The sequence below is a fragment of the Arachis hypogaea genome, chromosome 4 (genome assembly GCF_003086295.3).
Source record: "Arachis hypogaea cultivar Tifrunner chromosome 4, arahy.Tifrunner.gnm2.J5K5, whole genome shotgun sequence".
Taxonomy (NCBI): Eukaryota; Viridiplantae; Streptophyta; class Magnoliopsida; order Fabales; family Fabaceae; genus Arachis; species Arachis hypogaea.
The window spans coordinates 4,805,620-4,862,879 of NC_092039.1; the positions used below are offsets into that span (position 1 = coordinate 4,805,620).

Below are 57,260 nucleotides of genomic sequence, written 5' to 3' on the forward strand. Positions count from 1 at the left end.
TTTGTGTGTTATCATTTTTTTCTGTCTGTTTATTATTACTGTGTTCAAAATTTGAAGATGTTGTTGTAGTGCGATGAATTTTTTTCTTTTTTTCTTTTTTTTTGTAAAAGTCTAGGGATCAGTAATTTTATTGCATTTTGACCAGCATGTAACCAGTAGAGAAAGGTGAGCCATTGGATGAAATCTCACACCAATTTCACACTATCAAATCATCATTGATAACTACCAATCACAAATATTGCTGGCCCCATAACATTGCTCTTTTTTTCTTCTTCTCCTACTTTTGCACAACTTATACAATAGATATCGATGAAAGTACATTGCTTCTATTATTGCAATTGTACAAGACGATGACTCCAATCAATGAATAAGCAAAAAGAATTTTAATTTGTTTATATCTTCGGTGACTTCATGATAAATTCAAATTCTAGAAAAAGTGTTCAGAATTGACGTTCACACTCTATCAAAATTGCTCAATCAACTCTCATAACTACAGCTACAGCTGAATCGTAACAATGTAAGTCTTTTTTCTGACCCGTCAAGACGTTCTGATTTAGAAAAAGCTCTAGAGTTTCAATTATATCTCTCAAATTAGATTCTAAGAACTACAATGAATGGTCTTGAGCGACATTAAGGTTGTGTTTGTTTACCGAGACGGGATATTGAGATAGGGAGGAGACATGAACAGAGACAATGTGTCCAAGGACACTGAATTAATGTATTTTGTATTCATCCTGACAGAAAGGACATAGTGACACTAACAAGAGACACAATTTATTTTTTTATTTTTTCTTTCATTATTCTTGTTACTTTTTCATAATTATATTTTTTATTGTTATATTTTTCATCTCAAATTTTTTGAATGAAAAAAATGAGAATAAATTAAATTTTCATAATTTATTCTAGTTTATCACCAAATAGAATATAAGAACACAAAATTTTATTTCTCTGTCCATCAATGTCTTGTACTGTCCTGTTCTCAGAAACAAACGCAGCCTAATCGCACTAAAATCCAAGAACAAGTTTTTTTTAAAAGTATACATGTCTAGAATATTGACATCTAACTAACAAAATACACACATCACAAAAATTTTAGTATACAACATATAAAATTTAGTGCATAACATAAAAATTTTAGTACACAACACAAAAATATAAAAAATTACATATCCAAAATATCGACACCCAAACAATAATATAACTACATCACAGAAATAACTGTACAACACAAAAAATTTGAAGGATCATATATTTAGAATATTGGCTAATCTAACCAACAAATTACATTAGGGGCAAAAAATTATGTGCTATCAATAAAAATTTCTGTGATATGTATAAAACTTTTTATACTATATTAATAATATGTACTATGTTAATAATTTGTTCTACTCTCTAAAAAAAATTTATGCTAAAAAAATAGGAAAAAAAGAAACGATAATGCATGCACGTTTTTTTATTGAATTTGTGTTAATTTAGTTAAATTTAGCTACAAAAATAGTTGTACATATATAACATTATCATAAAATAGTAATCTTTTAAATTTTAGTTAATCAAAATAAAAAAATTATTTTATAAATATAAAAAAATTAAAATTTTTCTATTTATTCTATAAAATATATGAATAAGTATGTAAAAAAAATAACTGATCTCACCAAATGAGAGTAGGACACCATTTATTTTTCTTGGCATAACCAAATGCTTAAGGGGAGGGGGCTATTGATGGTTCTGATATGTATTTTAAATATTTATGATATAAAAAATTTAAGTATTATTTAAAAGTTATTAATTTATATTTTTAGAATGTTTAAATTAATATAATATATTTTAATTTTATTTATTTAGTTTTTAAATTGGACTTTATGTTTGTGGGCTTAGAATTTTTTTTGTTTTAACCTAAGAAGGAGTTACAAATACCTCATAAATTATTATAGTAATTATAGAGTGATTTAGAGGTTTGAAAACCCCTTTTGATTTCGTGATAAAATGATAATATGGACAAGTGAGGTTGAGTGAATCTCTCTCTTTCCAAACTATGGCGTGGACAAGTTAGGTTGAGGAGTCCCATTCTTGTTGCGTTAAGAAATTTGATAGAAAGTAGAGTGATTCTCTTTGTATTCAATTTCAATCTATCCCTTTTGTTTCAATTTCAATTTTAATGTATCTTTTTATTAAAAAAAAAAAGAGTTTAGTATCTCTCGCATTCTTCTTTATGTTTTTGTCATCTTTGTCTTCTTTGTTATATTTCATTATTGTTTTGTCATTCGTGTTGATTTTATTATAAAAAATATACAGTGAAAAAAGACAAAAAAAATAGAAATTATTTTTCTTGTATTTATTATTTTCATACACTATTTTTCAACTATAAGATTCGAAGACGAATCTTTTTTGAAGAGGAGGAGAATGATATGTACTTTAAATATTCGTGATATGAAGAGTTCAAGTATTATTTAGAAGTTATTAGTTTATTTTTAGAATGTTCAATTTAATTTAATGTATTTTGATTTTATTTATTTAGTTACTAAATTGGGCTTTATATTTGTGTGCTTAGGATTTTCTTTGTTTTAATCTAATAAGAGGTTATAAATGACTCATAAATTATTGTAGTTGTCATTCAGTGATTAAAGATGTGAAAATTCCCTCCTTTTGGTTTCGTGACGAAACCATGATGTGAACAATTGAAGTTGAGGAAATCCCTCTCTTGTTGCATTGAAAAATTTGATAGAAGGTTGAGGAGTCTTGTCGATCCAATTTTCAAACTATAACGTGAATAAATTAAGTAAAAAATAGAATGATTCTCTTTATATTCAATTTTAATCTATCCTTTTTATTTTCTATTTCAATTTTAATGTATCTTTTTATTCGATTTAAATTTTTATCTTCTTATTTTTTTTCCGTACCTTGTTTCCTAATTTAGGTTAATAATAGTCGAGAGTGGGAGTGAGTGAATTAGGATTTTGTCTGTCTTCCACAAAAAGTACTAATTTTTTTTTTGTGTTGGGCTCACCGCTCACTATAAGTGTTTGTGGTTCTTGGTTAGAGTTTTAAAAGAGAATTTTGCCATACTTATTTTAAATTAAAATCAGTTACGCATCCACAACAATAGACATTTTTTCTCTTCATACAACTTGGATTCTAACGTTCAGATTTTAACAGTCCTCCACTGACACCATGACCGGAGATGGGAGTTCAGATAGAGCTTCGGCAGAAGAAGATAGCTCCAACCAAGAACAAGAATTACTCCAACATAACATTAAAAAAAATGCGAAAAAGAGAAGAAGGTTTCTGTGGCTCTTCAGCCCCCATTCTCTGAGTAGAAGAATGGATGTTGAGCAATGAAGAAGAGATACGCATTCGCACCTATGCTAATATAGTCACAGGCGAAGCTCCAGAATCATAAGACGTTTCTCAGGCATCTGATGAAGATGATATGGACGAGTAGGAAGTAATACCTGAAACTGAAAAACTGAACAAAGAGTCAGAGAAACAGGAAAAAGAAAAAAACAAACCAGAAATAATAGTAAAAAGCATGGGACATGACCTGTTCAACATAGTTATAAATGAATAAGCCAATAGAGAGCTCTAGAAACCTTGGTGGAGGTCACTCATAGGAAAACTATTGCGAAGGAAAATCGGGTATGCTGCCATGAAAAGAAAAATCGAGAATATGTGGGGTAGATTAGTAGAACTAGACGTTATCGACCTAGGTAATGAGTTTTATTTAGTTAAATTTTATGCACAAGAAGACCTGGATTTTGCTCTTCTTGAAGGACCATGGAAGATATATGACCACTACTTGGCGGTAAGACTTTGGAACCTAACTTTTTTTGAAACAAAGGAGCTCAACACAAGAGTGGTGCAAAACAATAAGACAGACATAAATTAAACACAACTAGGTAGCACCAACAAAGCAAAAACATATCCCGCTGTCATCTTCGGCATTGCCATCAACAACAGAAGGGATTCTGATGCCTCCACTCCTCAAAACTCTGAAAAGATGCGGTAATGGTATCTTCTACACTTTTTCCTGCATTCTGAAAAAGCCTCCTATTCCTTTCCATCCAGACGTTCCACACAATGGCAAAGAAGTAAATTAGCCATTTCTTTCACTCTTCCTTTCTCGTAGTTACACCTGTCTAACTGTGAAAATGTTCCTTTACAATACCAGGAAATGACCACTTCCTATCAAAGTGATTCAGCGATGCGCACCATACCTGTCAAGTAAATTCACACCCAAGAAACAAGTGAGAAATATTTTCAGCATCCTTATTACATAGAGCACACATGTTGTTGTCATGACCACTTATCCCAAACCGGCACAATCTGTCTTTTGTATTCACTCTGCCTATCAAGACAAACCATATAAACAGCTTCACTCTTGGTGGAACTAATCCTTTCCAAATAGAATTGGTAAGTTTGCTAGACTATGTATAGAGATTGACTTAACAAAGCTACTATTAAGAAGGTACATGGTGAATGAAAAAGTGTATTAAATAGAATATGAAGGTATATATCAAATATGTTTTACTTGTGAGAAGATTGATCATGAACAAAACTATTGTGCCATATGGAGAGAGTGAGAAACAAAGCAACCAATGAAGCAAACAAAGCAACTGAAGAAGCAAAAAATCAAGAAAAATAGTTGGAACTAGAAATGGAACCAAATCAAATAGCCAAGGACAAAGGAAAAGCAATAATAAAAGTTGACAACAACAATTTCAAACCTTGGATGGTGATTCAAAAACAAAGGAGAAATAGGAAAGAAAATGGTAAGGCTGGAGCTGGCCCAAGCCACATGGAAAAAGAGAAGGAAGAAAATAGAATTTCAATATCAAGATTTAATGTCTTGGACACTATAATATAAAACTCAAAAAAAGCAACAAAGGAGATAGAAAAACATGATAATGGCAACAACAACAAGACCCCATTTATACAGAAAAGAGTTCACAATAATAGAAACAACCAAAAGACTAACAACAGCAAGAAGATACAGAGCAAGAAAACACAAAGAAATGGCATAACAAAGCAAAATACTTAGATCAAAATAGACAAAGAAAAAGAAAGCAATTATCATACAAAATTCATCAACAAAAGCACACAAAAAGAGAGGAAGAAATCACAAAAAATAGGATGAACACTGATAGCGCTGGATTTTAGTGGAGGGGGATTCTATTCTCATTATAGACCTAGATGGAATGGTGATAAACGATGAGGATCAGAGGCAACCTCAATATAGAAAGGGAGAGCCTCTGGACCCAGGAGAAAATGAAGCCAACCAAAAGGATTTAATGGAGACAGACATAGAGAATCTTATCAAGGATGTGGACTTTAAAACACCTGAGCTCAATGCTTTGAAAGAGGAAGAATCTGCAAGTATGCAAATTAATTAGCTTCCTTCTTTATTTCCAATGATTATTCTCTCTTGGAATATAAGAAGGGTGGCTAGCAAGGCCTTTAGCCACACCTATAAAGAGATTTACAAGCAATATAAGCTAGATTTGGTTATTTTTCTTGAAACCAAAATAAGCAGAGACAGAACTAAAAATGCTATTAGAAATATGGATTTTGATAACTGAATTATAGAAGAGGCGGAGAGGTTTATAGAGAGAATTTGGATTTGTTGGAAAGAGAATGCTTTTAGCATCACCCACTTAGAGTTCAATCACCACTATATTCATGTTAAAATTGAAGTTCCTGAAAAAGAAGATGAATTTTTGACAGCAATATATACCAGTCCTCAACCCCACATTGAAAATTTGCTCTGGCCAAAGATTCAAAATCTTTCCAACAATATTAATACACCCTAGATTATGGTAGGGGATTAGAATGAAATTAGAGATCCCAATGAGAAGAAAGGTGGCAGCCCGATGGATGCTAGAAGCTGCAACCGTTTCAATGTTTGAATTAACAAATGCAGACTCATTGACTTGGGTTTTGTGGGTAGTAGATACACTTGGAGATGGCCTCTCTTTGGGACATTTATGAGAGAGTTTTCAAGAGACTTGATAAAGCTCTCTCAAATCCGAAATAGAGGCTCAAGAAACATTAGTGACTGTTCTAAATGAGAAAAAACTAGTGAAGTGAATCGTTTGGTGCACGACATTCAATTTCAAGGACTAAAATGAGTCACTTAATGGAAAGTGAGGGACTAATTTGGTACATCTACACTGATTACATAATGGACGACACGTAAACAAATACTGTTGCGATATGTGGCAGAAACGAACACGTGGCCAAATAGCATTGTGACACGTGACACAACTATCCACATAAGCATGCTACGTATCACTGGTCACCACATCATCATACCATTACACGTGGCTAAACCACGGAGTGACACGTGTTACTAACAGCCCATGTCATTAAGCCATGTCATCATATCGTTAATGAAAAATGGGTCAAGAACTAACATGGTGCTCTTTTATCAATCTCAGAGATGTAATTGATACAATTCTCAGGAACGATTTTAGTGTATGACGCCAATTTCAGAAACAATTTTAGGGTTTGACTCTAACAAAATACTAAAGTTTAGACCAATTTTTGATTAAGATAAACATCAATTAAAAAAGCAACCAAGATTTAAAATATATTTTTTTTAAATATTTTCTTCCTTGAAAAGAAAAATTCACCAAAAAAAGAAAAGACCTCATTTTACTGGATTAATTTGCATAAATGGTCTATAAACCAAATGCCAATTATAACTTTATAAGGTTATTTACGTTCTTTAATATTTAAAATGAAATTATCTTTGCTAAAGACAAAACCACCTACTTTTTATGTACGTCGTGAAAGTGATTCTTCTTCCATATTAATCCATTATTTCAAAATAGTTAATGAAAATAGAAAAGCATTTTAATGTATTATTTAAAATTGTTAGATTTTGAGTTTGAATGTAAAATTTAAATGTTTAAGATTGAGGTGGTTTCGATTTATTCGTTGTAAAAAAAATTTAATATCTATAAGTTAAGAAGAGTTTAAATAAATTTTAAATGAAATTAGATTAAAAAAGATATTTGAGTACATGAGTATTTATAGAAGGATAAATGAAACTTAGTCATTTTTGGAAAAAAAAAATTTAATATAATAAATGATTATTTTTTTAATAAAGTAAGAAGTTAGTTATCCTATGTTTGAGAATTGCGATAGTTACTACTTTAGTGATAATAATTAAAGTAGTAGAAAAATTTAGGGGTGTTCATGAATTAGATCGTATCCGCAGATTCGCAGAAAACATCTGTATCCGATTTAAAAATTGCGGATACGATCAGATCCGCATATTGATCGGATCGGATAGGATCTGATCCGCATCCTTTAAGGATCGGATTGTGGATATCTACTCTACATCCGTGTATCCAATTCGCGGATTCGCAGATCCGCACAATAATAGTTAAAAATAAATAGATATATGTATGTTTAGTATTATATTTACTTGTTTGTATGTTTTAGTCAATAATTATTGTTCATATATTGTATTATTTTATTTTTGTTATTTAGAAAAAATTTGATTAAAAATTATTTTAGAAATAAATAAGTTTAAAAGTGTGAAAGAAATATTTTTTTGAATTTTTTACATAAAAATATGATTAAAAAGAGAAGGTTTAATTATGCGAATATATTCAATATCAAATATCCGATCTGATCCGTACATTTGCAAATCGGATCGGAACAGATCTGCCATTAAAAGATGTGGATACCATATCCAATCCGATCCGATGAAAATTGTGCAGATCGAATCAAATTTTTGGCCAATCTAAGTATACCCCTAAAAAAATTATTTAACTTTTTTTAAGTTAGGTCAGATATAGGTTATAATGGCTCGGATACAAGTTAGTCCAACCATGTAAATGAAGTCACACGGATTCAGTGATGATGATGATGATGATGATGATGATGATGATGATGATGATGATGATGATGATGATGATGATGCCTCGCTTCCTGTGTAACGATGGCCCAATGTATGCTACCATGGTAGATTACTAGCTCGCAATAGGTTGGCATTGAGAAATAGGGCAGACCACAAGTAAAAGACCCAACTTCTTCGTTTGAAGCCCATTTCGTTTTAACAAATATATAAAGCCTAGTGTTTGGGCCTTTAAATGTAGGTCAGAATATGGTAGACTAAATATTTAATACCAAAAGAGAAATATAGGAGGAACAAATCAAATTAGGCTGGTTTAGCAGACAAATTTTTAAATAGTCTGTACGATAAATTAATTTTTAATCTGTCGGATTGAAGAATACTAAAAAAAAAATCTAACAAATTGTCCGTTATTTTTAAGGTTCTGAAAATCGGTTCGAACTGGCTAATCAAATCGGTCGAACCGTGAACTGATGAACAAGACCGTTCGGTTAGAAACCATAACCGCTAAATTCAAAAATTGCTATTGAACCATTAAATCGGACGAGAATCGATCGGTTGAACCAAATCAGAATCCAGCCGGTTTTCAAAAATCTTCACCAAATGGTGCCGTTTCGTTCATTGTGGGAAACCATAACTCTGCGAACGTGAACCTCTTTTCCAAAATCCAAACGAAGCACTCTGCCACTCTCTCACTCACGCGACACTCCTCCTCGTTCCTCTCAAACTTTGCCGCTGCAACTGGTCTCACCTCGTTCCTCCATCGCACAGCCACTGTCCCGCCGCACAGCCTTTGTTCCACTGCGTCAACCCCATCGTCGTGCTCCTTGTCCCGCTCTATGCTCGGTCTCGAAGGATCTAGTCCGTTCCTTAATTGATTGAGCAGGTAAGTACATTCATCTTCTCCCTTGACTAAGTCCGATCAAGTTGAATTTTTCACAACGATACTATAACCTCTACTCTCTTTAGAAGTTTTTTTCAACTGTAACTGTTGTTTTAAACTTTTAGGATTGTTGATGATCTTGAATATTGATTCTGATATGCTCTGATTCTATTAATTGATTGATTTGGTTTTGATAATTCTTGATTTGAACATTGGTGAAGTTGTTCAGTTACCTAACTTGTTGGAATTGAACTTGAGCAACAACAAACTAGAAGGAAGCATCTCCTCTGAATTCAAGTCATTTGGAGCTCTCTATTCTCTTGATCTTAGTGAAAATTTGTTGAATGGAACAATACCAAGAGTACTTGGAGAATTGAAGCAGTTGCAGTCGTTGAATCTCTCTCGCAACAATTTTTATGTCACAATTTCATCTAATTTTATTAGCAGGTCAAGTTTAACTTTTGTCAAAATATTATATAACCGGTTAGATGGACCTCTTCCAAATAACAGAACATTTCTTCATGCTTTACTTGAATCATTGAAAAATAAGGAAGACTTGTGTCATAATGTCACTGGCTTGGTGCCATGCCCAAGTAGTCATATGCAAAAGTCTTGGTCATGTTATTGGTTCTTCTTCTTATCTTTGGAGTATTAGCACTAACACTTTGTGTGATTGGTATTTCAAAGATATGCAACCAGAGGAACAAATTTTTCATATGTAGTCATAATAAAAAAAATGATATATATATATATATATATATATATATATATATATATATATATATATATATATATATATATATATATATATTCTTCTATTGTGTATCAAATTTATGATTTTTTGGTTGGTAGAAATTCAATCACCTCAATTTACAATTTAAGATGAGACAAATTTTTTCATTGGTAGCAAATGCTTACCTATTAAGCAGGGAAAATCCTTTATTTTCAATAAATAGCGAAAAAATTATGCTCTTATTTTGCTTTTTGAAAGAACGGACTACGAGGGTCAGCTACCCAGCTAATATGCATACTTAAATACTGTTACTTTATAGCTATATTTCATTATGAAAGACCTATTTTACTGGATATTTCATGGGTATCTATGATCTCTTCCCAAACCAAACATGAATCTTTCAATTCATTTGGCTCTCACACTCAATTACTTATAGGACAATTCTTCCTATCTTTTTAATGAGCCTATCCTCTCTTATTTTTATTTGTATTCAAATATTTATTACTTATATGACTACTGAAATTGCATTGTACATCCAGAATAGTCCCAAGAAGACATGATCCCAAGCGAATACTTGGCATGTCCCTCCTTTTCTGGGTCCATCACAAGGAAAACGAAAACCGATATTTACTTTATCCTATATTAATCGCGAGCTACGAGCAAATAGAACATGAAAAATGGGCATTTAAAACCATCAATAAAGCTGCCAATAATTTTGATGACAAATATCTCATTGGCATTGGAGGGCAAGAATCCGTTTACAAGGATGAGTTGCCTTTAAGTATGGTTGTTGCTGTGAAAAAAACTTCACATGGAATCAGATGCGGAGGATAAGTTTAATTAGAAGGCATTTGAAAATGAGATCAAAACATTGATAGAATTTAGGCACCGAAGCATCATAAAGCTGTATGTTTTTTGCCAACATTAACATTCTTCTTTTTGGTATACAAATTATAATTATGTTTTAGTATTTTTATTTTTATTTTATTTATTATTTATTATAAAACAATTATTTTAGTTGAATCACGGTTGAATCAATTGAACCAATAAATTAATAAATCAGTTGCCAGAGTAGTTCGATGACCAATTCGATTTTTATAACCTTGATTATTTTGTTGAGAAATATTGGGCCCACTATGTGTATACTATATGGAGGTCCCAACCCAGAATCGGTGCCTTAAAATGTGACACTAATTCATTAAGAAAAAGTATAGGTAGTCAATGAGAATATTAAATAATGTGAATAATGGATATGTCAGATGTTTAATTTAATATGTATGCAGATGATTATAATAACTATTTAATTAGATGGTTATTTCTTTTGATTTAGTTTACTCATGCACAATTAATAATGGGTAATGTTTAACTCATTAGGTGTACGGATGATTATCCTAATGTTATGGTTTAGGGGATAATTTGAGAGTGATTTTTTTTTATTTTATTGAGTCAATTCTAAAATCTATTATTCACATTATTCACAAAAGTCATTGTCTCTTTAACAAAATCCATTCATTAAAATCGGTGGATACCTAAGTGAGTGTCTATTGTGATTTTAATTTGTAAAGCTGCTAATAATTAGGATGTAGATACATTCTATATTAAATAATTTAATTAAATATTCTAAAATATCTAATAATTTTTAATTAATTTTTTCATATAAATATATTTATATTAATAGTTATCAATAAAATTACTCGGTGATTACCGGTTAAAAATGCAACACAAAAGTAGCAACGTAACTAGCAAGTAATGGAATAGAAACAACGCGTTTTATTTTTATTATGGAGAGAGCCTTGGGGTAGGACCGGTATATGGATAGTGTGTGTGCTTTACCATGGTGTGGGATCAGATGTGAACAAATCGCACGGTCCGAAATCTTCTTGACAAATCGGAGGGTGCGCATTGCTTCAACAAATCGGTGGGTCCGATCTGTTCCTCTCTTGCCACGTGTCGAATAGCCATTGTTCCCCAGAACGGTGCCCCACTAACCCCGGCTTCCCTTTACTGCATGTATTCGAACCATTCGAGTTGAGCTCATTCTTCCTTCCAGCGGCAACCTTTCTCCCATTCCCTTCCTCCTCCAGATCTTATTCTTCTTCCCAAAGTGAGTAAAAAAAATTATAATGTCAAAAAAACTAAAATATAAAGATATTGATCGTCTTGAACTTCATATTATAAAATATCCCAGCCACCCCGATTATGTAAGTTTGTTAATTAATTTATTTTTTAGTTTTTTTAAAAAATATAAATAATATTATCAGAAATTTAAGATAAGTCAAACACTCAATACATCTATGGTCATATTATTAAACTCTACATCAGGTTATTATCTCAATCTTAACAAAATAATAAATAAAATACATAAATACATAAATAAATATTGTTTAACAAACAGTAATTAATATTTAACTACATCAATGACTAACCAAAAATTTTTATTGCCCTACACACCTGCACAAGTGCTAATTGAATATATTCTCACATGTCACTTAACTATTTACTCCATTAATAACTAACATACAATATTATTATCCTACACTTAACTTATTCAACACATAAACAAATGCTAATTAAATATACTTTCACATGTCATTTAACTATTTGCTCCATCACTCAATATAATTTATTACGGAATTCTAATCCGTCTTATAATAATAGGCAATTACGTACCAGCGCTCATGTAATCTGGAAACTCCGGAGCATGCATGGCTTCCAAATCCAACACTCGCATGAAAGATGGCTCCTCGAACGGCACTTCATTTGCCAGTGCATTTGCCACATCTGTCACATTTGGAGCCGTGGTGCCATCACCTTGATCTTCATCTCCATTTGGATCCACAACTTCATAATTGCTTTCAAACTCTTCCTCACTGTCACTATTGTAATCTTCTCGTATAATATTTCGGTCGGCCTCAGATTGTTCGAAATCAATGTACAGCTCGATGAACAACATCTGGCCACGACTTTCAATATACATTGAAAACATCTCTTGCATACTCGCTTTATCGGTTATATATTTGGTTTGAAATTGAACGAATTCACCAAATATTGTGATGGAATCTGTCTTCCTTGACATTGCAGAATCTATCTTCTCATATATGACACCTTTTAGCTCTTCAAATGAGATTGTGAAGGGAATAACAACATCTAATGAATTTTCACAAATAAATTTTACTCCTTCAGATGTTTCTAACAAATCTGACTAAAATAATATACTCTTAAAAGAACTCTATCATCCATTTTCCTCAACAACCTAAACAAAAACAGAACCCTCACAATCAATTTTTTTTAACCTCATAAGAAAAAAAAACATAACTAGAAGAAGTATAAAAACGCAGAAGAACACACGGTGTGGGGAAGAAGACGCTCTCTGCCTTATCTATGAGTTACACATTTTTATATACATATAACCCCACAGATTGGACCCTACGAGTTATTCAAACTCATTCAAAAAATTCTTATAATAATCAAATTGGATCCTACAATTTGATTTTTCTATTTATTAAAAAAACAAAAAAACAAAACGGATGATCCGAATTGCACTATTCGAAATTCAAATTTTTTCTCCTAGCAAATCGGACCGTCCGATTTACACCATATATTTTATTCATAGCGATTCGTATGGTCCGAATTGCTCCTGTCTAATGTCACATAAAGCTGCTCCACGTTATGGTGAAACACACCCATACCCCATAATAAATAACTACATACTCATACTTTCCATTACCATAAAAATCAGCCTAGAAACAAAACATCATTAGGTATGACGACGGTGAAAACAAAAATTATATTTCACCGTGAAAGAAAAGCTCTAGTGGTCCAAAGAAAGGAGGTGAAAAAATGAAAAGAATATTTTTCATAGATAAAATGATAAAATATTTCGGAATATTGCATTACATTGCGGGGCATCAAGCCATCAAATGTTATAAAAGGATAATAAATTACATCATCACAACTATGATCAGTAAAGTACAGGAATAAGTAAATAATATTATAAGAAATTAAATTTGAGGTTCTTTAAAATATAGTTGATGGAATTTCTTTTGTTTTTCATAGTATTTTTTAACTTGACAAGAAAAAGATAATTCATCATAATAGAAAAATTTTTAATTACAACAATGTGATTTGAAAAAGAGGATGCGGAGAAAAAAAAAATAAATTCTTGCTATAAATCCATTACCATTATAATGTATTTCAAAAATATTAGTTTGTGTATTAAAAAATTAATTATTAACTTAATTAATATATATTTATCTATGATGCACGAACAGTGACACGGATATAGGATACGACACGACACGAGACACGTCAACACGCGAACTTTTAAAGTCTTATAAAATATGGGGACACGTATACATATAAAATATAAAGTATTTTTAGATAAATCATAATAATATTTTGATATTTTATTGCTATTAAAATATACATTAATTTTTTTAATTATTTTTAATATCTTATTTTAATTATATCAAGTATTTAAAATATCTTTTTGTTTTAATAAATAATAATATATACTATATCTAAATTTATTTCAAAAATATATATTAAAAATATGGTTCTAAAAACCGAACCGGACCGACCGGTTTAACCGGGTACCGGTCACCTAGCCGGTCCGGGTAAGGTCAGAAACCGCCTGACAAAAAATCGATGAAAAAACCGGTCAAACCGATAGTTAACCAGTGAATCGAGAGAACTGTCCGGTTTGTTAGCGGTTTTTGGTTTGAAAGTAAAAGTGCTAAACGGCGTTGTTTTGTCTCTTAAAAAAAAGACTAAACGCCTAATTCCTAAACGTAAATGAAGCCCTAATGTAATCAGAATTCGCCTAGAAGCCAGAAGAGAAATCACCCACAGCAACTAGCTCTCCCCTCATCGCAGTCGCATAGCCACCACCACCAATCGAGCAGCCCACCTTCATTGCCACCGCATCCCGCAGCCACAGCAGCGACGGCGTTGACCACTGCAACCACCACCGCGTCCTGTTTCGTCGCCGTGCTCACCTCCTCTTTCGTCGTCGCCGAGCTCGCCTCCTCGTTGGTCGTCGTCGAGCTGGCCTCCTCTTTCGTCGTCGTCGAGCTTGCCTCCTCTTTCTTCACTTTTACTCGCCGCCAGTATTTCTCTGTTCTTATTCGGTTATTCCTCCTCACTGCCTTCTAATTTTCTGTGCTTGATTTTATGATTTATTTGTTATTTGTTCATGATTTATTTATTTGCTGGATTCATGTTTCTGGTCTTTTGATTTTCTGAGGTTATTTGTTTATGATGAATTTGTTTGCTACTTCATGATTTTGGTTTTTGATTTTCTGAGGTTATTTGTTCATGATGAATTTGTTTGCTGCTTCATGATTTTGGTTTTTGATTTTTTGAGGTTATTTGTTCATGATGAATTTGTTTGCTGCTTCATGATTTTTGTTGCTGAATTATTTATTTGTTCATGGTTTTCTGAAGTTATTTTCTGGTCTTTGATTTTCTGATTGTTACAGATGGAACAATCACAAAGTAACCCACAGCCACAAGATAATGCTGTTCAAGTTTTCCAAACTGGTTCATCCAGAGGTAAATCTGATCCAGCTTGGCAATATTTTACAGTGAAGTATGACAAAAATAACAAGACACATTATAATATTTGGGTGTGTCCAAGTGTGTCCGGTAAAAAATTTTTTATTTTTTATTAAGACACTATTGGACACCGCAGACACAGGTGTCGTACGAGTGTCGGTGAATGTCGTGTTTAAAATGTATTCGACACGCGGACACAGCAACTCAGCGAAGTATCCGTGTTTCATAGATTATTTATGTATATATATTATTTTATATATTTTACATAAATAGTTGATTAGTAGTTAACTTTTGATGTAGTATGGCTAAAAATATTTATCTGTATGCGCTAATACCACTAGCATCAAATTTACTGGTTTGGAACCAAAAAGAGAAAGGAAAAATATTGGAGATTTTGATTTCAATATTTACATTTATTGTTAATATTAGGACATTTACATAAATAAATTGTTACACCTTTAAAATTATGCAATTACATTGTTTTTAAAATGAAGATGCAAATACATTGTTTCACGTATTTATAAGTAGCGGTTTACGAATACACAGAATCTGCTGTTGTCAGCCGTGGATTACGAGCAAACGTGGCAGCACAGAAATCGCTGTAGCCAGCCGCGGTTTCTGCTTGTTTGGAGATGGTCATAAACCGCTACTGCCAGTAGCGATTTATGTGGTTAGTGGTTCGTGTGTAAACCGCTAGAGCCTATAGCGGTTTACATTTAGTATGTGTGAGCATTGCTGCCTATATAAACCGTGGAGGGGCCAAAGGTGGAGGAAGAATGTTATTTCTCACAAATGGATGGTGAAGAAAGTTTTGTGGCTTTAGTCCACTGCTCTGGAAAAATTCAAAAGAGCAAAAGGCATGGTGTGAAATTCACGAATAGAGAACCGCTGAGTATTTTTATTCGATCTTCAAGTACGTTGGCAGAGATTAAGCTCAGCATATTACGGAAGCTCGGTGCGTGTGGGACAAAGTGGGTAAAAAATTTGTTTTACAAGATTTCCATTGCCATTGTGTCAGCTGGTGTGAGATATGAGACCTTTGTGATAGGGTCGGATGAAGACCTGCAGGTCTTGTTTAACTGCCGGCATAGTTTTCCAGAGGTAAGAATACCTGAGTTGCTTGCAAAGTTGGAAGATGGTGTCGACAGCTCTGGGGCATCGGCACCGAATCCTCAGTCGATCACAGTCGGTGGTGTCTCGACATCGATGCATGTGTTTGCAGCGGCAGTTCTGATTCCTGAGCCCCAACGTGCTGGGGGCTGTTCATGCTAGTGTGGCTCCTGTTGTGCCTGATTTTGAATTTTAGGCAGGTCCGAATCGAGTTGAGAATGCGTTACGTAAGATTTGGATGAGGAGCCGGTCGATATTGGTGGGGACAGTGATGATGATATTCCAAGCAGTACACCCACAACCCATGGAGGTTCCGGTTCTGGAACACAAGAGTACCTTCCACACCTATCGGCCTTGAACTTGGAAGCCATCGGCATACACCAGAATATAGAGGCAACCTTCGTGGGGCAGGGTATGCATGATGCGAATCCTTTGACGAAATTCCAGATTGGCCAATCGTTCCAGAGTAAGGAGGAAGTTGTGCTGAGTATAAAAGAATACAGCATTCTGCGTGGAGTTGAGTACAGAGTTATGGAGTTAGACAATCTGAAATACCAAGGGAGATGCAAGGAGTTTGGTAACGGGTGCACGTGGTTGATTCGTATAGTCATGCAAAAAAGGAAGAGCACATGGAAAGTTAGGAGGTACAACGGACCACACACGTGTATGGCCACATTGATATCGAGCGACAACAAACAGCTGGATTATCATGTCATATGCGCGAGGATGTTTCCATTGGTTAGAGCTTATGCGTCGGTGCCGATTAAGGTACTGCAAGAGACAACAGAAGCGACATATGGTTTCAGCCTAGTTATAGAAAGGTGTGGTTGCCGAAGCAAAAGGCAGTAGCACAGATCTATGGCGACTGGGAGGAGTCATATGGTGATCTGTCCCGCTGGATCCTTGGGGTCACCTCCACCATAGACGGTTTCGTTGCTCTGCTGAAGACCTCCCTGGCTAGAGTAGGTGATCAGGTTGATGAAGATAGAGTCTACTTTCATCGCATGTTCTGGACATTCCCTTCATGTATTGAGGCATTCTGACACTGTAAGCCGCTCGTCAGTGATAACTGAGTGGATAACAGCATCATGATATAGGCACGTGCGTAAATACGGACAGTCTCCTTGGTCGCATCTACTGGTAACACCCTAAACCTCTCGTGGAACCATGTAAAGTGGATTGTCATCTGCTTGACCTTATTCGGTGGTGGTAGCTCACCGAATAGATCCTGAAACCACTCCCAAGCTGGTCGGCCACCATTTATGAATTTCTCAAAATCACCAAGGTACGGTGATACGAAAATAAAAGGGTAAATAAGATAAGAATTGAAATTAAATAAAAAAGATATATTGAAATTGAAATAGAAACAAAAATTATAGATTGAAATTGAGTATAAAGAGAATCACTCTACTTCTACCCAATTTCTTGACGCAACAAGAAAGAGACTCCTCAACCTAACTTGTCAACGCCATGGTTTGGGAATTGATTCGAAGGGACTCCTCAACCTTCTAACCAATTCCCCGATGCAACAAGAGAGGGACTCCTCAACCTCAATTGTCCACACCATGGTTTCATCACGAAACCAAAAAAGGTTTAAAACCTCTAAATCATTATATATTACGACTATAATAGCTAAGGACGTATTTATAACCTCTTATTAGGTTAAAACAAAGAAAAACCCTAAAGCCCATAAACATAAGGCCCAATCTAGTAATTAAATAAACAAAATCAAAATACATTAAATAAAATATACTAAAAATGTAAACTAAAATATCTTCTAAATAACTCTTGAATTCTCCATATCAAGAACATTTGAAGCACGTATCATTCTCCCCTTCTTCAAAAAAGATTCGTCCTCGAATCTTGTAGGTGGAAAAAAATAATATATGAAAAGGACAATAATTACAAGGAAAATAATTTCTTTCTTTTTTTTATTTTTTCTTCTTTCTTTTTGTTTTTTTTTTCTTTTTTTTTGCACTTTATGCTTTTTTTATTTTTTTTTTATTTTTTAAACAATAATGAAACGCAAACGAAAAATAAGAACACAAGAACATAAAGATTAAAGAAAGAAGCAACAGACACTGGACTCTTTTTTTTATGATAAAAGAAGAACAAATATAGATTAATAAGAATTAATCTAATACCTGAGCTCTGATACCAAATGATACGAAAATAAAAAGATAAATAAGATAAGAATTGAAATTAAATAAAAAAGATATATTGAAATTGAAATAGAAACAAAAATGATAGATTGAAATTGAGTACAAAGAGAATCACTCTACTTCTACCCAATTTCTTGACGCAACAAGAAAGAGACTCATCAACCTAACTTGTCAACGCCATGGTTTGGGAATTGATTCGAAGGGACTCCTCAACCCATCTAACCAATTCCCTGATGCAACAAGAGAGGGACTCCTCAACCTCAATTGTCCACACCATGGTTTCATCACGAAACCAAAAAAATAGTTTAAAACCTCTAAATCATTCTATATTACGACTATAATAGCTAAGGAGGTATTTGTAACCTCTTATTAGGTTAAAACAAAGAAAAACTCTAAAGCCCATAAACATAAGGCCCAATCTAGTAATTAAATAAACAAAATCAAAATACATTAAATAAAATATACTAAAAATGTAAACTAAAATATCTTCTAAATAACTCTTGAACTCTCCATATCACGAACATTTGAAGCACGTATCATACGGCCTCCCCATCGACAGGCAACCCTAGCTGAAAAGCTACATCTTGCAATGTTACTGTGCACTCTCCGAAAGACATGTGAAATGTGTGCATCTCTGGACGCCACCTCTCAACGAACGCACTAACCAAGGACAATATAATAAAACACTAAATAAATTAAATAACAGCTACAATTATACAAATATTATAATACCAAATAAATACTACATATCATAAAAAAATAACAACCGAAATAAAATAAATAACAAGTACAAGTATCAAACTTTGGCAACTTAAAACAAAAAAATGTTTCACAAAATAATTGTAAAAAATAAACAAGGGATAAATCATAAAAAAAAAACGGACTCATAAGAGCCTAACCAATAAAATTTCCATAAATAAACCAACAAAACATCGACAATAATATCCATTGAAGAAGAGAACTAAATTCAGTTAATTAATCGTATTTGGAAATTAATGAAAAAATAAGTTACCCAAAACGAATAAACTAACAACCTAACATGTAAAGTCTAATTTCAAACTATAGGGATTAATCTATAAATTCTAATTCCTCTACTTTACATAACATTTTTCTAATTAACAAATGCTAACATTAAAAAAAAATTAACTTACCTCGTCACCAATGGCACCGGCAATATGCGCAATCATGTTCAGTCAGTACAAGCTCCTTTCGTCTGCCATGATATCGCATTGGAGGTTGGCGCTCAGATACCTCGAACCCGCTCTCAAGTTGCTCTGACATTTCTCTAGAATTTTCTTTCTCTAACCAACCTAAAAATCACTCCAAACGAGTAATTTGCGACTGTCTTCCACGATTTATATAGGTAGCTACCCTCCACGTAAATTGCTATAGGTTCTAGCGGTTTACACACGAACCACTAACCACATAAACCGCTACTGACAATAGCAGTTTATGACCATCTCCAAACAAGTAGAAACTGCGGCTGGCTACAACGATTTTTGTGCTGCCACGTTTGCTCGTAATCTACGACTGACAGCAGCAGATTCTGTGTATTCGTAAATTGTTACTGCCAATAACAGTTTATATAGATACGTGAAATAATGTATTTACGTATTTATTTTGGAAATAATATATTTGCGTAATTTTAAAGGTGTAACAATCTATTTACATATTTATGTGTTAATTAAATATTTTGTTGAAAAGCAAAGGCAATGCTCTGTCCTTAAACAAAGGAATTGATATTTTTGGGACATGACAAAATGCCCTGCGAAGTGTAAACATCAATGTATTAAATCCAATAATTGGAAATTTCATTTTTTTAATTTTTGTTTTCAGAGTTCAGACATACTTCACCAATCTCAGTTATTTACCCAAAATAGAAAAATACAGAGTGCGCTAGGGATTATAAACCAAAATATTTCAAACTAAAATTAACTTGAAAAGACTAAAATGAAATCTAACATTTAAATAATTTCAAAAAATAAAACTCAGCATATTTTGCTAGATTCATAATTAGTTAAAAGGTATCTCAAGATTTTAACGTATCATAAATTATAAATATCTCGCTAAATGGTCATAGATATGTCAAAATATGATAATATAAAAAAAGTTAGAAACTTTATTATTGAAGATTCTAAAAGAAAAATAAATTAGTTCCCAAAATTGACATTTTTTTTACTTTAAACCTAAAAATATAAAGCCATCTCCTTTTTTGTGGTTGTTGAAAACAACATGAAAGAAATAAATAGATGAATTTTATATTCCATCTAAAATAAATAAGAAAAAGATTTAAAAATGAAAGAGTAATTATGAATAATAATACAAATCTTTTTGCAAAAACACGTTTTTGATGAATGGCTTTTGAATTTTTCTAATTTTGTATTGTCTGGTAGTGGCTGTCTAGCAGTAAAGCACTGCACTGTGTGTACCCCATTGCCATAGCCCATAGTCTCTTCATCTCAATCTCAGATTTCTCATTCCCATTCTCATCAATTTCCAAACTTTCTGATCTTACTCCAAAGAAAGACAGAAACTTCAATCATGGGGTGCCATGGTAGCAAGGAAAAAAGACCAGCAACAAGTGGCTATGGATCAATTGAAAGCCAGCATCAAAGTAACCACACTGTTCAGACTCAAAGTCACACATCAGAAACAAAGAATCGGCCACAGGTTCAGCAAGTGCAAGTTCAAGCCACTACCACCACCACCACATCGAAACCTTCTTCACAGAATGTGAGGCCATTTCAGAAGTCTGAAGCAACCATTCTAGGGAAGCCATTTGAGGACATCAAGAAGCACTACACACTTGGAAAGGAATTAGGAAGAGGGCAATTTGGTGTCACATATCTCTGCACTGAGAACTCAACAGGGAGCACTTTGGCATGCAAATCAATCTTGAAGAGGAAGCTTGCTTCAAAAGCTGATAGGGATGATATGAGGAGGGAGATTCAGATCATGCAGCATCTTTCGGGGCAGCCAAACATTGTGGAATTCAAGGGTGCATTTGAGGACAGGTACTCTGTGCACCTTGTCATGGAGCTTTGTGCTGGTGGTGAATTGTTTGATAGAATCATTGCTCAGGGTCATTACTCTGAGAGAGCTGCAGCTTCCATGTGTAGGGCCATTGTTAATGTTGTTCATATTTGCCACTTTATGGGTGTGATGCACCGCGATTTGAAGCCGGAGAATTTCTTGCTTTCTAGCAAGGATGAGGGAGCAACACTTAAGGCCACTGATTTTGGATTATCTGTCTTCATTGAAGAAGGTTGAATCTTCACTTAGTACCTTGCTTTGCATATTATATATGATTAGTGTGTCTATTTGTATGTCTGAGTTCTCACCTTTTAGGCTCTGATTAAGCTTGGTCATAAGTAGTACATTCGGTTAGCCAAGTTAGAACATTACATAATATGCATATCATAATCTGCAGAACATGAGATGTAGTAGTGGAATAGAATAGAAATGGAATAAGATGGAATGGAAGAGAATTGAGTAGAGTGACACTATAGTTTCGTTCTGTTGTTTGGATATTTTAGCAATGGAATATACTTGTGAAGAGATTCACATTCCATCTCATTAGGATGGAATAGATTCCATCCTTCCCTATTCCACTCCATCCATTTTTATTCAATCCAAACATTGAACTCTTAAAATTCCTTCCACCCCTGGTCCTTTTTCCACCTTGTTCCACCAATTGATTTTCATTGTAGGTAGCTGATTGCTCCATTGTAAGTGATAATTTGTTTTACTAGTAAATGTGATTAAATGTATCAGAATTTTAGATGAGGTTTGTTCCAAAGGAACTACATGACATTGTCATTAATTTATCTGTTGATAGTATTTGAGTATCAAATATTTTTTTTCAGGGAAGGTTTACCGTGATATGGTAGGAAGTGCTTACTATGTTGCCCCTGAGGTATTGCGTCGTAGTTATGGAAAGGAAATAGATATCTGGAGTGCAGGCATCATGTTGTATATTCTCTTGAGTGGTGTACCTCCATTCTGGGCTGGTAAGTACAAATTATAGTTTGACAAGGTTGCATGTTTGCACTTTATGGTGAAGTGTCTAATTTGACAATTAGCACCCTGATATACATTTGGACTGGCATATGATGCTAAACTTATTTTGTTTTTATTGCAGAAACTGAGAAGGGAATATTTGATGCCATATTAGAAGGTGTAATTGACTTTGAAAGTGAACCATGGCCATCAATATCAAATAGTGCTAAAGATCTAGTCAGGAAGATGCTGACACAGGATCCAAAGAAGCGGATCACCTCTGCTGAAGTCCTTGGTACTATATTATTGTCTTATTTTTTCATGACATTCGGTTTTGTTCAGTAATTTTTATGACATAAGTGTTTCTGTTATTAAATTAAAAACCTTTATTATCTTATTCTAGTATTAGTTTCAAAGTTCAGCTGCCTTCTGTTCTTTCGTTACTATGCTGTGAATTCTTTTATTTGCTATTCTTGTCCATTTTATAAAACCTTTAAGTATTGAATAATTTTGTTGGTGAAAACTAGAAATATTGATATTCTATTGAGTGTCACCGAAAATTCCAGTTTGGGGAAACAGAAGTACCATAGCAACAAGTTCTTCAATCAGATTATTAACCATCAACTAAATAAGTTATCATCCTTCATTTGGGTTGCCACTGGTTTGTCTATTTTTCGTGTCTTGTAGCCTGACAAAGATTAATTATTTGTTTGATAAGAACATCCATGGATCAGAGAAGGTGGAGAGGCATCTGATAAACCAATTGATAGTGCTGTCCTGTCTAGAATGAAACAATTCAGGGCAATGAACAAGCTAAAAAAGCTTGCATTGAAGGTATGGCATCAAACTCTGATCAGAGAGAACTGTTTTGTTTTCAACCTTTTCATTCTTTATGGTACATAAAGCTATGAACCCCTTTTGCTATGACTTGAAAAAGGTTTACACCTGTTCATTTAGCCCTTAGTAAGAAAACCGTCAAAGTAAATCATGCTTTTAGATTTAATTTAGGAATACAAATTCATAGATGAATTCATCTATAGTTGTCCAATTCACTGATATAAGATGGAAAAACCTGCACATCCAAGGTTTAAACTTCCACATACTGGTATCATGCTGCCTTGTCTGCATGATAAACTTTGTTATTTCATCTTTTTGAGTTCCAGTTACAACTTATTTCATAGGTTATTGCTGAAAGTTTATCCGAAGAAGAGATTAAAGGTCTCAAAGCGATGTTTGCAAATATGGACACTGACAACAGTGGCACTATCACCTATGAGGAACTGAAGACAGGTTTGGCCCGAATCGGATCAAGACTGTCTGAGGCTGAAGTGAAGCAACTTATGGATGCTGTAAGTAGTTACAGACCTCTCCTTAGACCTTAATTAGTTGAACATATTCCTTGCATCCGAAGCTCAATTGGAATTGTTGCACTTGCTTTAATAATTATCAGGCTGATGTTGATGGGAACGGATCGATTGATTATATCGAGTTCATCTCAGCTACAATGCATAGGCACAGACTTGAACGAGATGAACAACTCTATAAAGCATTTCAGTATTTTGATAAGGATGGAAGTGGGTGAGTCTATTAACAAGCAAATTATTAATTCCACTCTAAAAAGTTTGGCAATAACTTCTTGAAGTTGTAAAATTATGGCTTGGAAATGACTCTGATGAACTTTGCCGTCTTTGAATTCACTCACAGGTATATTACTAGAGATGAATTGGAAACTGCTATGACACAGCATGGTATGGGTGATGAAGCTACTATAAAGGAAATAATTTCTGAGGTGGATACAGATAATGTAAGTTGGTTCTAAACTTAAATCTGGGGAACTTCCTTATGAAAATATTGTTATCATTACTGAGATTTTTAAACTAACAGGATGGAAGAATAAACTATGAGGAATTCTGTGCAATGATGAGAAGTGGAACCCCACACCCCGGACAACTACACTAAATCTCTTGAATTCAGTCAATTTCACACCATTGATCAAGTGGCTTAACATGTTAATTAGATGTCTCCAGGGTATGTATAACTTGGCGCTTTTCGGGTTGATGATTTCTATTGAAGTTCTTTGTAATCCTGATCTTCATGCAAGGTTGGTTGTTTATCTATAGCACTAAAATCTGTATTTGTTGAAGTATTGTTTGGTACAATTTAAATTCGAGCTGTCACATGTTATTGTACTGAAGCCGGAATTTTCATGTTAAAGTATCAGCTATGATACCCTATGAGGATTTATCACTGTATGTTGGCTGAGGAAAGAGCAGCCAATGAGGCAAGGAAAGTTTGGTTTGCTGAATCTGTATGGAAGTACAAGCTTAAATATAGTTGTTCAATTTGAAATCCTTTCCTGCATATTCTTTCTGGTCATTACTTCTCATTCTTGTGTGATTACTTATTGATATTACATCACTACTATTACAAGTCCCACATCGGATATGAATATGAATTCGTAAGTTTACACTTGTTGAACCAGCTTTTGAGGTAGCCATGATGATCATACTCTAGATTTAATTGCATATTCTTCTTCAATTCTAAAATTAGTTGATTTCTTTTTTGGCATGTTGAATAATATAAAGACTACATCTCTAAAATGGGTATAGAATTTTATGAGAAATATGGTAATACATTATACTAAATTTCACCATTAAATGATTACTTTTTATTTGTCTATTTCTTTATTTTAAAGGTTCTATTTAAAGCTTCATTTGATTGTTTCTTTTTCTTCAATTATATTTATATTCTATTTCATGAAATTACTAAATAAATATATAGAATCTTATATATGGTTTTTCAAAAGTGTAAGAAATAAATAAAAATTATGAACTTAGAGGATATTATATGTATTATTTTCTTTTTTTATCTCTCTTTCTCACACACACAGATATATATAACATCGGTCCCACTCTAGTCTGGGATGTATTTACTTTTCCACCACATCTTCCAAACAGATTTTGTTAGCTTATAACTCTTAATATAGTCTCAATCCAAGCGGAATTTATAAAACACAATTTTAAGATAAATCACTCAATTATATGAATGGCCACTCGAATTTAATGTTATGTAAATTACTTATATATATATATAATTATATAAATTAAACTAGTATAGTTTAAATTACAAATTACAATAGTAAATCAACTTAATATGTATCGGTTTATAACAGTTTGTTTAGATATTGTCTATGTTCATAAAAAACATGGATACGATAATATACGTTCAATATTTATTTTAGGTGACACCAAAAAAGAGACACAATTACACACAAGAGTACATAAAATACGTTATATGTATATTTTATATTTTTCCTAAATAATGAAATACGAATTTTCATCCAAAAACACAAATTAAATTAAAATTTTAGATAAATTTAACCTTAATATTTTTTAAAAATTTTAGATTTATCTAAGCCATTTGGCCCTTCTTTTCTCCTCCGTCAATGCCTCAACCCCCTTCTTCTTACTAGATCTTCTTTCTTTTTTCTTTCTTTCTTTTTTTTCTTCTTCTTTTTCTTCTCCTTCTTCTCTCTCTCTTAGAAGTCTGGCCACTATCTCGCCTCTAGCCTTCCTCAATCTCCTCGCCGTCATTGCTAACTGCATCCCTCACTTGAAACTCCGCCGTCTCAATCTCTCCTCTCACCATTGTGTTGTCTCTCTTCTGCCTCTTGCCTCTGCGCTTCTGCATCTCGCCGTGCCTCCTTTCTTCGCTGTCACGGGTCTCACCGCGTCGTCCCTCCCTCATCGTTGCAGCATCAATGTGGGTGCTGCAGGTGCCCATTGTTCTATCTATTTCACACTTTACCTTAAGGATTTTTTCCTTTTTAGATAATAATATTTTAATACAAATTTGGTTACTTGAGTTTAATTTGACTGTTAAATTTTGATATTAAATTTGCTATAATTTGATTAGTGTTAATGTAGTATCATTATACTGTCATTGTTTTGTTTCTATCTTCTTGTGTTTCTTTATTTTTATTTTTAAATTTTTTCAGAATATATATTGTAAATCTTGTTTTGTTATGGGATTATGTAGATGAATGTTTTGATTTTGCAATTAATTTTATTTATAATTTTTTTTTTGAAAAAGATATTAGATCTGGAAGTTGTTACGAGAAAAAAGATTGAAAGATTTGAGGGTGATAAAGATGATAATGATTCTCTTTCTTATGCTATAGAGGATAAAATAGACATTTTACAAATTCATATGTTCTGTCCATTATAACTACCAAGCACAATTATTTTTTATCATGTATTTGTGTATATGTCCATGTCTCTGTGTCTCTCACTTTTGTGTCTATGTCTTAATTTATGAGAGACATCAAACAAACAGAGCCTAAAAAAATGTACTAAATATAAATCGAATTGACACATGCAGACTCCCACTAAATCAAATCAGTAATCAATTTACTAAGCAATGCACATGGTTTCATGTCACCCATAGTAATTCGAATTTGGATAGTTTGAATTAACCCAAGATTTGTGCCTATAGTAATTCGAATTGAATGAATTCGAATTAATCCTACTAAATTGAAACGGATTGATTCGATTTACCTTAATTCGTGTTTCAATGTAAATCGAATATGCCTCATTCAATTTAATGACAAACCTCTATATATAGAATTCAAATTTACTTGATTCGAATTACATTTCACCAACCCAAAATATAACATCCAAAGAAAATAAGGTAATCTATAGTACAAGATTGATACTGTGAAAATGGAAGATGACCCAAATCGAATATATCGGTCGGACGGAATTGCGGACATTGTTGATAGCGTGCATGAAGAAGTTACTAAACGAAATTAAAATTTTTGTTTATTTTCTTTCAAAAATAAATAATTTCTAGTGACATTAAATCGATTAGAACTTAATTATTAGAATGTCTAAACTTGTAATTCGAATCAAGTGAATTCAAATTCTATATATATAGAGGTTTGTCACTAAATTGAATGAGGCATATTTGATTTACATTGAAACACGATTTAGGAGTTGTAATGTGTTAGAAGATTAGTGATATTAAATTGCTTAGAACTTGAATATTAGAATTATTAGAATCTTTAACCTTCAAATAGTTGTTAGAGTATTGAGGATACCCGAGTATTGATATATGGCTAGTTGTGTGTTATAAGATTGAAATCACAAATGCATGTTGGATAAGGGGTGATTAAGTATGTTGACGGATAGATTTAACAGGTTTTGATAGAGTTTGTGAGTTTTTAATGTTAGAAGTTTAATGAGGTTAAAAGTTTTGTGGAGTTTAATTTAATTCTATTTAATTTGGATTTGAAGTGTTGGATTAAGTAGGCATTAGAATATTAGACAGAATTTAGAATGATTACATTTATTTAAAAAATTGAATTATGAAACGTTATATTAATGACTTAAATAGTAGACTAACTATGTTCCGTTAGAATTTAATCTAATTTTGGTTAAAGTATTTTTCGATTAAAATTATCCGTAATAGAGAATTTTGTCATTGTCATGTAGCCCACCGCTATATCACGAGCATGAGGAGAGAGTATGGACTGCATGGTATGCCATTACACGATAGGATCATGTCGTACCTGCAGATGGCTGGCCTGACCCATCTCGCGAGACTCAACGACCACTGGTTTAGATTGGATGAGCCATTAGTGAGTGCATTTATGGAGAGATAGCGTCTGGAGACATATATTTCATCTGCCATTCGGTGAGTGCACGATTATACTACAAGATGTAGCTTACCAGCTAGGGCTCTCGATCGACGGATAGTACGTCAACGAATGTCTGACGAACTTCGAGCTGTACATCGACGGTGGCCGTCCGTGATGGTTTTAGTTCAAGGAGTTGTTGGGTGTGTTGCTACCACCAGATTGCATCGACAAGTTCACTGTGAAGTGCACTTGGATGTAGGAGACATTCAGTGACATTCCTGAGGGCGCAAACGAGGAGACAATAAGGAGGTACGCAATGTCGGAAGGCCTCAATACACGGTGGGAATATCCAAAAAAGACGTGGAAATAAGCATGCGATTCATCAACTTGCCCACCCACTCGCACAGGACTCATCCTCAACACTGCAACACTAGCCGGCATCGTCGTCTGCACACCTAGCATCCATCGTGACAACTCATTATATGACTCTTCTCAGTCTTTGTAAATCTGAGCCACGACTTTCTGCTTAACCAAACAAACCCTCTTGTAAATCAGTCTAAAACCAAAATGGGCTTCTGTCGCATTCAGCAGTACCTTGATCGACACGGCAGCATCGGCTCTAATCATGGGCAGTATGAAGATCGAGATCACATGATAATCAAGCCTCTTGCAATCACTGGATATCGAAGTGGCCAGATAAGTATGCGGTCCATTGTATCATTTTACGTCCCAAATATCTCTGTGCTGGCAGAGACTGATACGAATCAACCATGTCACATGTTGCCGAATTTCTTACACTTCCCATGATACTTGCGATAATTGAATTCTAACACTTTATACTCAACCCCACGTTGGATGCCATAAGTCTTCACGCTCAGGACGACCTCCTCTTTATCCTGAAACTGCTGACCGACTTGGAACTCAACTAGTTCTCCTGTATCATGTGTGTCTCTGGCCCCAAATTCGACAGGCACGTCAGGTACCCCAACTGTTTCATGGCATCCAAGTCTAAAGTTGAAAAGTGTGGGGGGTACTACTGAGTTCCTGAACTAGCCGCTCCACCATCCCTAACTAGAGTACTCCTTGCTATGTCATCATCACTATCATTGGCAATCGTGACGGACTCCATATAATCATCATCATCATCATAATCATCATCATCATCATCCTTCAGTGCATCTTCCACACCATCCAGTGCTCCACCTATCAAAAATCCAGTACCACATCAGGAGTATCGGCCATCGCAATTGCAACATCACCGAAGAGTCCAGTATCACCTACTTTTCCGTCACGAGTGCGGTTTAGATCAGCAGGGAAGGATAAGGAGGCAACCAAACATCCCTCAGGCTTAATCACGGGTACAAATGAAGAGGCACCAACAGGCATCGAACTAGAACAGGCTACCGTGGCTAATGGCTCAGAATTCCAGTTCGAACCTCTTGAACTAGAGACCACATCCACAAGCTTGGTCAACAGCTCAAGGGTCCTCACTTCGAAAAATTGCCGATGACAATGTAACATAACCTGCAAATTTTCGTCGCTACCTGTGACGAAGGAATCGTACTTCACATCATCCCACAACACAGAAATCGAAATCTGTAGAATTTTTCCACCCATTTCACACCTTACATCCTCAGTTTTTGGATTATCGTATTCTGAAATTCGGTGAAACTCGTTGACGGTTTAAGGAAAACACTAAGCTGATCCTTATCAGTAAATTTAATTCCAGATCGCGTTTTCTTCTTAATCGATCCTCTATAGTGCATCAAAACTAAAAAACTACCATCAATAGCCATTGTGAGTCCCACTACGGCGAGGAATTCACGTTCAACAGCTATTTATATATGTTTGTACCATAGTAAATCAATTAACTTACATCCATTTATATATCTTGGTAAATACATAATAAATCGAATTGTGCTGGGTCAATTTATTCATTAGCTTATGTGCATGTAAATCGAAACAACTCCAATCGATTTACTTGGTTACTAATAGCATTGAGTAAATCGAATTGACCTCATTCGATTTACTAGAAGACCCTCAACATTTATGCATAAATCGAATCAATTCTCTTCGATTTGCATGTATACCTACTAATTCGAATCGGGTTTATTCGATTTAGTACCAACATTGCTAAATCGAATATAACTGTATCGATTTACATAAAAATGTCCATTAGGAATATGCACGTAACGGATTAAGTTTTGGGTGATTAATGTAATATTCAACACTTATAATCTAATTGGTTTATTTAGATTTTTTATCCACAATTTTACTTTAAAAAAAGACAAAAAAAAAGAAAGAAATTTTTTTATTTTAGAATAAAATTTGATTTATTTGTTGTCAGCATAAAAACCAAAACAATGAGGACAAAGATAAATACGTAATTTTTTATATTACATATTCTTCGTTTTGAAATATTTACCAAATATTTACTAAAACAATTAATTAGGTGGTAAAACATAATTGAAAGAATTTTATACAGACAATTAGTTATATATTATTATATATATAAAATAAAAATAATTAATTTTTAAATTCATTACTTAAAAATAATCTAAGTAATCTAAACTTATAAATTTGGATAAATAAAATTTTGAACATACATCAAAATTAAATTATTTTTTTGGGTAAAAAACGTAAACAAATCAATGAGAGAACAATTTGACACAAATAAGTCAAAGCAAAATTTGATTCATCAATCAACCAAAGCACATTTCTATATAGTTCGAACCAATTTGGTTCGAACTCAGTTTCCATGTAATTCGAACCAATTAGGTTCGAATTACACATTGTAAACGTTTGCCACATAATTCGAACCAATTAGGTTCGAACTCCAACTCTATAATTCGAACCAATTAGGTTCGAATTAGAGTGAAGAAATAGCCACCAAGTAATTCGTTCCACACAGCAATTTAAGTTACGAACATAGTTTCTGCATCATGGCTTAATAAAACTCACAAAGTTATTTATTCTGGTATGCATTAGACATACATTTCGTTTAAAACTGCGGAGACAGAACATATTCATTAACTAAAATCCCATTCAAAGTACATCACACTAATGTTAAAAAATTCTATCAGTCACTAACTACAAGTAAGAAAACCGATAATAGTGGAATCTAAATGCGAAATTGAAACACAAAAGTACCAAAGCCACCAATACACCTAATCATGCCCCCGTGTGTGCTCTGCTCCTTCGAGCTGTGGGCAACTCTGACGTGTGTGGCCGGGCTGCCGACAAAGCCCACATCTCTTTGGCCGATTCGGATCTGCCTCGTCCATATTGGTCCGTATCCGAGTGGACCTCGGACGACCCTCTCTCGCACGCCTCTTATTGGAGTCAGGGATGACAGTCGGCCCGTCATATGGTGGCCAGAAACCCTCCGGAATGGGAGGTGTGAAACCCATCCGATACACACTAAAGACCGAACTAAGACGATACACCTGGTGGACGTAAGGCTCCCATGTAAGCCGTGAGTAGGCACAGCATGCCAGTGCATGGGGACACGGGAAATGAAGTGCCTGGAAGTATCCGCAGTCACATGTCTGAGATGCAAGCGAGACTCTGTAGCTACCCAGTGAGAAAGAACCAGTCGGAGTTGTCTCTGCGACGGTGAACTCAGAGTTATCTCTGTCTTACACAGTAACCGTGAAGCACCTAGCCGTCTTCAAGTTGGCCTCTATACACTTCACCAAGTGCTGACTAAATTGTTGTCTGGTTCCCATCTGCGCCTCAGCCTCTCTCCTTTTGCGAACAAATAATTCGGACAACCTTCCGTATGTTGCCTTCACTAGCGAGCACACAGGAAGGTTTCTGACACCCTTGAGGATCGAGTTCACACACTCAGATATATTCGTCGTCATGTGTCCGAATCTACGCCCCTCATCACAATGCTGTGTCCACAACGAATACTCAATCCGGTTCGCCCAGTCACACATCGCCGGGTCTTCGGACCTAAGAATATCAAACCAGTAATGAAACTCGACCTCGGTCTTAGCGTACGCCGCATTCACAAGTAGCCTCCTTGCGTCATTGCCCTTGAAGGTGAGGGCAAAATTTGCCGTAACATGTCGAATGCAGAATGCCCGGTATGCAGATGGAGGTAACCAGCCTCCGTCAGGAGCCTCAAGCGCGGCCTTGATGCCGTTATGCCTATCCGAGATAACCAGCAGACCCAGCTGCGGTGTCACATGCTCACGCTGGTAGGAGAGAAAGAAGGACCACGACTCATCATTCTCACCCTCGACTAATGCGAATGCAACAGGGAGTATGTTGGAGTTCCCGTCCTGTGCAATCGCGACAAGCAACGTTCCCCCATACTTGCCATACAGATGGGTGCCGTCAATACTAATTAGGAGCTTGCAATGATGGAATGCCTCAATACACGGTGGAAACGTCCAGAATAGTCTGTGAAAATAAGCTCAAGACTCGTCCAACTGTCCACCGACACGAACAGTGCTCGTCTTTAGGACTGCAACAGTACCAGCCATCGTCAACTGGACTCCTAACACCCACCTTGGGAGCTCGTTGTACGACTCATCCCAGTCACCATAGATGAGGGCAACAACCTTCTACTTCGCCAACCAGACCTTCCTGTAAGTCGGCCTAAACCCAAAGTGTGTGGCGGTGACATTTAGGAGCACCTTGATGCTGACGGATGCATCAGCCCTAACCATTGGCATAATGAATGCCGATATCACATGGTAATCCAAACTCTTGTGGTCGCTGGAAATGGAGGTGGCGAGACAAGTATGCGGTCTGTTGTAATGTTTGACCTCCCAAACTCCCTTTCACTGTCGGAGACTAAGCCGAATCAACCATGTGCACCCATTGCCGAACTCAGAACACTTGCCCACATACGGGCGATAGTCAAACTCAACGACCTTGTACTGTACCCCTCGACGGATCCTGTAAGTCTTGACACTTAAGAGGGCCTCTTCTTTATTTGAAAATTGCTAACCAACCTGAAACTCTATCAGACCTGCAGACCCTTCAGCATCTCTAGCGCCAAATCCAGCCGGCTGCCCAGGAACCCCCTCCTGCCTCATGGCATCCAAGTTCAAAGAGGAAAAATGTGGAGGGTACTGCTGCGTGCCAGAGCTAGAACCACCGCCCGCCCCAGCAGGCTCACTTGCTCCAACATCATCGCCACTGTCATCAGCAATCATATCCGGCTCGACATCATCGTCCTCTGGATCATCCAAGAATCCATCTCCAACCACAGCCGGTACAGCACACTGTAAAGAGGTCCGCAGATATTTCCCTTCTCCGACCTCGTCGCCTACGCTGCCGTTGAGATCAACAGCAAACGAAGGGGAGGCGACAGGTTGGACGGGTGGCTCGTACGCAGGGACGGAGGAAGATGCAACGGCTGGTCTGGAGCTAGAACCGGCTACCGTGGCTAAAGTGGTGGTATTCCGGTTCGAACCCCCCGAGCTAGACACCGCGTCAACCAACTTTGCCAACAGTTCTGGTGTCCTCACCTCTGGAAACTGCCGGCGACAATGAAACATGACCTGCAAGTCATCATTACTCCCGATTGTGAAACAATCGTACTTTACGGTTTCCTGAAGCACCATGATTGGAATTCGATAAAAAAACTTCTTAACCCGTTTCACACCTTCTAGACCAAGTTTCAGCAGTACAGAGCTAACAAGGTCCTCATACCTCGTCGTAGGCCTGACGATAATACAGAGAGGATCCTTATCAGTGAACTTCACACCGGAACGAGTTTTCCTCTTAATGGATCCTCTGTGGTGAACCACACTACGAAACTCTCCTCACTAGCCATCTTACCTCCCCTCTAATGATAGCAACTCACGTTCACACCATATATATACAGGTCTGGTCCTCACTAATTCGAACCAGCCTAGTACGAAATATGGTCTGTGTAAATCGAACCAAGCTGGTTCGAATTACTTAATGTGTGTAATTCGAATCTAATTGGTTCGAATTATAGAGTTGGAGTTCGAACCTAATTGGTTCGAATTATATGGCAAACGTTTACAATATGTAATTCGAACCTAATTGGTTTGAATTACATGGAAACTGAGTTCGAACCAAAATGGTTCGAACTACATAAAAATATACTTTAATTGATTGATAAATCAGATTTCACTTTGCCTTATTTGTGTCAAATTGTTTTCTCATTGGCTTGTTTACGTTTTTTACCCTATTTTTTTCAGCCTCCTATTTTTTGGAAACGGAAACTGCCCAAATAATTATAACTTGCTGTTTATCTGCCACTCTGCGTCTCTGCCTTATCTGCCCCACTAACTTTTTTCATGGATGATGATGGTACTAGTTAGTATTAATATGGATTTTGCCAAATCTATACACATTACATCGAAAGTATCGTCTCGAAGTATCTGGGAGACGATAAGAATAAGTTTAAATTAATCTTATATTTATTAATTATTTTTAAAATAAATATATAATATTAAATATAATAAGTATATAATTTTAGATATATACATAAAATTATAAATATTAAATTAAATAAAATCGTTTTAAATTACTATTTTCTTGCATTGCTCTTATATTTAATGTTATTAAAATTTAAATTTCATATTTGCAAAAAATTCTTTTTTCTCTATCCTTGACGAGTGCTTGAAAAATCTTGATAATATTTAAATCTAAAGCTTAACCATTTATCTTTGTTTATATAGAAGTGTATAATTGATACTTTAGTTAATAAACGTTCAATATATATATATATATATATATATATATATATATATTCACAAATGAAAATATCCATCTTGTCATAAAATTATTTTTTTAAAAATTTAAACTAATAAAAAATATATATAAATTATTATATCTTTAACATTTTTTAAAATATTTTTTTTTTAATTTTACTTGAAACTTTATATATATTTTTTATTTATCTTTCGCTCTTTTGAAATTATAAAAATGATCGAACTCTAAATTTTTTAGTTATAGAAAATTTGACATTATGTCATGAAACTACTTTTCTCACACACTTATCACTTATAGTTATAATTTATAAAAGTATTTTGAGCAATATAATAAACCTAATAATGCTACTATTCTGATAACTAATATGATATAGATTATCTATTATTTTACTATAATATGTTTTGTATCATTCTATTTTAAGATGTATATTCTAGCAAGTGCACACAATTTTTTTTTGCAAATAACAATGTAAATATGTTTATCCTATTTGTCCCCCTTCCTTAAAAAAAACAATGTACATATGTTTGCTTGGGATAGAAAAAATTTATATGAAAATTTATATGGTTACTGTTCCTGTGTGAATACATGGAGGAGAACTCAGCTACCGGAGATTGGTGCTAAGTTGTTATTTTAGTGCTAATTTATGAGTCTTGGGATAGTCCAAATTTTTCACTTAGAGAGATGTTCAATCGTACAGAGTATGAACAAAAAAAAAAAGAAGAGGGTGTACTTGTAAAGACACTCTGAAATTTAAGTTAGTGTTGAGATTTCAATATGTCTTTAGAATAGAAGATCATACTTTTTATAGGTGAGAATACAAACATAACTTACATTAGTGCTTTATTGTCTGAATCGAAGAACAGTAATAAGGGTGTAACAGATGATGATATGGACAATTTGACCGTAGAACCCGTAAGACGTAGTCTGTTGAGCTTCTGTAACGTCGAGCTATAACATAAGTTTGCTGAATTATGACTCATAATATGGAGTTATTACGTCGGATTTATAACGCCGGATCAGTTACAGAAAAGAACTATTCATAAAATTTTGTATTCTACTTTTACTCTTTAACTATATATATATTTAGACGTTTTTATTTTCATCTTTTATATATGAGGTAAAATAATGTGCAAAATTTTAGAAAGTTAGACCATTTAATAATAATAATAATAATAGAAATTTAGACCATTTGGTAAATAAGAATTTCCTCAGAAAAATTCAGTAAGCAGTTGAATTTATTACAGCAGTGAATCAGACCAAAACAAAAGCACAAGAAGGCCATATGATTGGGGTTTGTTGAAGGAAGATATTAATGGGTGGTATTATGCAGAGGAAGAGCATTGGTCACTGGGAAATGCGCACTTTGAACTCCAATACTTTTCAATCTCTTGTGCTGTTCTTCCAGGGATTCTCCCAGCGATAAGAGACCACCTGCCACAGCCAAAATAAACAATGAAAGAAAATAAAAGTTCTAAAAACAAAATTATTGTATATATCACATGCTTTAGAAAGCTTAAATAATAATCTTATATGGGACAGTGCTTAAGTAAACTTTTTTCTTAAAACTAATATTCTGAGGAATTTAAGAGAAAGCTAAGAAGAGAGATCGAAAAAAAAAAGAAGAAGAGATGAAACAATGTGTAATTAAAATCTTGACTGAAAAAACTAAAAAGATTTCCATTCCTCAAGATATATAGATTAAAGGAGGTAACGCTACTTAAGCTAAGATTTGTTTAGCATAAATATATGCTCTCTCTTTTTTCCTTTTTTTTTTTTTTTGAAGAATTTAACTTTTATTTAGGAAATGTTTGGTTTAACATTAAAATCACAGAAAATATGTTCAGTCTTCTTGAACGTTTCAATTTTCTGTTTGACTATGTTTTTCTCTCTAAACACAAATTTGATGAAGATCAGACAAACCTCTTCCCAACTAATCTAAACATCCTGGCAACAAGATCTTCCTCATCTTCGGAGAATTCCAACATAGTAGGCTCCTCCTCTTGTCTCATCTCTGACATGATTTAAACATTCATACATATAAAACAGAGATATATAATATGTAATAAAGAGAGATCCTGTTATCCATAACCATATATATATATGTACAGGAAAAAACAAGACAGAAGAAGCTAAGTGAAAGATGGAATAATAAACACAATAACACTTGAAAATGATGATGTTGAAGTAGTTCAATATATAATAACCTTTCACAAATTGGTCAGAGCTAGCAGTATTTGCTTCAGTGGTACTATGATGATTGGAGTCACTCATCTTCTTTTTTTTTTTTTTCTTTTTTCTCTTCAGCTTAGAAGATTATTGTGGAAAGGACTATAAAATATAATAAATGGTGTTGGTTGCTAGATAGGAGCCGGATAAGCTACTATTTATAGAAATGAAGATTCTGATGATTAGGTACTACCAATTTGATACTCGGGAGGATTTAGAACTGACAAAAATATTCTTAAAGACAAAATAGTCTATGAATAATTTGAGATGTCACAAAAATAATCAATAAATGTTGTATTTTTTATAAGTAATTAAAATTTTTTTGTATTTAACAAATAATTTATCTATTTGATTCGAATTTTTGTGACAATATTTGAATAAATATTTAAAAGATGCACACAAAAAAATTCAAAGCAAAAACTTATCTCTAGATTTTTCTTTTTTTTTTCCAAAAAAATTGATCATTCACAATAATTTTTTAAAAAATTATTTAATATAAAAGTATTAAATTTTGAGGATGATAATATCTCATTTTTCTAATGACATTTGTAAAAAAATGTGTTAAAATATGATTTTTAAAATTTTTTTAGAATATATATTTAATATTTAATTTTTTTTATCGTATTTTTTAAATTTTTAGATACTTATTTGTCATTAACATCTTTTAGAATTATTTTTATCAGCATTATGAATTTTTGAATACTATTTTAATAATTTATTTTTACATATTCATATTAATAGAAAATTCAACCATACTAATAAAGAGAAAATATAAGGAGTTAATTTTTTATAATTATTTTAAAATATTTTCTTTGTTCATTTTCTTTTCATTCACCCACACTTGTTAAGCTTCAACTTTAATTCGAAATATATTTTACTCATCTCTTTTATAACTTCTAACCAAAATCAATAAATCATCATTAATTTTGATAGCAACAACATCAAATATTATGTTTGTTCAAGCCAATCTTTCTAACATATATAGTCATTAATCTTCTATTTTAAAATCTAGTGCCTTATGAAACGCGTAAAATACAATTCGGATCGTATTTGCATAAAATTCCTTATGAGTATTATTCAACAAATTCACTTTCAAACATTATAAATAAAAGACTTAACACATATTTGAAATATATTATTTAATCTTAATTTTTATTTTTTTTAGACTATCATTAATTTAAATATCGAAATCTCTTACAAGATTACAAGTAATTTTACTGATCAATTTAAGGATTGTGACCTTGTGAAAATCTCCTTCCCGCTCCCTTACAAAGACTTCACTCAAATAATCCCTATCAAACAATATATTAGCTTGTGTTTGTTTATTAGAATAGAACACTGAAATATAAATATAAAAATATAAAATCATGTTTAATAGATAAGATATGAATAAAAATATTATATTTTAAAATATTAAATTAGTATATTTTATATGTTCTTCATAACAAAATAGATATTGAATTATTAGGTAAAGACACAATTTATTTTTTTTATTATCATTATTAAATTTTTATAATTATATTTTTTAAAATTTTGTGTGAAAAAAAATAAAAATAAATTAAACTTTATTAATTATTCTATTTTATATTCTGTGTATCACAAAATAAAATATAAAATACTAAATTATGTATTTTTATTTTTTATATTTTATTTTTAGTGTCTTATCTTATTTTATTCAGTCTTATAGATTCATTAAAATTTCAATATCCTTTTGTATAACAAGAGATGATGAAGGAAACGTTAAAATTAAACATATCTATATATAACCTTTTAATTTGTTTAGAAATTCGAACACAATTTCGGTTTGCACAAGTTCTCTCAAACTCTACGTAATCAACAAAAATGATTTTTCTAATTAGTATTTAGAGTAAAAATAAGACAATAATGACTTAACAAATAAACTGTAAATACTAAAACGTAACATATGTTATATCTACGACATAGAATATGTTTTCGGTATAATTAGAATTTATTATAAATATTGGGATAAAAACGATATTTTATTTTTTTAAAAATTATCCATCTTTTATTCTTTAGAAAAGAAGAAAACTAAAAGAAATTTCAAACTGGCAGTTTTTAAATAAGTATAAAAAAATTATACGATTTAAACTATAATTCGTTAGCATAATATTTTTGATGTTGTTTATAATTAAATGAATAGTTAAGAGTTAAGACTATTAAAATTGGTCAATTATAGTATACAAATGTAAATTCATACAGAAAATATAGATATTTATTTTGAACCATACAAATTAATATTTAATAATAATAATACCAATGTTAATATATATGTGTCATTATTTTTAACTACAAAAACTTAATTTGTACAAAACAAATCTTTACAATAGTGTTTCTCTTAAAATTTTGTAGATAAGACCGTACCAATAATAGGTCTTTATTGAAATATAACAAGAAATAGACAATAAAATCCTTAGAATTTTTTAAATAAGACAAACTGGTATTTACTGTGTGGTACGAAAGCAGAAAACAACGATTCAACGAACCCATTAACAGGGTAACGATTCACATGTGGAACAATAAAAAAATAAATAAATTAAAATAGCAGGAGAGCTTAACGTGTAAAATTCGTATTTCTCATCAGGAACTTATTTTATATTTTTAATTGAATCCCTGAATATATATACTAACTTGAGCAACACAAAATTTCTTAAGAATATGTATATATAGTTGACTAATTTTAACTATTTTTTTGTCACAAATTTTCCTTTTCTATTGTACCCTTAGCCCTTTCATTTCAATTCAAAGACATTATTATTATTATTATTATTATTATTATTATTATTATTATTATTATTATTATATAGACTGAACGAAACTGACAACATGTCTCCAAGTTGTCCAGCAATTTTTTGGCGGTTTCAGTTTCAATGGCATGATTTCAGTAACTTCTACACCATAATTCAACTTCAGACCTCAACTATACTCATAATTTTTCTTCACATAGTTTCAGCCTTAATTATTTCTCATTTGTTTTTTCTTTTGCTTTATATAGCCCACAATGACAATGATGATGACCATTCAACGTTCGAATCCAAGTACTTTAATTTCCTCATCATATTAGATATAAAAGAAAAATGGTTACCACGAAAAACACGAGCAGGGTGATGAAAAGCACAAACTTTACATGAATAAATAAATAAAAAGACATCAGTAATTTCAATTTTATATATAATCTAATAAATGAATGCATTTGTATAATAAATAAGAGAATAGGATGTCCTTTTGCGTAATTGCATGTGTTCAAGCTTCCCATGCAATGCTGGATGAACACGTGGAGCCTCAGCCTACGACCAAAACCAAGCCTTAGCTCGTTTCCATCGGTATTCGGTAGCATGTTATACATACAAATACAATTTAAGTATGCTAGCCAACGAGTACACCACAGCATCAGATTTAGAGTTAATATTTAATGGGTCTGAAATTTGAGGTTGGATTTAATTTTAGTCAAAATTTTAATAGATTTAAATTGAATTTTAAAATTTATAATCGTAATTCACATTAATTTTTAAGTTATTTTCGTTAATGACATGCTGATTATTTGATTTAATATATTAATTTATTGCGATTTGAACTTTTTGTTTAAGATCCATTTGATTGAGATTTATTAGAGTTTTTAGAAATTTGATTGATGCTTTTAGAATTTCAAAATTTTTAAATTAAATTTATTATTGTCGTATTTGTAAGGATGTTAGAGAATTAGTCAAATTTATAGGAGGTCTAGTATATCTGATTCACATACATGAAATCTAAGCGAAGAATCTAAATCTTGGCAACTTAACGTACAAAATCAACATACTATTTATAAAAATTAGTTTAGGTATCAACGTGAGTTACTATTATAAATTTTGAGGTCTAAATTGAATCGTAATTTTAGAGATCAATTTAAATTTATCTTCAAATTTCAAAAGTCAAATTGAATATTTACGAGTAAAATTTAATAATTAATAGTTACTCATGTAAAAATGTAAAGATAATTATTAAAATAAAAAACTAATTTAGTGAAATTTTTTAAATTATTTTTTTGGTGACTATTTTTTAAATTATTTAATTATTTTTAATTATTATTTTTATATAAATATATTTTTATGTGAATAATTATTTTTTCAAAATAATGACTAGAGTTGATGGTAAAAGTCAAAAACAAAAATCTAAGTTAAAACAGGGATAAATAAAATAGTTTAACTTAATGAAAGGTTAATTTTAAGGTGAAAAAGTTTTGTCATACATAGAATAAAAAAATATATTTTAAAAATTAATAAAAATAAATAAAATAAAATATTTCATATCATGGTCATCCATCAACCAATCATAAAAGAAATTCTTCCTCTCTTTATTATTTTGACTTTCTGCCATAATATACACCTCAACGGATAAGATTGTATATCTACTAACAAAAAAACTTTACATTCATGTAATTTTTTTATTCAAGCTATCCAAGTAATTTTAATCAGACGCGCTTTTTCAACCTCCTTATGCGTTTGTTATACACGTTCCTCATATAACGTAAACCTTCTACTGCGTGATAAACCTTTCTCAACGTAAACCTTGTTCTCTTCTCGCATTTTCGTTCTTCTTCTTCAATCTAATAAAATTCGTCGTTCTCATTTGTTCACGTTTTTATTCTCTACTCGTATTCTTCATTATTGATCTGCATTGAATTCAACGTAATAAGCTCTGTCTTTCTTCTTCTTCTTCTTCTTCTTCTTCTTCTTCTTCTTCTTCTTCTTCTTCTTCTTCTTCTTCTTCTTCTTCTTCTTCTTCTTCTTCGTTTTCTTCTTCGATCTACACTTCTGAATAGAAACAATGAATGATTCAACTTCAAATCAGTTGAATGAGGTTATTATGTTGAGACAGCTAGAAAACGATTGTTACATGTTATCACAATAATCTTAAACTCTAAACAAAGTAAAAGGAGGCCACCGAACCGAACAACATTCATTTGGTGAATCCAAATTACAAAGGCCACCAAACCGAACAATGTTCTTGTGGTGAATAAATGGTGATCAACTTTCAATCAACAAGAATAGTATTTCTCCTCCTCTTCCTCCTACTCCTCCTTCTTTCAAATTTGCGCACGTAGGTTCTTCTTCTACTTCTTCTTCTTCGCGCACGCAGATTCTTCTTCTTCTTTCGTTATAATCATCACCAACAACACCAACATTTTTCTCGGTTAAGTGGAGTTGCTCATTTTGATTCACTTGATTGTTAATGTAGTGTTTAGTTGAGTCCTTGTGCATGCAGAAATATTTTTCTTATTGATTGAATGCTTATCAAGTTTTATTCAGCACATGATTGGTGTTCGGTTTAGTGGTGTTGACTATTTCGGTTCACCTGATTGTTATGTGCTCAGTTGACTTCTTTTGCATGAAAAAATACTATTCTTGATGATTGAATGTTTATGACGTTTTATTCAGCACATGAATGTTGCTCGAGTCAATGGAGTTGCTCATTTTGATTTACTTGATTGTTAGTATGTTCAATTAAGTCCTTGTGTATGTAGAAATATTTTTCTTGATGATTAAATGTTTATGATGTTTTATTTAGCACATGAATGATGTTTGGTTCAGTGGAGTTGGCCATTTCGGTTCATTTCTGTTTTGCACAATTCAAAACTCTTCCTCCTCACCTTCTACTGCTTCTTAACCAGGGAGAGAAAGAATTAAAAGACAAAAAAATACAGCAGCAAAACAACAAAAGAATGAAGATAAGGAAAAAACATGTGAAGAAGAAGGAACACGAAAAAGAAGGAGGAGAATGAGGAGGAGGAGGAAGGCGAATCTCTGTTGCTATTTTCGTTCGTTTCTGATTGTTCCTTGCCAAATCTTCTCGCGATTCTTCTTCAGTATTGGTTTTTGCAAAGATCGTGACTGAAGTTTAAGTGATTTTGAGAGAGATTCGAAGAGAAGGAGCGGTTTCGTGTTTAGGAAGAAGTAACGTTTTTTCATAATGAGCACAAAGTAACGAAGGATTTTTGGGCGCGTGTTTTCACTCGTCATTAATGTGCGTGACTCTATTTGGGATTGGGCCAACTTGGTTACATGGATGTGTAGCACGTCCAATCTACTAAAGACAAAAAAGAAAAATAAATAAATAAACAAACTTAGATTTAATTGTCTTCACAGTTCACATAAGAAGATTAGTATAGCTTTGATGACAGAGATGGCAGCAACGATGATTGTGGCATAGGGAGGAGATTATGAGGATAAGAATAAAATAAAAATTAATCATTTAGATTAAAGAATAAAATCACGACGTTTAGAAATGTTATAAATAAAATTGCAAAAATAAAAAAAGATACACATAAAAGTAAAACTAATGTTAAGCCTTAACACTAAAAAGATCTTTATCTATTAAAAGAATAACTATTTTTTTTGTTTTTTCTCTAAATAGTTTTTGAGAGCCAAACTATCGACGTTGAAAAAAGATTCACGTAAGAGAATGATTTTCTAGACAAAAGCATAAAGAAAATTAAGATGAACAAGAAAGGACATGTGGAGGATCACATGGAGGAGGAGAAGACCCCTCAGAAAATGTAGGAGAACACTGTGGCATCAATACAAGATATGCAAGATGTTGATATGGTTGTAGAAACCGTTCTTCAACAACATCAAAAAGCTTCTTATAGATATAAGTTGATGAATGATGGTTTTGATAAACTAAACCCTGAGAAAATTCTTGAAATGGTAGCAGAAGAGTACTTTTCTGGGATGAGGTGATGGACCATAAGGAGGTTCTAAAGTTCCCTTCAATCCAAAGCCAAATATTAAAGTTACACTGGAAGAGTATGATGAGAACTGCAGGCCTTGGAAGCAATCTCTTAGGTAAAACTGTTGGGAAAGAAGCTCAACCTCCAAACTATGGAGAGGTGGGCCAATCAAAAGTGGACAAAGAATGGCATGATCAGAGTTATGGATTTGGAAGGTGGCTTTTTTATTCATTCTTCGGATCAGGAGAACTATAGATATGCGCTTTTTGAGAGACCATGGATGATTGCAGATCATTATCTGCTCATACAGCGATGGCGCCCTATTTTTCTTCCATAGGAGATTAAAATCCAGAAGGTAGCGGTTTGAGTGAGAATACCAAATCTTCCAATTAAGTTATACAATAAGTATTTTCTATGAAAGGTCGGAAAAAGTATTAAAACCATGCTCAAGGTGGATGACCACACTTCTATACACTCTAGAGGCAAGTTTGCACGAATTTGTGTGGAGGTTGATTTGAGAAAACAACTGGTACCGTCCATCTCAGCTCTAGGAGAGGATTTCTATTTGGTCTATGAAGGCCTCTACCAAATTTGCTTCAATTGTGGCCGATATGACCATTGGCTTAAAGGGTGTCCGAAAAAGGAAAATAAAGTGGCTGTTATTAGAGGAAGAAAGGAAATGGCGAATGAATAGAACCATCATAAAGGGGTGGCAGCATCCATCGTCTAGAACCAGCCAGAGTTTTGTGTTTAGGCAAACCAAAAAGGGAAAGAAGTTATTACGGAAGAAAATCAAGGAAAGAATCAGCATAATCTGACCATTGCAAATGCAAAAATAAATCAAACTTTAATAATTGGCATGGAAGATCAGGATTTTAGAGTTAATATGGAAGAGGGCCCATTTGGACTATGGATGATAGTCTAGAAGAATAAAAAAAGAAACAAGCATAATTCTAGAAAAGTGAATGGTGAGTGAAAAATCAGCACTAATGCTAACAGATTTGATGTGCTAATCAATGCAGAATCAAATGGAAAAGGAAAGAATCTTGAAAAGGAAACAAATCAACAAGATAAGTCAAAGGAGACAAGGATTACGGCTAAAGATAAACATTAGTATGCTAGAATAGCTAACATTATGAAAGGTCAAACATCTGGGGGTAAAGAAGAATCAAATGCCAAAATCTCAAACTGGAAAGCCTATTGATGTACCTAAGAAGAATAGTGCTAGTAAACCAAATATGGAGAAGAAGGAATCAGTTCAATAGGAGGGAGACTTAAATGAAACATAAACTCATGAAATCAAGAAAATAGCGAAAAAAGGGGAAAACATCATGAATATTGAGAGCAGTTCAGCAGGCTGTTGAATGGTATTCACAGAAGTTACCAACAAGAAAATTACCTTAACTTAAATGATTCTTTGGACCCCAAGTTTAGTGAGCTTATCGCAGTAATAGTGGAAGAAAAGAACAAAAGAAATGGCAAGGATAAACCTCTAGAATAAGAACTTACCCGTGAAAAAGATACTACCATGCTAGACAAGGAAAGTAGCCAATCTTCACATATTCCTAATGGAAGCGACATAGAAGAAGGGACTCCAACGCCTATAGAGACCTAATCCATTTATATGAATAGACTAGGAAGTTCTTACCCTTAGCTCATGATCTTTTATTATATTTATTTTAATTATGAATATTATTACATGGAATTGTAGAGGAGCTTCATCAAAAGAGCTTCAATCTATTATTAAAGATTTAACTAAAAAATAAAGAAGTTATTTTTGTATCATTCTTGATACTCATATTTCAGGTTCTAAAGTAGAATTAACTATGAAAAGGTTTGGTTTCAATGGCTGGTGTGTATTAACGAGGCAGATGGCTTCTCCGAAGGAATTTGGTGCTTGTGAAAAAAGGATGAATAGAATATTAAACCTCTCCATATACATAAGCAATTTATTCACCTTAAAGTGAAATGGAAGGATGAAGCTTGTTGGATCTTCACTGGTATTTATGGTGGTCCACAAGATAGTAAAAGAATGGAGCTCTGACAATGTTTGGAGAATATAGCTGGAAGCATAAACAGACCTTGGTAATGTTTGGAGAATATAGCTGGAAGCATAAACAGACCTTGGTATTATGGAGGAGATTTCAACTCTATTACCAATATTAATGAAACGAGGGGTTCTTCTAACCTTTCTCAAGATACAAATAATTTTATAAATTGTCTTAAAATTTTCAATTTACATGATTTAAATTTTTGTGGCCTTCCCTTTACTTGGCAAAGAGAGAATGTTGAAATACGTTTAGATCATTTTGTTGGTAACCTGAATTTTTCTGCTAGATTTTTAGATGTGGGTGTTAAAACTTACCTAGACTTAAGTCTGATCATTTACCTATTCTCCTTGGTTTTTTAGATGGCCGAAACCAAAGTTGGTCCTAAGCCTTTTAGATTTTTACCATCTTGGATCCTCCACCAGGATTATAATAATATGGTGAACCAAATTTGGGACAAAACAACAGTCTTTTACAAAATATCCAGAGCTTTACTAACAACGCTAGAATTTGAAATAAGGAAGTCTTCGGTCACATTTTCCAAAAAAAAGCAAAAAAATCTAAATAGAATGGAAGGCATTAATAACAAGTTGTCTTTCACTATAAACCTGTTTCTAGAAAAATTGCAAAGGAGCTCAGGAAGGAGTATGAAGCTATAAATGTTCATGAAGAGGTTTAATGGATTCAAATGTCTCTAAAAACTGAGCAAGGAGAATTGGTGGAAGATGTAGTTTTTCTGAAGAATTGGAAAATTACCTTATTTAAGAATCTCTACTCAGCAGACTCAAATGCCTCTGCTTTCCCTATCACTCGTTGTTTTGCAAAATTACTGGAAATAGATTACATGGATATTTCCAAAAGTGTTACAACTGAGGAGATTAAGGATGTAGTTTTCAGTTTGGAAAGTTGGAAAGCACCAGGCAGCGACGGTCTACTGACAAAATTCTACCAACATTCATGGAATATTGTAACAGACTCCATAATTGACTGGGTTAAGAAGATTTTTTAGGATCCGAATAACATTGTTAAGGTTAATAGAACTCTGGTTGCGATTATTCCTAAAATTCTCTCTCTTGAGAATTTTGGGCATTTCAGACCTATTAACATTTGCAATGTATGTTATAAATTTGTGACAAAAATTTTAGCTTCTCATTTGAGAAAGTACATGCCTACTCCTATCTCTAATAGACAAGCTAGCTTCGTACCTAGCAGGATTAGTGCAGACAATATCCTAGTAGCTCAAGCGGTAGTTCATATAATGAGGAACAAGAGTCATAGTAAAATAATGAGGACTATCAAAATTGATCTAGAAAAAGCCTATAACAGATTAGATTGGAATTTTATTATAGAAACTTTTGGAGGATACAGGCATCCCGGAGAATATTATTAACATCATAAAATATTATATCACAACCTCCACCATGAGCCTCCTCTGAAATGGCTCACCGTCAGACGTTTTCTTCTCTACTAGGGGCATCAGATAGGGAAACCTCCTTTCTTCTTATCTTTTTTATTTTATGAATTGAAAGATTATCTCAACTCATAAATAAATTAATAGAAGATAAAAAGTGGGAGCTTATTTCCCTCACACGACAGGGCCCTAAGATGTCTCATTTAATCTTTCCAAATGATATTGTTTTATTTGCTAAAGCTGACAAAGTACAGGTGAAACTAATAAAATTGTGTGTTTATTTCTCATTTTGTGACAGCTCTGGTCAAAGGATTAGCTTCAACAAATTGTGTGTTTATTTCTCAAAGAATGTAAATCACAGCATCAGAAACCAACTTAGTCAAGATCTAGGTATTTCTCTAACAGCTAACTTAGGGAAGTACTTAGGGGTTTGTCTCATCCATGAAAGGTGCAGCTAGCATCACTTCCAGCATATCATGATAGGATGCAATTGAAGCTCTCAATGCAAACTGGAAAAAAAAGATCCCTTTTCTTGGCAGGGAGATGCACTCTTCTTTAGTCCATCCTCTCGACTATTCCGAGTTACTGTATGCAATCTATGAAGATTTCAACTGTTATTTGTAATAAGATAGACAAAATTTATAGAGACTTCCTCTGAGATAGCAGTGAGGGGGAGAGAAAAATTCATCTAATGAACTAGGACAAATCTGTCAAACAAAAGAAAAAGGAGGCTTAGGTATTTGAAAAGCACGGGAGACAAACCATCTTTTTCTCATGAAGTTAGCTTGGGGGCTCAACCATAAGAGGCAATCACTTTGGGTGCAAATTATCAGGGTCAAGTATGATTGCGGAAAGGATATCATCCCAAAGGTTTATATGAAAGCAAGTAATTCAAATGCTTGGAGTGAAATTGTTAAAGTTTGGGATAATTTTAGTAGGAATATCATCTAGAGGATTGGTAATGGTCACAGGGTCTTGTTTTGGAGGGATCTTTGGGTGCCAGGAATAAGTAAGTTGGAAGACTTAGCTATACCACACCTGGATGAGGAAAGACTCAATGAGAACGTTGCTGCCTATGTCACAGAGCAAGAAAGCTAGGATTGGGACACTATTTGCCAATACCTTCCTGAAGAAATTATTGAACATTTGCATATTCTTAAAGCGCCGTATGCCTACATTGGAGAAGACACAGTGGGGTGGCTGCCTACCCCCATGCGGGGAATTTTCTATCAAGTCAGCCTATGAGACATAGTTTAATATATGTGGAGAAACTAACTATATTCACAAACAGGTATGGAAGATTAAAATTCCTCAGAGACTAAAAGCTTTCAGATGGCTCTTAAGTCATAAAGCTCTTTTAACAAATTTTAATAGAAGGAGAAGAGAGCTTCCAGAAGATGATAGATGTCCAAGGTGCAACAAGGAGGAGGAAACCATGCTCCATGTTTTGCAGGATTGCCCTTACGCTCGCAATACCTGGACCAGAATGGTAAATAGAGCCAATCAAACAAGATTCTTTAATCAGCCTTACCAAGAATGGTTAAATAATAATTTGTGCAATGGCTCTTACCACTAAAATGGTCAGTCTTGAACCATTATCTTCGTAACAGCTTGTAACACTCTTTGGAGACGTAGGAATGATCTTATTTTCCATAATCAAAATATGCAGTACAACTAGGTTCCTTTCTTAGTTACTAGACTTGCAGAGAACTATAATTCAATTTTATCAATTATTGAAAGGAATAGCAGAATTCTGAGACATACTAGAGACGAGCAAGTAGGTTGGAAACTGCTAGAGGAGAATTAGGTGAAGCTCAATATCGACGGCTCGGTTCTTCACCCGGAGTCTTGAGGAACTTTGAAGGAGACTACATCGTAGGGTTTAGCATGAATATTTGATGGTATAGCATCATGATGACAGAACTTTGGAACATATATGTGGGGATTAAGCTTGCTGTGGATTTGGGGATCACTAATCTAATGGTAAAATCGGACTCAACGTGTATTGTGGACCTCATAGAAAATCCCTCAATTGATCTCTATGTTTGCTCTTCACTCATTAGATCAATTAAGGAGATTATCACAAGGTTTGACATATTTAGAATCAGGCATATCTTCAGAGAGAAAAACTTTTGCGCAGATGCTCTTGCAAAGATGGTCGTGAGAAAAAGCCATAAATCACGGGTTATGTTCATTCCCTCCCCTGTTGGTACAACATCTTTTGGTAGACATTAGGGGAATGAAGTTCACACGGATAGTGACTTTGTAGCGCTTTTATTTCTTTGGGCCTTTGCCCCCTACTTATAAAAAAAATTCTTTATCTCAATTATTTATTATTCTTTTATTTCGAGTAGACCATAAATTTTCAAGTTTGATTACATTCCATTTAATATATGATAAAACGCATATTTTAGTATTTATTTTTGTTTAAATTAAATAAATATAAAATTTATAAAAATACATAAAATACAGCGTAATTACATAAATACACAATTAGCTACATCTCGGGTATTGAGGGGGTTTTCGAAAACTGCAGTCTTGGACCATTATCTTCATAACAGCTTGTAACACTCTTTGGAGATGTAGGAATGATCTGATTTTCAACAATCAAAATTTGCAGTACAACCAGGTTCCTTTCTTAGTTACTAGACTTGTAGAGAACTACAATTCAACTTTATCAATTATTGAAAGGAGTAGCAAAATTTTGAGACATACCAGAGACGAGCAAGTGGGTTAGGAACCGCCAAAGGAGAATTAGGTGAAGCTCAATATCGACGACTCGGTCCTTCACCCGGGTAGTCAAGGTTCTTGCAGTGAAGTCTTGAAGAACTCCGAAAGCGACTACATCACAGGGTTTAGCATGAATATTGGATGGTATATCATCACGATGGTAGAACTTTAAAACATATATGTAGGGGTTAAGCTTGCTGTGGATTTGGAGATCACTAATCTAATGGTAGAATCGGACTCAACATGTGTTGTGGACTTCATAGAAAAGTCCTCTATTGATCTCTATACTAGCTCTTTATTCATTAGATCAATTAAGGAGACTCTCACAAGGTTGGACAGATTCAGAATCAGGTATTTCTTTAGAGAGAAAATTTTTTGTACAAATGCTCTTGTAAAGATGGTCATGAGAAAGAATCATAAATCACGAGTTATGTTCATTCTCTCCCCTGTTGGTACAACATCTTTTGATAGACATTAGGACAATGAAGTTCACAAGGATAATGACTTTGTAGTGCTTTTGTTTCTTTGGGCCTTTGGCCCCTAATTATAAAAAAAATCTTTATCTCAATTATTTATTATTCTTTTATTTTCAATAGACCATAAATTTTTAAGTTTGATTATGTAGCGACCTTCCGTTTTAAAAATATATTTATAAATAAGTTATAATTTATTTTATAAAATTAGAATTCCTTATTTTTAAAAAAATTATTTTTATTATCAATAATTGAACTAATTTTATAATAATTTTAATTTAATCAAATTCATATTATTATTATTATTATTATTATTATTATTATTATATATAATTGCCGTAACTATTAAATTGCATTATAAGTTTATATATATTATATTCTTTGCATTACTCTTATTATTACAATTATTACGTTTATTATTATTATTATTACATGATAATCATTACTATTTCTAGTATTATTATTACTATTATTAATTATGAAGCATGGAAATCAAAGACAATTTTGATTTTACATTAAGTTACATATATATTAGTAATATCATTATACATTATATATATATATATATATATATATATATATATATATATATATATATATATATATCTCGTAAGCCATATATATTATAAAGAAAGCCAAGACGGCGTATTTAACACACATATATATATATATATATATATATATATATATATATATATATGATTAGCGTATGCGAGAGGGTAAAAGGAAAGAAAATGGCGAGAGAGAAGAGTGTGATCGACGTAAACTCTTCTAAACTTTTGGCTTCAATTTCTTGAAATTCGTAACTCCAATAAAAAATTTAATTTTGTAAGAGTATTCGTAACCTCCTCTTCTACACGTTGGCACCACTTTTGACCGGTAGAAATTGACGGTGACATAACTCCTCTACCCCTTGAGTTTGACCAACTGGAGTTTTAGGAGGCATAAACAATTCTGGACATTTTCTTCTTCGATAGCTGAGTCAGAAAGTTTCTCCGGAGCTTCGAATATTTTGATTCCGTACGAAGGTATGGTTTTGGTTTCTTGTAGTTAATGTTTAATGTCACGTGAAAGCTTAGGCTAAAAGACCTTAAGATATGAATGAATTGAATGTATAATTGATGGATTGTGTATATGGTATAAAATGTGTGGTTTAGCTATTGTTAATGATTTGCTGTTGAAGTTGGTTAGTTTGGAAAAAGATTTAATATTGGTATTAGTCTGATTTTGAAATAATTTGTTACTGGAAATGATTTGAATGAGTGAGAGGTGTTTGGTTTGATAGTTGGGACCCTTGAAGGATGGCAAAAATTCAAGTTTTAGAGGAAATACTGCCAGAACTTCTATAAGAATTGGAGTTTTGATTTGAGATATTATTATAAAAGGGAAAGAGATTATTATGTGGCTTGTGTATTTGAGACTATTTGTTGACCCTCTGTCACAAGATGTGACTGGGCACTTTAACTCCCCGGATTCCCCCATGCGCGCGCATATATATATATATATATATATATATATATATATATATATATATTTGAGCTTGGAGTTCGTCTCCATGGAATATTATATTATTGAGCTTGGAATTCGTCTCCATAGAATACTATATTATTGAGTTTGGAGTTCAACTCCATGGAATACTATATTATTGAGCTTGGATTTTAACTCCATGGAATACTATATTATTGAGTTTGGAGTGTGACTCCATGGAATATTATATTTGAGCTTGGAGTTTGACTCCATAGAATATTATTGAGCTTGGGGATGCGCGCACAGAGGGACTGTCCAACGGTTAACTACCAGGACATGTCGGGTTGGCTGTATAACCGACAGATGAGACTCATCAGTCATAGGACAGGCATACATCATATGCATTTGTTTGTTTGCTTGAGTATGCATCGTTTTGGTTTGCTTAACTGTTTAATCCTGCTTATCCGCTACTTGTTCTACTTGCTGTAAATGCTTCTCTATCTTTATTTTCCTTGCTTGAACTGTGTGTGTTTGTTTTTTGAGAAATCCCTCTTGACGAAGGTGTGAGGGAAGAGGGTTGTTCCACCAGTGATTCGGAGGATTGAAGGAGACAGAACGTGAAGTATTAGGTTAAAGTTAGTTTCAGAACTAGAATACCTTAGATACTTACCTAACTTTTGGTTTAGTTTATTTTCCTTAAGAATGATTCTGAGTGTCGGAGTTCTAGGAATGTCTCCGGTTTTTCCGGGACCTTTTATATTAACTATGCGGGCACCTTTACCATACAGAGAACCTCCTGTTCTCATTAGGGGTGGCAAAACGGGTCGAGCCCGCCGGGCCGATCCGCTAAACCTGCTAAAAAAGGCGAGTCGGGCTAGAATTTGGAGCCCGCCAAATTATAAAAACCCGCCAAACCCGCACTGCCAAATTGGCGGATTTTGGCGGGGCGGGGCGGGTCGGTCCGCCGGGCCGAAGTTTTTTTTTTATTAAATAAAAGTGTAGTTACTATTATAAAATTAATAATTATAGAATTTTTAAACACTTTTTTTTCATTTTTTTATTCTTCTTTTAGTTATTAACTTTATTTATTTTATTTTACAGTTTCGTATATATGCTCAAATTATGTGACTTATTTTTTAAAATAAAGATGATTTTATTGACAAATATTATTTTGAACAATTTTATTGAAGTTAAAAATTAAAAAAAATAGTAAAAAAATTATATTATAATTTGACTATTGTTTATTTTTTAATTATTATTTTTTAGTTAATTTTAATGAATTTTATTTTTCAAAAAAAAAAAGAGTCAAGCGGGCTAGCCCGCCAACCCGCCAATCCGCCATAAAGCGGGACGGGCTAGCATTTTGAACCCATTTTAGTTGGCGGGGCGGGCCGGTCCGCCCCGTTTATGAGGCGGGCCTAGGTGGGGCAGGGCGGGTTGGGGCAGGCCGGCCCGCTTTGCCACCCCTAGTTCTCATCCCATACTATGTTATTGTTTTTCAGATGCAGGTCGAGAGACACCTCGTTGAGCGTCTGGATATCCCCCTTTCAAGCGAAGAACTACTTTTTTTGACTGTCATATTTTATTTTTGGGCTATGAATACATGTTTATAGAATCTCCACATGTACATTTTGTGGTCAACTTAGAGATACAGGGGTTTATTTTGTGGTTTGAGTTTTATTTTGGGTTGTATATATATATATAATTGTATACTCTGGCCGGCCTTAGCTTCGCAGGTCGAGTCTGGAGCTTACTATCTAAGTTTTGGAACTATGATATGTATATATGTTTTCAGCTTCCTTATGATTTTTTCTGTCTGTTTTACAAATATCCATGCGAGTGTGACTCGATTTTCTGTTTATCGTTTTTGATCAGCTTATCTTTCAAGGCTCTTAGATATGATTTCATCCAACTATATTTATGTACATATCCTTTTTTTAGAGGTCGTAATACCTTGCCACCTCTGCTTTACGACTTAAGCGTAAGGCTCTGTGTGGTAGGGTGTTATAGATTACATTCCATTTAATACATGATAAAACACACATTTTAGGGTTTATTTTTGTTTAAATTAAATAAATATAAAATTTGCAAAAATACATAAAATACCGTGTAATTACATAAATACATAGGCTATATCTCAGGTACTGAGGGGTTTTCGAAAACTGAACACATCTCGAGTACTGAGACTCCATTTTGTATTAGAAGAGTTAAATGGAGTCTTAGTACCCGAGATACATGCAAAAATAGAATATGAGCTTAGTATTCCGAGATATGTACAATGTGCAAATTGATGATGATGACTCAGTACTCGAGATATGGTCATCTATTTTAGTTCAAATAATTTTAAAATTTAAAATTATAAAAATATTTCATTTAAAATTTAGATGATTATAATTTAAATTAATAATTTAATTTAATTCAATAAAAACAAATATACTTGTATTGTTGCACTAGTTATTTATGAGTACTGCAAAATTAATTTTAACAAAACGACATTATTAAATTAAGTCATGAGCGTATAAAAATAAATTGACTAAATTCTACGTGCATACTTAATCTAATAACGCCATCTTCTATGTTAATATGGTAAGATAGTATCTTTACAATATAAAATTAATCTAATAATATCACACAATAACATATAGGATACAATAATTTTATTAAATATAATACTTTTTAAAAATAATCATAAATAATTTAATTAATAATTTAATTTACTTCAATAAAAACAAATATACATATTCATTATTTATAAAAAAGACTTTATTTTTTATAAAAAAATTAATTTTTAATTTATTTATTATTTATTATTAATTAAATAATACTATCAAAACCTAAAAAAAAACAACAAAATACGAAAATTTATATACTAAAAATTTTTTTGAAAACAGTCCATCTCTCCATCATTTGTATGAAGAAACACCGATCAATTATTATAAATATTACAAAGACATTACTAACAAATATTCTTTTGAATATATTTTTTTAGAAAAATATTAAAAATAGTCTAACTTTCCATTATTTGAATATATTTTTTTTAAAAAATAAATATTTTTAAAATTTTAAAAGTACTCTCAAAATACTTGAATGTAACAGTGGGATAAGAAACATCCATGACGATTTCACATAATCCAAGACGAGCACGTATACCTCTTTTCATTCGTATGTACCCTTCTACATAATCCAAGACTAGCACATATACCTCTTTTCATTCGTATGTACCCTCTTTCATCTCATTCAATGCTTCATGAGTTCTTAACAATCCAATCATCGATACCAATTTCATCATTTGTACCATAACCAACCACCGTAACACCATGATCAAGCTCATATCCACATGTTCTAAAAAACACGACTGGAATAAAAGATTACCATATATCTCGGATACTGAGCCACCAATTTGCGATCACGCATTGTGCATATCTCGAGTATTGAACTCATATTCTATTTTTGTATCTATTTCGGTACTGAGATCCTATTTAACTCTTCTCTTCTGACATAAATTGGAATATCAGTACTTGAGGTGTGTTCAATTTTTAGAACCTCTATCAATACTCGAAATATGGCCAATTATATATTTATGTAATTATGATGTATTTTATGTATTTTTATAAATTTTATATTTATTTAATTTAAATAAAAAAATCTCATATTTTATCGGTAATTGCAGTTGAGGTAGAAAAAAATTAATTAAAGGGGACACAATGCCCCCTCCTTTATCACTATGCACACATGTTTCTTATTATTATATGTGACAAAAGATAATTATATAGTAACTTTAAACAAATTTTATTTTTATTTTTATCTTTTAAACATGAATTCATATGGATACTAAACTTGATATATTACTTGTGTTATATTTTTTTTCTCTTGTTCATTTAAATTGAGAAAGAATTTTGTACTAATGACTAATTTATTATTTTTTTGCATCATAAATTATATCTAAAAACTGATACTTGATACGTGATTGTTATTAATATATTTGTAAAAGCATATATTTTAAGTTTTAACTTTTAATTTTGATTTTATTTTTATAATTTTATATTTTTATTTAATTATGATCGGACCAACTGGGTGAGTCAACGACTCACCGGTTAACCCAATGACCCAGTAACCCCGTTGTATGACCGATTTAATTATCGGTTCGGTTATGATATTTAAAAGGTTAATAGTCAAATTCGTCCTTGAAGGATCACCCATTCTTCAAATTAGTCCACAAATGATTTTTTTAGTCATATTAGTCCTTGAAAGATAAAATATAAGTCAAATTGATCCTTCCATTAGTTAGATGATGACGTGTCACATTAAGTGCCACGTGTCACCAAATGATTGGTTGACGTGCCAGGTCAGTGACACCTATCATGCCACGTGTCACTTGGCATCGCTGCAATTCACATGGCGGGACCAACGATCCCTTGGTTCTAAATGTCTCAGCGCACAACTCAGTTTCATTCATGGATTCAACTGAAGAGAGCTCTGGAGCTGGAATTTGGGCCTTCTCTCTTTGAATCACTCAGGAAACTCTTATTCAAATTACAACACACGACCATAGTAGATGAGTACTATGCTGAGTTGTTTCTCTGGCCAATCATACTAGTATAGAGCCACCTGAGGCTTTGCGAAATTGTTTCATTAGTGGATTACAACAGGAGATTCGCCGTGAGGTTAAGGCTCAGTTCCCGCCATCATTGATGCACGCACTCACCTTAGTCCGCCTCTACGAGGATAAGTTTGCTAGAGTGCCGAGAGCCACTATGGGACCTGCCAACCATCGCGCATCCACTGCAACTCCAAATTTGGCCCTGCCTCGGGCTCCAGCGCATAGTGCCTTGTCACCCCTGTTACCATCTTCGCCGTAGCATCTAGTACAACTACCTACCAAATCCCCTATTCGTCGTCTAAGTCCCACAGAGATGCAGAGTAGGCATGACAAAAGGTTATATTACTGGTGAGATGAAAGGTTTTTGGCTTTTTATTGTTGCTCAAATCGACAGTTCATGATTTTGCAATTGGAGCAAGATGAGGATCCTCCAGCTGCGAACGTGCTAGTAGAGGTTCCAACTTCCGATGATACTATGGCACAGTTGGAACAACAAGTATTGGAGCATCACCTTTCTTATAATGCTATGCATGGTACTATTGGCCCTGCTACTATTAGAATGATAGTTTCGATTAATGGAATGCCGATTCAAGTGCTTTTAGATGGGGGAAGTTCTAATAGCTTTATTCAACCCCAAATAGCAAACTTTCTAAACCTTGCTGTCAAACCTGCTTCAAAGTTTAAGGTGATCGTGGGTAACTTTGACGTCATGACACTGGAGGGGCGAATCCCTTCCTTAGAGGTGGATTTTCGCGGCTCTACTATGATTGTTATTGATGTATATGTCCTTAATGTTGATGGGGGTGATCTAGTATTGGGCACTACATGGTTGAAGCGTCTTTGAGCTCACATAGTTGACTATGACACGGGCTTCATTAAGTTTTTGCATGAAGGGAAGTTTCTCACAGTTTCTTGTGACAAAAATCCCACACTT

At 33.4% G+C, this 57,260-nt stretch overlaps 2 protein-coding genes and 2 long non-coding RNA genes across 4 annotated transcripts; 1 reads left to right on the forward strand and 3 right to left on the reverse strand.

Annotated features, from left to right (window-relative positions):
• The first annotated feature begins 20,607 nt into the window (after positions 1-20,607).
• Positions 20,608-24,662, forward strand: LOC112795913 (calcium-dependent protein kinase 2). Its single transcript, XM_025838123.2, has 8 exons — positions 20,608-21,567; positions 22,169-22,312; positions 22,444-22,596; positions 23,020-23,135; positions 23,483-23,650; positions 23,752-23,879; positions 24,006-24,105; positions 24,186-24,662. Exons 1-8 carry the CDS (start codon positions 20,844-20,846, stop codon positions 24,258-24,260), a joined length of 1,608 nt encoding a protein of 535 aa, XP_025693908.1. The 5' UTR covers positions 20,608-20,843; the 3' UTR covers positions 24,261-24,662.
• Positions 24,663-35,832: 11,170 nt separating this feature from the next.
• LOC112795914 (MYB-like transcription factor ETC1) lies at positions 35,833-37,027 on the reverse strand. Its single transcript, XM_025838124.3, has 3 exons — positions 36,849-37,027; positions 36,565-36,655; positions 35,833-36,075 (listed from the first exon to the last, which is right to left on the reverse strand). The coding sequence occupies exons 1-3, from the start codon at positions 36,913-36,915 to the stop codon at positions 35,967-35,969; spliced, it is 267 nt and encodes an 88-aa protein (XP_025693909.1). The 5' UTR covers positions 36,916-37,027; the 3' UTR covers positions 35,833-35,966.
• Positions 37,028-47,311: 10,284 nt separating this feature from the next.
• LOC112795915 (uncharacterized) lies at positions 47,312-49,326 on the reverse strand. Its single transcript, XR_003198995.3, has 2 exons — positions 48,627-49,326; positions 47,312-48,532 (listed from the first exon to the last, which is right to left on the reverse strand). It is a non-coding gene; the product is annotated as an uncharacterized lncRNA (long non-coding RNA).
• A 92-nt stretch (positions 49,327-49,418) lies between these two features.
• LOC140183976 (uncharacterized) lies at positions 49,419-50,301 on the reverse strand. The gene is made up of 2 exons (XR_011880575.1): positions 49,772-50,301; positions 49,419-49,649 (listed from the first exon to the last, which is right to left on the reverse strand). It is a non-coding gene; the product is annotated as an uncharacterized lncRNA (long non-coding RNA).
• Between the last annotated feature and the right edge of the window lie 6,959 nt (positions 50,302-57,260).

Coding starts and splice junctions, on each gene's coding strand:
- LOC112795914 (XM_025838124.3), bottom strand. CDS start 36,915: ATGAGTGACTCCAATCATCATAGTACCACTGAAGCAAATACTGCTAGC. Junction 36,656..36,848: donor CTCTGACCAATTTGTGAAAG/GTTATTATATAT, acceptor AAATCATGTCAG/AGATGAGACAAGAGGAGGAG. Junction 36,076..36,564: donor TTTAGATTAGTTGGGAAGAG/GTTTGTCTGATC, acceptor TGGCTGTGGCAG/GTGGTCTCTTATCGCTGGGA.
- LOC112795913 (XM_025838123.2), top strand. CDS start 20,844: ATGGGGTGCCATGGTAGCAAGGAAAAAAGACCAGCAACAAGTGGCTAT. Junction 23,651..23,751: donor TGAAGCAACTTATGGATGCT/GTAAGTAGTTAC, acceptor AATAATTATCAG/GCTGATGTTGATGGGAACGG. Junction 23,880..24,005: donor TTTGATAAGGATGGAAGTGG/GTGAGTCTATTA, acceptor ATTCACTCACAG/GTATATTACTAGAGATGAAT.